The sequence below is a fragment of the Oncorhynchus clarkii genome, chromosome 9 (genome assembly GCF_045791955.1).
Source record: "Oncorhynchus clarkii lewisi isolate Uvic-CL-2024 chromosome 9, UVic_Ocla_1.0, whole genome shotgun sequence".
NCBI classification, from domain to species: Eukaryota; Metazoa; Chordata; class Actinopteri; order Salmoniformes; family Salmonidae; genus Oncorhynchus; species Oncorhynchus clarkii.
In genome coordinates, this window is record NC_092155.1 from 40,828,177 (window position 1) to 40,896,817 (window position 68,641).

General features: G+C 42.6%; 1 protein-coding gene across 8 annotated transcripts; it reads right to left on the reverse strand.

Moving 5' to 3' along the window:
* Window positions 1–27,732: 27,732 nt before the first annotated feature.
* LOC139416291 (MYND-type zinc finger-containing chromatin reader ZMYND8-like) lies at window positions 27,733–50,403 on the reverse strand. 8 transcript variants are annotated; one of them, XM_071164772.1, is made up of 21 exons: window positions 50,254–50,403; window positions 47,400–47,627; window positions 41,532–41,602; window positions 40,165–40,325; window positions 37,549–37,770; window positions 36,697–36,810; window positions 36,255–36,347; window positions 36,037–36,124; window positions 35,864–35,919; window positions 35,674–35,751; window positions 35,299–35,414; window positions 34,675–35,153; window positions 34,423–34,551; window positions 34,145–34,309; window positions 32,017–32,541; window positions 31,359–31,859; window positions 31,085–31,245; window positions 30,843–30,923; window positions 30,659–30,737; window positions 29,491–29,730; window positions 27,733–29,315 (listed from the first exon to the last, which is right to left on the reverse strand). In XM_071164772.1, exons 2-21 carry the CDS (start codon window positions 47,411–47,413, stop codon window positions 29,134–29,136), a joined length of 3,555 nt encoding a protein of 1,184 aa, XP_071020873.1. In that variant the 5' UTR covers window positions 47,414–47,627; window positions 50,254–50,403; the 3' UTR covers window positions 27,733–29,133. The 8 variants fall into 8 exon arrangements, with proteins under 8 accessions (XP_071020873.1, XP_071020878.1, XP_071020879.1 ...); XM_071164777.1 differs by having other exon boundaries at window positions 37,549–37,692; window positions 50,254–50,354; XM_071164778.1 differs by lacking the exon at window positions 50,254–50,403 and adding an exon at window positions 47,749–47,882 and having other exon boundaries at window positions 37,549–37,692.
* Window positions 50,404–68,641: the final 18,238 nt, after the last annotated feature.

Here is a 68,641-nt window from a genome sequence, read left to right on the forward strand (position 1 = left end):
CTACCCTCCTACCCCTCCCACGCCCCTTACCTCTCCCTCGTCCACTCCCTCTACCCCTTCCCCTCGCCCTGCCTCTCCCTCTGACCCCTCTGCCTCTGGCCTCACCTCTCCCCCTACTGCTCAGCCACTCCTGAAGCTGCTTCAGGGTCAGCTCATCACTGTCCTCCTCTATACTGGAGGCAGCTTCCATGTCCCCACTACCCCCATAGCTAGGAAGAGCAGCCATAATTTGGGCAGGGGCAGCCGTGGTCCTGTCCTCCTCTTTCTTCTCCCAAAGTAGGGAAAAGCCGTGCGGAATACAAATCCAAAGTCCCGCCAAGAGGAGGGGTCTAATCTGCCACCTGAGCAGGGCTCTAGGGCCTCTGAGGCAGGCTCTGTGTCCATTGGAGTAGGGGAGCCTGTCTCGGTGTGCTCCAGGTCAGCCGGGGAGCTCCTTCTCCCCCATCGCCCGCGTCTTGAATAGGTCTGGGCTGGGCGGCCTCTACCCTGACGTGTGGGTAGGGCCGGAGATTCTGGATCTGCAATCTCATCCAATCGCACAAGCTCTCTTCTGGCAACCGCGGTCCGCCTGAAGCTCCAGGTCTTTTTGAACTCGCTGATGGTCGGCCTAGCACCCCTCTCGGCCCCCTCCACCTGCTGCTCTGCATTACCATGGCCTCCGTGCTCCTCTACACCAAGAAGAGAAGAGCATGGATGGAAAAACATTAGATTAAAAAAGGTAGCAGTATTACATAGAAAGTAAACAGTATAAACATCAAGCAGCAGCCACTACTCTTAAACCTTTGGATGCCCGTCTACCACGGCGCCATTTATTTTATCACTGGTGACAGTTTTAATACTCACCACAGCATCCTGTTTTAAAGTCCTGTAGATCATTCCATTACTCCCTTTTTGTTTACAAAGCCCTACTGCACAAGCTTCCAAATTACCTAACTTCGTCATTACAGGATAAAAAAAAAAACATGAGATACCAAACCCGCTCACAGGGTTGGTTAACCCTCGAGGTTCCTTGGGTCTCCACCGAATTAGGCAAATCCGCTTTTAGCTTTAATGTACCTCATTGCTGGAACCAACTGCAAAATACACTGCAATAAGCTATGGATGACGCTTGGGCAATTTAAAATATTGATTAGGGATTTTTTTTGCTGAGGAAGGTGGCTGTTTTTCTTGATTGTTTGTTGTGTTGTATTTTAGTTTGCTTTGTACTGTCTGATTTAGATTTTGTCTATGAATTGTACGTGCAGGGCTCCCTTGCGAAAGAGGTCCTGGTCTCAATGGTGACTCCCTGTTTAAATAAAAAAGGTAAAATAGCTGGTCAATTTCCGCAAGAGCTAAGAGCTTTGGTTAAACTTTTCTGCAGCTTTGGTGCCTGGCTACCACGCTGTAACAGCGTTAAGCGAACCAATGCACATGCACAGATACTGGGTGTTTCTCAATATGCATACTACCGTGCTCCACACTCTCACACTCAGAGTGCATTCTCCGAGGACGTACTCAAGTAAGTTCTTGTTAGGACGAGAGTCTGAAGAACGCATAAAACGTTCCATTTGAGAAGTACTCGCACTCTGTATTACCTCACGCTAAACCTCCCCATTCACTGAACCTTTTTCCAGCCAGGACAATGGAAATAGAGCCAATCAGAATGAGTTTTTCTCCACAAAGGGACTTTATTACAGACAGAAATACTCCTCAGCAACCCACCCGTCCTCAGACGATCCTGCAGGTGAAGAAGCCGGAATTGGCTGGCCTGGGATGGCATGGTTACATCTGGTAAAAGCTCTGGTGAACATTCCTACAGTCAGCATGCCAATTGCACGCTCCCTCAAAACTTGAGACATCTGTGGCAAGGTGCACCTCTGTAATGATCGTGCTGTTTTAATCAGGATTGTCTTGGCAAAGGAGAAATGCTCACTAACAGGAATGTAAACAAATTTGTGCACAAAATTTGGAACATGCATATGGAACAATCCCATATCTGGGACTTTTTATTTCAGCTTGTGAAACATGGGTCCAATACTTCAAATGTTGCTTTTATATTTTTGTTCAAAGTATATGTGGATCGTAATAATGTAGCTAATCAGAATGTTTAACAGGCAAAAATGACCTAAAACTAATGTTATGCAAGGTAGATGTAAATTATTCATGGGTAGTTAGCTAGCTAACAATTATTTATGGCTATCTGGCCAGTTAACCCTATTGACCTATTATGGGCTTGCGATCGACGCACACTAGTGGCTTTGTAGGCAGGTAAACATGCCAAAATTAACATAGGTTAATAAATACATGCTATCAAGATTACAATATTGTAGTCAGGCAACATATGAAATGTGAATAGGTAACATTTCATTCTGAAATCTGAGTGTATTTTAATGGCCGCCAGTTATTTCAAGAAATTTTGCGTAATTATTTATGTTGTTGCGTCATATTCTTTACATACTTTCCGTTGAAGTTTGCGTCAATGCATGCTTCAAAATATGTACAAATGGAGTACGCATTCGAGAAGTGCCCTCCGTGCGTTGTTTCGCATTCTTTGATTTGGACTCATACTCCGACCCTCCAATGCTCCAATTTGTAGTCCAGAGAGGACATATGAATAAAAAACGATTCCCTCGTTATGTCAAGATCACAACTTATTTATCTCATGATCACGACATAGCGAAAATGGTTTTGTTTGAGATCACAAGATAAATCTATACGTCCACTCTATAAATAGGAGTGGACGTATTGATGATAGATTGACAGTATGGCTGAGGCGGCAGAGCCCACGGTGGATCAGTGCATATGTATTTATTTATTCCACCTTTATTTAACCAGGTCGTCCAGTTGAGAACAAGTTCTCATTTACAACTGCGACCTGGCCAAGATAAAGCAAAGCAGTGTGACACAAACAACACAGAGTTACACATGGGATAAACACACGTACAGTCAATAACACAATATAAAAATCTATATACAGTGTGTGCAAATGTAGATTAGGGAGGTAAGGCAATAAATAGGCCATAGTGGCGAAATAATTACAATTTAGCAATTAAACCCTGGAGTGATAGATGTGTAGAAGATGAATATGCAAGTAGAGATACTGGGGTGCAAAGGAGCAACAACAAAAAAATAACAATATGGGGATGAGGTAGTTGGGTGGGCTATTTACAGATGGGCTGTGTACAGGTGCAATGATCTGTGAGCTGCTCTGACAGCTGATGCTTAAAGTTAGTGAGGGAGATGTGAGTCTCCAGCTTCAGTGATTTTTCCAATTCAATCCAGTCATTGGCAGCAGAGAACTGGAAGGAAAGGCAGCCAAAGGAGGAGTTGGCTTTGGGGATGACCAGTGAAATATACCTGCTGGAGCGCATGCTACGGGTAGGTGCTGCTATGGTGACTAGTGAGCTGAGATAAGGCAGGGCTTTACCTAACAAAGACTTACAGATGACCTGGAGCCAGTGGGTTTGGCGACGAATATGAAGCGAGGGCCAGCCAATGAGAACATACAGGTCGCAGTGGTGGGTAGTATGTGGGGCTTTGATGACAAAACGGATGGCACTGTGATAGACTACATCCAATTTTCTGAGTAGAGTGTTGGAGGCTATTTTGTAAATGACATCGCCAAAGTCAAGGATCAGCAGGATAGTCAGTTTTACGAGGGTATGTTTGGCAGCATAAGTGAAGGATGCTTTGTTGCGAAATAGGAAGCCGATTCTAGATTTAATTTTGGATTGGAGATGCTTAATGTGAGTCTGGAAGGAGAGTTTGCGGTCAAACCAGACACCTAGGTATTTGCAGTTGTCCACATATTCTAAGACAGAACCGTCCAGAGTAGTGATGCTAGACGGGCGGCGGGTGTGGGCAGCGATCGGGTGAAGAGCATGCATTTAGTTTAACTTGCATTTAAAACCTGTCTGGGATAGGCGTTCCGCTAGCGACCCACCTTGACAACATCCGGTGAAATTGCAGAGCGCCAAATTCAAAATACAGAAATAGTCATAATAAACATTCATACAAGTGTTATACATCGACTTAAAGATTAACTACTTGGTAATCCAGCCGTGGTGTCAGATTTAAAAAAGGCTTCACGGGGAAAGCATACCATGCGATTATCTGAGGACAGCGCCCCGCTTACAAAAGCATACAAACATTTTCAAGCCAAGTAGAGGAGTCACGAAAGTCAGAAATAGCGATACAATTAATCACTTACCTTTGATGATCTTCATCTGCAGTCACAAGAGTCCCTGTTACACAATAAATGTTTGTTTGATAAAGCCCCTCTTTATATCCCCAAAACTCTGTTTTTCTGGCGTTTTGTTTCAGTAATCCACTGGATCAAAGGCGGTCACAACATGCATCCTAATACATCCTATTAGTACCGGTAAAGTTCGTCAAACATGTCAAAAGATGTTTATAATTAATCCTCAGGTTGTCTATTGTCTAAATAATCAATAATATTTCAACAGGACAATAGCGTATTCAATAGAAAGGAAAAACAACGAAGGGCGCGCAATCGGTCACGCGCGCAAACCAGCTCTGCTCATTCTACAGTCCACTGACAAAAGGGTCTCATTCTTCCTCCTTTTTTAGAAAATAAGCCTGAAACAATGTCTAAAGACTTTTGACATCTAGTGGAAGACATAGGAACTGCAATCTGGGTCCTAACCCATTACATACTGTATAGGCATTCAATTGAAAAGTACCCACATCAAAAATATCCCACTTCCTGGATGGATTTTCCTCAGGTTTTCGCCTGTCATATCATTTCTGTTATACTCACAGAGATTATTTTAACCGTTTTGGATACTTTAGAGTGTTTTCTATCCACATCTGAAAATTATATACATATCCTAGCTTCTGGGCCTGAGTAACAGGCAGTTTACTTTGGGCACCTCAGTCATCCAAACTTCTGAATACTGCCCCCTATCCCTAAAAAGTTATTAAGAGCAGTTGGAGGCCACGGAAGGAGTGTTGTATGGCATTGAAGCTCGTCTGGAGGTTTGTTAACACAGTGTCCAAAGAAGGGCCAAACGTATACAGAATGGTGTCGTCTGCGTAGAGGTGGATCAGAGAATCACCAGCAGCAAGTGCGACATCATTGATGTAGACAGAGAAAAGAGTCAGCCCCAGAATTTAACCCTGTGGCACCCCCATAGAGACTGCCAGAGGTCCAGACAACAGGCCCTCCGATTTGACACACTGAAATCTATCTGAGAAGTAGTTGGTGAACCAGGCGAGGCAGTCATTTGAGAAACCAAGGCAGTTGAGTCTGCCGATAAGAATGCGGTGATTGACAGAGTCGAAGGCCTTGGCCAGGTCGATGAAGACGGCTGCACAGTATTGTCTTTTATACATGGCAGTTATGATACCGTTTAGGACCTTGAGCGTGGCTGACGTACACCCATGACCAGCTCGGAAACCAGATTGCATAGCGGAAAAGGTATGGTGGGATTCAAAATGGTTGGTGATCTGTTTGTTAACTTGGCTTTTGAAGACTAAGGCAGGGTAGGATAGATAATGGTCAGTAGCAGTTTGGGTCTAGAGTGCCTCCCCCTTTGAAGAGGGGGATGACTGTGGCAGCTTTCCAATCTTTAGGGATCTCAGATCTCAAATAGGGGTTGCAACAATTGCGGCAGATCATTTTAGGAAAAGAGGGTCCAGATTGTCTAGCCCAGCTGATTTGTAGGGGTCCAGATTATGCAGCTCTTTCAGAACATCAGCTATCTGGATTTGGGTGAAGGAGAAATGGGGGAGGCCTGGGCAAGTTGCTGTGGGGGGTGAGGAGCTGTTAACCGGGGTAGGGGAGGCCAGGTGGAAAGCATGGCCAGCCGTAGAAAAATGCTTATTGAAATGTTTGATTATCGTAGATTTATCAGCGTTTCCTAGCCTCAGTGCAGTGGATAGCTGGGAGAAGGTGCTCTTATTCTTCGTTGACAGTGTCCGAGAACTTTTTGGAGTTTGTGCTAAAGGATGCAAATTTTTGTTTGAAAAAGCTAGCCTTTGCTTTCCTAACTGCCTGTGTATATTGGTTCCTAACTTCCCTGAAAAGTTACAGATCGCGGGGGCTATTCAATGCTAATGCAGTATGCCACAGGATGTTTTTGTGCTGGTCAAGGGCAGTCAAGTCTGGAGTGAACCAAGTAGATATCTGTTCTTAGTTCTACATTTTTTTGAATGGGGCATGCTTATTTAAGATGGTGAGGAAAGCACTTTTAGAGAATAACCAGGCATCCTACTGACGGAATGAGGTCAATATCCTTCCAGGATACCCAGGCCAGGTCGATTAGAAAGGCCTGATTGCTGAAGTGTTTTAGGGAGCTTTTGACAGTGATGAGGGGTGGTCGTTTGACCGCAGACCCATTACGGACACAGGAAATGAGGCAGTGATCGCTGAGATCCTGGTTGAAGACAGCGGAGGTGTATTTAAGAGTGCATTTTGGTCAGGATGATCTATGAGGGTGCCCATGTTTACAGATTGTGTGAGATTGAGGGCATCTAGCTTAGATTGTAGAAAGACCGGGGTGTTAAGCAAATCCCAGTTTAGGTCACCTAACAGTACAAACTCTGAAGATAAAAATGGGGGGCAATTAATTCACATATGGTGTCCAGGGCACAGCCGGGGGCTGAGGGGGGTCTATAACAAATGGCAACATTGAGAGACTTATTTTGGAAAGGCTCAAACTGTTTGGGAACAGACCTGGATAGCATGACAGAACTCTGCACCCCCTTTGGCAGTTCTATCTTGGCGGAAAATGTTGTAGTTGGGGATGGAAATTTCAGAATTTTTGGTGGCCTTCCAAAGCCAGGATTCAGACACGGCTAGGACATCAGGGTTGGCGGAGTGTGCTAAAGCAGTGAATAAAACAAACTTGGGGAGGAGGCTTCTGATGTTAACATGCATGAAACTAAGGCTTTTACGGTTACAGAATAGCGCCTGGGGAATAGGAATGAGTTAAGCCAGGTGATATGTGGGACAAAAGAGCTATCTAAGGCATGTTGAGTGGGACTGAGGGCTCTACAGCAAAATAAAACAATAAGAACTAGCCAAGAAAGCAGTAGACAAGGCATATTGACATTAGAGAAAGGCATAAAGCAATCACAGGTTTTGATCAGGAGAGCTAAGATAACAACGGGTAAATGGCGATGAATGGGCAGAGCGGGTCAGTTAGGTACATACAGGAGTTCGAGGCTGGGGCTGGCAGGTAAACAAAATGAGGTACCTTGTTATTGAAACAGTCCAGGGTGCATCAGCTGTGTAGCCGAGTGATCATAGGGTCAAAAGAGCAGTAATAGGTGAGTCAGGGTGCCGTTCGGTAGTCACTGCTACACTAGGCGAGCAGGGGGCACAGCGTTCAAAAAAGGTAGCGGGCCGGGGCTAGTAGATGGTTCTTCGGCGACATTGTAACAGAATAGCCTGTTGAGCCCACATCGGGCGATCATGTCGGCAGTCCAGTCGTGATGGATCGGCAGGGCTCCGTGTCGACAATAAAGGGTCCAGGCCAATTGGAAAAGGAGGTATTGTAGCCCTAGAATTAGCTGGTATATGGGCCTAGCTCGAGGCTAGCTCAAGGTTAGCCTGTGCTTGCTTCGGGACAGAGGTGTTAGCTAACAGTAGCCACTCGTTTTCAGCTAGCTAGCTGCGATTACCCGGTGTAATGATCCAGAGCGGCAGAAATCCGGTGATGTGGTAGAGAAGCAGTCCGATTTGCTCTGGGTTGATATCGCTCTGTGCAGACTAGCAGGTGTTGTCCGAGTTAAGGCTGGCTGGTGACGGAGAAAAAGGTGAAGACCACTAGCCGTGGCTAACAAAGACTAGTAGTTAGTTAGCTGGCTACCTCCTGATTGCAGTTCCAGTTATAAGGAATAAAAATAGATTATTATTTATTGTTACACTAAGGGATGGTACATTTCATGTGAACATCATGCTTTCATTTGTGTTTGGAGCTCATTATCAGTTCATAAATTAGAATGTTAGCAAGCTAAAAATGTCCCTTACCTTGAGCTAAGAGCTCTTGGGGCTTGTTATCTATGATGGTTGTTAGCGTGCATTTTTTTATTTAACTAGGCAAGTCAGTTAAGAACAAATTCTTATTTTCAATGACGGCCTAGGAACAGTGTGTTAACTGCCTTGTTCAGGGGTCTGAACGACAGATTTGTACCTTGTCAGTTCGGGGATTCAAACTTGCAACCTTTCGGTTACTAGTCCAACGCTCTAACCACTAGGCTACCATGCCGCCTCGTGCATAATTAATATGTGCATAATTGTAAGGGACACTTCATGTTTTATAGATAATATTTACATAGTGGGTGAGCTCCATTCCTGACAGGCTGATCAGATTACATTTCAGCCTCAGATCTTGATCAGATTCAATAGCAGCCTCAGAGGCTTATAAATCAGGATTCTGTTTTGTAGGCTGTTTCATAGTTAAAGGTCATTGCAGGCAGGTTAGAAGTCAGTGCATTATGTATGTGATCTAGACAGGGTGCACTCTATTCCTGGCAGGCTGATCAGATTCAATAGCAGCCTCAGAGACTAATAAGCCATGATGCTGCCTTGTAGGCTGTCTGCAAAGAGCCTTACATATGAAATAGCCTGCAAGGCAGCATCCTGATTTATCAGCCTCTGAGGCTGAAATGTAATCTGATCAGCCTGTCAGGAATGGAGCCTACCAACTGTAAATGTAAATATTATTCACAAAACATGAAGTGTTCCTTATAATTATACACATATCAGTTATGCGAGCTAACAACCAGGATAGATAACAAGACTAACTAACTATCTCACAAGACTAGCCAAGTTAAGTGTTGTTCCTTACATATGATTGGCTGTGGTCTTGGGGGGGCGGCACGCAGACTGGGAGACAGGGCTGCCTCTCAGGCATTGTTCAAGGATAAAATGCCCCGCAATGCGATCAACGCTGTCACGGGGCTTCTTCATGAAGTGGTTATCGTGCATCTGAACAAATCAATGGATGATGAGTGGTACTTTTATCTTGTGATCTCAACAAAAACAACTTGTTATGTTGTGATCATGAAATAAGTTATGATAGACATAACGCGGCATATTTTTTTATTTATTCATATGTCCTCTCTGGACTTCTTTAAATGTGGGTGCTCGAAGCACGGTAGTATGCATTTTGAGAAACATCCACTGTGTGAAACATCCACAAAGTTGACCGGGGCAGCTCTAGCAGGACAGAAATTTGACGAACTGACTTGTTGGAAAGGTGGCATCCTATGATGGTGCTACGTTGAAAGTCACTGAGCTCTTCAGTAAGGCCATTCTACTGCCATGTTTGTTTATGGAGGTTGCATGGCAGTGTGCTCAACTTTAATGAACTGTCAGCAACGGGTGTGGCTGAAATAGCTGAATCCACTAATTTTAAGGGGTGTCCACAAATATTTTTCTCCTCAATTTCGGGATACCCAATTGGTAGTTACAGTCTTGTCCAATCGCTGCAACTCCCGTATGGACTTGGGAGAGGTGAAGGTGGAGAGCCATGCGTCCTCCGAAATACGACCCGCCAAGCCCCACTGCTTCTTGACATACTGCTCGCTTGACCCGGCCCGCCACAGGAGTTGCTAGATTGCGACGGGACAAGGACATCCCGGCCGGCCAAACTCTCCCCTAACCAATTGTGCGACACACGGGATCAAATCCGGGTCTATAGTGACGCCTCAAGCACTGCAGAGCAGTGCCTTAGACCACCGCACCACTCGGGAGGCTCAAAAGTATGCTGTTTTAAACAAAAATACAGACAGCCTCCAGACCTAGCGAGGTAGCGGACAAGCTAGCAAGTTCATGGAATGTTTGCACTAACTTTAGCTAATAGCTAATTTATGTTTACATTTTAGTCATTTAGCAGACACTCTTATCCAGAGCAACTTATGAGTGCATATACACTACCGTTCAAAAGTTTGGGGTCACCTAGAAATGTCATTGTTTTCCATGAAAACATACATGAAATTAGTTGCAAAATGAATAGGAAATATAGTCAAGACGTTGACAAGGTTATAAATAATGATTTTTAATTGAAATAATAATTGTGTCTTTCAAACTTTGCTTTTGTCAAAGAATCTTCAATTTGGATAAATTATAGCCTTGCAGACCTTTGGCATTCTAGTTGTCAATTTGTTGAGGAACTAAAGAGATTTCACCCCATGCTTCCTGAAACAAGTTGGACTGGCTTGATGAGCACACTACCATATGGTCAAGCTGCTCCCACAACAGCTCAATAGGGTTGAGATCAGTTGACTGTGCTGGCCACTCCACTATAGACAGAAATACCTGCTGACTGCTTCTTCCCTAAATAGTTCATGCATAGTTTGAAGCTGTGCTTTGGGTCATTGTCCTGATGTAGGAGGAAATTGGCTCCAATTAAGCATTGTCCACAGGGTATGGCATGGTGTTGCAAAATGGAGTGAAAGCCTTCCTTCTTCAAGATCCCTTTAACCTTGAACAAATCTCCCACTTTACCACCACCAGAGCACCCCCCAAGACCATCACATTGCTTCCACCATGCTTGGCAGATGGCGTCAAGCACTCATCCAGCATCTTTTCATTTTTTCTGCGTCTCACAATTGTTCTTCTTTGTGATCCGAACACCTCAAATTTAGATTCATCTGTCCATAACACTTTTTTCCAATCTTCCTATTTCCAGTGTCTGTGTTCTTTTGCCCATCTTAATCTTTTCTTTTTATTGGCCAGTCTGATATGGCTTTTTCTTTGTTACTCTGACTAGACGGCCATCCCAGTGTTGCCTCTTCACTGTTGACGTTGAGATTGGTGTTTTGCAGGTACTATTTAATGAAGCTGCCAGTTGAAGACTTGTGAGGTGTCTGTTTCTCAAACTAGACACTAATGTACTTGTCCTCTTGCTCAATTGTGCACCAGGAGCCCCCACTCCTCTTTCTATTCTGGTTAGAGCCAGTTTGCGCTGTTCTGTGAAGGGAGTAGTACACGGCGTTGTACGAGATCTTCAGGTTCTTGGCAATTTCTCGCATGGAATAGCCTTCATTTACTCAGAACAAGAACAAACTGATGCATTTCAGAAGAAAGTATTTGTTTCTGGCCATTTGAGCCTGTAAACGAGCCCACAAATGCTGATGCTCCAGATAATCAACTAGTCTACTGAAGGCCAGTTTTATTGCTTCTTTAATCAGCACAACAGTTTTCAGCTGTGCTAACATGATTGCAAAAAGGTTTTCTAATGATCAATTAGCCTTTTACAATGATAAACTTGGATTAGCTAACACAACGTGCCACTGGAACACAGGACTGATTGTTGCTGATAATGGGCCTCTGTACGCCTATGAAGATATTCCATTAAAAATCAGCTGTTTCCAGCTACAACAGTCATTTACAACATTAACAATGTCTACACTGTATTTCTGATCAATTTATGTTATTTTAAAGGCCAAAATATGTGCTTTTCTTTAAAAAACAAGGACATTTCTAAGTAATCCCAAACTATTGAACGGTAGTGTATATAAACACAGCACACTGTCAACTGCGTTTATTTTCAGCAAACATGTAAATATTTGTATGAACATAACAAGATTCAACAACTGAGACAAACTGAACAAGTTCCACAGACATGTGACTAACAGAAATGGAATAATGTGTCCCTGAACTAGCTAGCTAACTTAGATGGTGAAGCTAGGGCTGGGTGTTCTTGATCATGTTTGTTTGTGTCTGTGGGTGAGGGGTAGGTAGCCTACTTCAAGTACAGTACTACCCTAGCTAGCTGTATTATTTTATTGTGGCTTTTTGAGGGGTTTCAGAGATCGACTGATTAGCCTCTAAATCTCTCGGGGCAACAGTGTTCTTACTTTACTGCCGGAAAACATGGATGTTTGCTGTTACCCTCTGGACAGCAGATCATTAGTATAGCTAGTTGGTAAGGTATATGTAATGTTATTTAGTCCTACATGCTATGGTGGGTATTAATTTAATTGATATTCACACGTTTGTTTTTGATGTACAATTAATGTCATGTTATTGATGCCAAATTGCTATCCTTATTGCACCTTCTCTATTCCAGAACCAATGGGTGTGCCTGAGTTATCACCTATCAACTAAGTAAGCGGTTTCAACGTGTCACACTATTCTCCAGCTTTGGTCTGATTCAGTAATTGCAGGAAGTCCTGAAGAGCAGGAGTCTGTGAAGGGTTTTGTCCTAGCCCAGCTCTAACACAAACTTAAATTATCAACATACCGAATCACAGTGATAGGCTGATTTGTAATCAGGTATGGGCTGGAACAAAAGCTTATATACACTCCTTCCATTCAAATCTGGAGCTGTCCATCTGTTTAAATCATGATTCTGTACTCTGGGTACAATTGGGCAGTGGGTTATTGATATACTGTGCCTTGAGAAAGTATTCATACCACTTGACTTCTTTAACATTTTGTTGTGTTACAGCCTGAATTCAAAATGTATTAAAAATAAATTCATTCTCACCCATCTACACACAATACCCCATAATGACATAAATCTCTCATTTACATAAGTATTCACACCCAAGTCAATAGATGAGAATCACATTTGGCAGCGATTACAGCTGTGAGTCTTTCTTGGTAAGTCTAAAGTTGTCCACACCTGGATTGTGCAACATTTGCCCATTATTCTCCTCAAAATTATTCAAGCACTGTCAAATTGTTTGTTGATCATTGCTAGACAGCCATTTTCAGGTCTTGCCATAGATTTTCAAGAAGATTTAAGTTTAAAAAAATGACTAGGCCACTCATTCAATGTCATCTTTATAAGCAACTACAGTGTATGTTTGGCCTTGTGTTTTAGGTTATTGTCCTGCTGAAAGGTGAATTTGTCACTCAGTGTCTGTTGGAAAACAGACTGAAACAGGTTTTCCTCTAGGTTTTTGCCTGTGCTTAGCTCTATTTCGTTTATTTTTATTCCCCCCAAAAACTCCTTTCCGATGACAAGCATACCCATAACATGATGCAGCCACCACCATGCTTGAAAAGATGAAGAGCGGTACTCAGTGTTTTTTTGTGTTGGATTTGTCCCAAACATAACACTTTGTATTCCGGACTTATAGTACATTTCTTTGCCACATTTTTGGCAGTTTTAATTTAGTGCCTGACTGCAAACAGGATGCATGTTTTGGAATATTGTTATTATGTAAAGGCTTCCTTCTTTTCACTGTGTCAATTAGATTAGTATTGCGGAGTAACTATACTGAACAAAAATGCCACAATAAAGATTAGTTACAGTTCATTAGGCCCTAATCTATGGATTTCACGACTTGGCAGGGGCCCCAATCAGAATTCGTTTTTTCCCGCTTTATTACAGACACTCCCCCTCAGACGACCCCGCAGGTGAAGAATCCAGATGTGGAGGTCCTGGACTGGCATGGTAACACGTGGTCTGCAGTTGTGAGGCTATTTGGACATACTACCAAAATCTTTAAAAGGCGGCTTATGGTAAAAAAAAAAATGAATTAAATTCTCTGGCAACAGCTCTGGTGGACATTCCTGCAGTCAGCATGACAATTGCATGCTCCATAAAAACTTGAGACTGTAGCATTGTGTTGTGTGACAAAACTGCACATTTTAGAGTGGCTTTTTGTTGTTCCCAGCACAAGGTGCACCTGGGTAATGATCATGCTGTTTAATCAGCTTCTTGATATGCCACACCTGTCAGTTGGATGAATTATCTTGGCAAAGAATAAAATGCTCACTAACAGGGATGTAAACACATTTGTTCACAACATTTGTGCATATGGAAAATGTCTGGGAACTTTTATTTCAGCTCATGAAGCATGGGACCAACACTTTACATGTTGCGTTTATATTTTTGTTCTGTGTACAATGTTGTTGATCCAACCTTCGTTTTCTATCTCAGCCATTAAACTTTGTAACTGTTTTAACGTCACCATTGGCCTCATGGTGAAATCCCAGAGCGGTTTCCTTCCTCTCCAGCAACTGTTAAGAAGAACGCCTGTATCCTTGTAGTGACTGGGTGTATTGACACCCTATCCAAAGTGTAATTAATAACTTCACCATGCTCAAAGGGATATTTAATGTCTGCTCGACTGAGGGACCTTACAGATAATTGTATGTGTGGGGTACAGCGATGAAGTCATCATTCAAAATCATGTTAACCACCATTATTGAACACAGAGTGAGTCCTTGCAACTTATGTGACTTGTTAAACATTTTTACTCCTGAACTTATTTAGGCTTGTAAATACTTTCTGAAGGCACTGTATATTGCATGCTCCACTCTCAAATGGAACTTTAACTTGTTGACTGATGCCATGGCGGCGGCTACTAAAAAGGGAGCAGCTCCGAACCAGAAGCCAAGGCAGCACAGGTCCACAGTACACCTGCCCTGTCTGTCGGGTGAGTAGTATTGGTTGATACTGTATGTGCCTTTAGGTTCCTCTCCATGTGTAGGCTATTGTACTGGCCTGTGTGGTACAGTCTTTCACATGTGGAGCAGTTTGTTGCATCGTATTGCTTAGTTTATCATTTGTGTCAACTTTGATTTCAATCTATTATATTATATAGATTATATTCCTCCATTTTGTACTTGACCTTTACAAGTGCAGACCCAAAGACATCCGAGCAGCACTTTGAGAGCAAGTATCCCAAGTCTGCAATGGTCCCAGTACTGGTTGGTGTGCAGGCCTAAGTGACCACACACAGTCAAATGGACACACAGCTGGGGTAAGATTCTTCTATCATTCACACACAGTAGACATAGTGTAAACCACCATGTTGTCAACAAAATGCTCTCCTCAATGCTTAAGTTGTATTGTCTATAGCTCAATTTGTAGAAATATTGTGATTCACAGACACACAAAGACCACGATTTAAAATGCTGCAACAGATGGAATAGCGCAGAGGAACAGGGGCCAGATATTTATGCAGAAGCACACCAGCACCCCATTTTATGTTTATTCCATAACCAACCATCCCTCTACCTACCCCTTATTCCACACTATGCCCCATGGTCCCTCAACTTCATGCACTTTGGAACTCTATCTTATCTTTATAAACCCACCCTACCTTCACCCATTTTCCCTATGCTGCTTCCTTCACTTCTTCTTCTCCTGATTTGATAACAGTAACACGTTTAAAAGTGTTGTTAAATTGACAAGAATGGTGTTATTATAGCTGCGTATTAGGCATGGCTTCTTTGTTTAGTCTGTCAAGTGTGTTTGTCGTTCTGTTGAGAAACACTTTTTATATAAAACCTACCTTACGCATCCAGGTTTTCCATTTCCATTTTTAATCAAAGCCTCTTGGATGATAACTTGTTTTTAAATGTATAACTGACTTTTTCTGACATAATCTAGGTAGAGCAGATCCCCTTATTGTATGGGGCACTTTTAAATGTGCCTTTAGACGCCATTCAATTCAATACTCCTTTAAAACAAAAGCAATTTAGGTCAAAAGAGTCCATTATAACAAACGAAATAGAAGGACTAACAGTACAGATAGATAGCAATAAAAACTGTACCATTGTTTTTCCTCTAACTTATTCTGTGCCTCAAAGAGAAATGAAGGAACATCAAGAAAGATCAAGTGTAATATATTATTTAAAAAATTAAGTAAACTGGATGAAAGATGGGGGGAAATGCACCAAATTATTTTTCAAATCTTCAACATAGAAATGGTACCAAAAATAATTTTCTGAAATGTATTACAAATGACAGAATCACCCATTATTCACCAAACAATATTTTGAAAAGAGGAAGCAAAGTACTTTAAATATATGTTTTTGTTTCAATCTCCTCTATTTTACTAACAAAAGTTAAGTGTATGGATTTTTTTTCCAATTAATAATGTAAAATTAACAGCTGTACAGAAAGACTCAAGTGAAGGCCAAATTACAGAGGAACTTCTTGATAAGCCTTTAAGTCTGGGAAAACTCCAGTGTTGGATGGCATAACAGTTGAGGTATACCAAACCTTTTTTTGATGTACTCAGAGGACCATTATTAGCATGTTTTATTCTACCATTTTTGTAGGAGTGGTTATCAGATACTGATTTCATTATTACTGAAACAGGACGGAAGTGGTAAACATAAAATTGGAGGCCCCTTACACTTCAGTGTTGTCATGCCAAAAATTTGAGCAAAGTGCATAGCGCATAGAATTAAAAAAGGTTTGTCGGATATTATTCATCCTAATCAGACACGTTTTTTTACATGGACAATACATTGAAGATAATACAAGTACTGGAAACAATAGAGCAATATTAAAAATCTAGGAAACCAGGCCTGGTATTCATAGCTGACTTTGAAAAGGCTTTGGATAAAGTACTACTGGAATTTATATATACAAACGCATTCGGAAAGTATTCAGACCCCTCTACTTTTTCCACATTGTTAGGTTACAGCCTTATTCTAAAATTGATTAAATAGTTTTTCCCCCCTCATCAATCTACAGACAATACCCCATAATAACAAAGCAAAAGCAGTTTCAGATTTGTTTTGCAAATGCATTAAAAATAAAAACCTGAAATATCACATTTACACATGTATTCAGACCCTTTACTCAGCATTTTGTTGAAGCACCTTTGGCAGCAATTGCAGCCTTGAGTCTTCTTGGGTATGCTTCTACACCTGCATTGCTTGCTGTTTAGGGTTTTAGGCTGGGTTTATGTACAGCACTTTGAGATATCAGCTGATGTAAGAAGGGCTATATAAATAAATTTGATTTGATGACGCTACAAGCTTGGGACACCTGTATTTGGGAAATTTCGCCCAGTCTTCTCTGCAGATCCTCTCAAGCGTTGTCAGGTCGGATGGGGAGCATCGCTGCACAGCTATTTTCAGGTCTATCCAGAGATGTTCGATCGGGTTCAAGTCCGGGCTCTGGCTGGGTCACTCAAGGACATTGAGAGACTTGTCCCGAAGCCACTCCTGCGTTGTCTTGGCTGTGTGATTAAGGTCATTGTCATTTTGGAAGGGGAACCTTCGCCCCAGTCTGAGGTACTGAGAGCTCTGGAGCAGGTTTTCATCAAGAATCTCTGTACTTTGCTCAGTTAATCTTTTCCTCGATCCTGACTAGTCTTTCAGTCCCTGCCGCTGAAAAACATACCCACAGCACGATGCTGCCACCACCATGCATCACAGTAGGGATGGTATTAGCCTGGTGATGAGTGGTGCCTGGTGTCCTCGACATGACGCTTGGCATTCAGGCCAAAGTGTTCAATCTTGGTTTAATCAGACCAGAGAGTCCTTTGGGTGCCTTTTGGCAAACTCCAAATGGGCTGTCGTGCCTTTTACTGAGAAGTGGCTTCAGTCTGGCCACTCAACCATAAAGGCCTGATTGATGGAGTGCTGCAGCAAAGGTTGTCCCATCTCCGCAGAGGAACTCTAGAGCTCTGTCAGTGACCATTGGGCTCTTGGTCACCTCCCCGAATTGCTCAGTTTGGCTGGGCGGTCAGCTCTAGGAAGAGTCTCTTGGTGGTTCCAAACTTCTTCCATTTAAGAATGATGGAGGCCACTGTGTTCTTGGGGATCTTCAATGCTGCAGAAATGGTTTTGTACCCTTCCCCAGATCTGTGCCTCAACACAATCCTGTCTCTGGGCTCTATGGACAATTCCTATGACCTCATGGCTTGGTTTTTACATGCACTGTCAACTGTGGGACTATAGATAGGTGTGTGCTTTTCCAAATAATGTCCAATCAAGTGAATTTACCACAGGTGGACTCCAATCAAGTTTCAGAAACATCTCAAGGATGATCAATGGAAACCGGATGCACCTAAGCTCAACTTCGAGTCTCATAGCAAAGGGTCTAAATACTTATATAAATAAGGTACCAGTTGTTTTATTTATTTGTAAAAACTTCCAAAAAACTGTTTTCGCTTTGTCTTTATGGGGTATTGTGTGTAGATTGATGACAATTATACATTTTTAGCATCAATTTTGGAATAACGCTGTAACGTAACAAAGTGAGGAAAAAGTGAAGGGGTCTGAATACTTTCCAAAGGCACTGTAAATGCCTTGAATATTTCACATTTTGGAGAATCTCTTATACAATGGGTTAAAGTTATGTATAGTAACCCTAGGTGTAAAATAGTAAATAATGGCTACTTCTCAGAAAGTATTAAACTGTCAAGAGGAGAAAAACAAGTTTGTCCATTATAAGCATATCTATTTATTATGTCCATCAAAATGTTAGCTATTAAATCAAATCCAATTTTATTGGTCACATACACATGGTTAGCAGATGTTAATGCGAGTGTAGCGAAATGCTTGTGCTTCTAGTTCCGACCGTGCAGTAATCTAATAATTTCACAACAACTACCATATTTACACAAGTGTAAAGGATTGAATAAGAATATGTACATATAAATATATGGATGAGCGATGGCCGAACGGCATAGGCAAGATGCAGTAAATGGTATAGAGTACAGTATATACATATAAGATGAGTAATGTAGGGTATGTAAACATTATGTAAAGTGGCATTGTTTAAAGTGACTAGTGATACATTTATTACATCCAATTTTTTATTATGAAAGTGGCTAGAGATTTGAGTCAGTATGTTGGAAGCAGCCACTCAATGTTAGTGATGGCTGTTTAACAGTCTGATGGCCTTGAGATAGAAGCTGTTTTTCAGTCTCTCGGTCCTAGCTTTGATGCACCTGTACTAGAGGTCGACCGATTATGATTTTTCAACACCGATACCGATTATTGGAGGACCAAAAAAGCCGATACCGATTAATCGGCCGGTTTTTAAAATAGATTTGTGATAATGACAATTACAACAATACTGAATGAACACTTATTTTAACTTAATATAATACATCAATCAAATCAATTTAGCCTCAAATAAATAATGGAACATGTTCAATTTGGTTTAAACAAAGTGTTGGAGAAGAAAGTAAAAGTGTGCTATGTAAGAAAGCTAACATTTAAGTTCCTTGCTCAGAACATGAGAACATATGAAAGCTGGTGGTTCTTTTTAACATGAGTCTTCAATATTCCCAGGTAAGAAGTTTTAGGTAGTAGTTATTACAGGAATTATATGACTATTTCTCTCTATACCATTTGTATTTCATTACCCTTTGACTATTGGATGTTCTTATAGGCACTTTAGTATTGCCAGTGTAAAAGTATAGCTTCCGTCCCTCTCCTCGCTCCTACCTGGGCTCGAACCAGGAACACATCGACAACAGCCACCCTCGAAGCAGCGTTACCCATGCAGAGCAAGGGGAACAACCACTCCAAGTCTCAGAGCGAGTGACGTTTGAAACGCTATTAGCGCGAACCCTGCTAACTAGCTAGCCATTTCACATCTGTTACACCAGCCTAATCTCGGAAGTTGATAGGCTTGAAGTCATAAACAGCGCAATGCTTGAAGCACAAGGAAGAGATGCTGGCAAAACGCACTAAAGTGCTGTTTGAATGAATGCTTACGAGCCTGCTGGTGCCTAACACCGCTCAGTCAGACTGCTCGATCAAATCATAGACTTAATTATAACATAATAACACAGAAATACGAGCCTTAGGGCATTAATATGGTCAAATACGGAAACTATCATCCCGAAAACAAGACGTTTATTCTTTCAGTGAAATATGGAACCGTTCCGTATTTTATCTAACGGGTGGCATCCATAAATCTAAATATTCCTGTTACATTGCACAACCTTCAATGTTATGTCATAATTACGTAAAAGTCTGGCAAATTAGGCGGCCAAAACTGTTGCATATACACTGACTCTGTGTGCAATGAACGCAAGAGAAGTGACACAATTTCACCTGGTTAATATTGCCTGCTAACCTGGATTTCGTTTAGCTAAATATGCAGGTTTAAAAATATATACTTCTGTGTACTGATTTTAAGTAAGGCATTGATGTTTATGGTTAGGTATACATTGGAGCAACGATAGTCCTTTTTCGCGAATATGCACCGCATCGATTATATGCAACGCAGGACACGCTAGATAAACTAGTAATATCATCAACCATGCGTAGGTAACTAGTGATTATGATTGATTGATTGTTTTTTATAAGATAAGTTTAATGCTAGCTAGCAACTTACCTTGGCTTACTGCATTCGCGTAACAGGCAGGCTCCTCGTGGAATGCAATGTAATCAGGTGGTTAGAGCGTTGGACGAGTTAACTGTAAGGTTGCAAGATTGAATCCCCGAGCTGACAAGGGAAGAATCTGTCGTTCTGCCCCTGAACGAGGCAGTTAACCCACCGTTCCTAGGCCGTCATTGAAAATAAGAATTTCTTCTTAACTGACTTGCCTAGTTAAATAAAGATTAAATAAAGGTGTAAAAACGTTTTTTTTTTTTAAATAACTAAAAATCGGCCAAATTGGTGTCCAAAAATACCGATTTCCGATTGTTGAAAATCGGTCCTAATTAAATCGGCCAATCCGATTAAGAGGCTCCTCTGTCCTCCACTCGTTACCTGTATTAATGGCACCTGATTTAACTTGTTATCAGTATAAAAGACACCTGTCCACAACCTCAAACAGTCACACTCCAAACTCCACTATGGCCAAGACCAAAGAGCTGTCAAAGGACACCAGAAACAAAATTGTAGACCTGCACCAGGCTGGGAAGACTGAATCTGCAATAGGTAAGCAGCTTGGTTTGAAGAAATCAACTGTGGGAGCAATTATTAGGAAATGGAAGACATACAAGACCACTGATAATCTCCCTCGTTCTTGGGCTCCACTCTAGATCTCACCCCGTGTCAGCGCCGTGTGTATAGGTGGCAGGGAAGTCAGGCACAGGAGAGTCAAAATGGAGTGTAAATGGAGTATTTTAATAAATGTCCACGGAACATGCTCCATAACACTTAAAGTACAGACATGAACATACATGGGTACGAGGACCCGTCGCGAACAACACAACAAATAAACAACACTGACAATAAAACAATCTCTGACAAAGACATGAGGGGAAACAGAGGGTTAAATACACAACAGGTAATGAATGAGATTGAAAACAGGTGTGTGGGAAGACAAGACAAAACCAATGGAAAATGAAAAATGGATCAATGATGGCTAGAAGACCGGTGAAGTCGAACGCCGAGCACCGCCCGAACAAGGAGAGGCAACGACTTCGGAAGAAGTCGTGACACCCGGAGGGGTTCAAATGATCAAAAGAACGGTGAGCAAAAATCCCAGAACCACACGGGGGACCTAGTGAATGACCTGCAGAGAGCTGGGACCAAAGTAACAAAGCCTACCATCAGTAACACACTACGCCGCCAGGGACTCAAATCCTGCAGTGCCAGACGTGTCCCCCTGCTTAAGCCAGTACATGTCCAGGCCCGTCTGAAGTTTGCTAGAGAGCATTTGGATGATCCAGAAGAAGATGGGGAGAATGTCATATGGTCAGATGAAACCAAAATATAACTTTTTGGTAAAAACTCAACTCGTGGGCCTCCCGGGTGGCGCAGTGGTTAAGGGCGCTGTACTGCAGCGCCAGCTGTGCCATTAGAGTCCTGGGTTCGCGCCCAGGCTCTGTCGTAACCGGCCACGAACGGGAGGTCCGTGGGGCGACGCACAATTGGCCTAGCGTCGCCCGGGTTAGGGAGGGCTTGGTCGGTAGGGGTGTCCTTGTCTCATCGCGCACCAGCGACTCCTGTGGCGGTCTGGGCGCAGTGTACGCTAGCCAAGGTGGCCAGGTGCACAGTGTTTCCTCCGGCGCATTGGTGCGGCTGGCTTCCGGGTTGGATGTGCGCTGTGTTAAAGAAGCAGCGGCTTGGTTGGTTGTGTATCGGAGGACGCATGACTTTCAACCTTCGTCTCTCCCAAGCCCGTACGGGAGTTGTAGCGATGAGACAAGATAGTAGCTACTACAACAATTGGATACTACGAAATTGGGGAGAAAAAAAAGGGGTAAAATTTTTAAAAAAAAAAAAAAAAAAAATTTAAAACTCAACTCGTCATGTTTGGAGGACAAAGAATGCTGAGTTGCATCCAAAGAACACCATATCTACTGTGAAGCATGGGGGTGGAAACATCATGCTTTGGGGCTGTTTTTCTGCAAAGGGACCAGGACGACTAAAGGACAGAATGAATGGGGCCATGTATCGTGAGATTTTGAGTGAAAACCTCCTTCCACCAGCAATGGCATTGAAGATGAAACATGGCTGGGTCTTTCAGCATGACAATGATCCCAAACACACCGCCCGGGCAACAAAGGAGTGGCTTCGTAAGAAGCATTTCAAGGTCCTGGAGTGGCCTAGCCAGTCTCCAGATCTCAACCCCATAGAAAATCTTTGGAGGGAGTTGAAAGTCTGTGATGCCCAGCAACAGCCCCAAAACATCACTGCTCTATAGGAGATCTGCATGGAGGAATGGGCCAATAGCAAAAAAATAAATAAATAAATAAATATATATATATATATATATATATATATATATATATATATATGGTATATAACAAAGTATTGAGATAACTCCATCCATCCAACTCCATCCAGTTAAAGAGATAGATTGGCGGGGTTGAGTGGAGCTGAAGGGTGGGACTAACAATGTAAAATAATGTAAAATATACTGTGTCAGTAAAATGTATATAGGTTCAGAACTTATGTGAAACACCAGTCACTGACACTGGACAGAGGAACTCTGACTAGAAGACCAGCCTCCCGGAGTTGCCTCTTCACTGTTAACGTTGAGACTGGTGTTTTGTAGATACTATTTAATGAAGCTGCCAGTTGAGGACTTGAGGCTTCTGTTTCTCAAACTAACACTAACGTACTTGTCCTCTTGCTCAGTTGTGCACCGGGGCCTCCCACTCCTCTTTCTATTCTGGTTAGAGCCAGTTTGCCCTGTTCTGTGAAGGGAGTAGTAAGTACACAGCGTTGTACGAGATCTTCAGGTTCTTGGCAATTTCTCGCAAGGAATAGCCTTCATTTCTCAGAACAAGAATAGACTGACGAGTTTCAGAAGAAAGTTATTTGTTTCTGGCCATTTTGAGCCTGTAATTTAACACACAAATGCTGATGCTACAGACTCAACTAGTCTAAAGGAGGCCCCGTTTTATTGCTTCTGTAAATCAGCACAGTTTTCAGCTGTGCTAACATAATTATAAAAGGGTTTTCTAATGATCAATTAGCCCTTTAAAATGATACACTTGGATTAGCTAACCCAATGTGCCATTGGAACACAGGAGTGATGGTTGCTGATAATGGGCCTCTGTACACCAATGTCAATTTTCCATAAAAAAAAATCCAGCTTCAAGTCATTTACAACAATGTCTACACTGTATTTCTGATAAAATTTTATTTTAAATGGACAAAAAAAATTGCTTTTCTTTAAAAAAACAAGGACATTTCTAAGTGACCCCAAACTTTTGAACAGTAGTGTATATATTTTTTCAATCGACACACAATACCCCATAATGGCAAAGCGAAACCAGGTTTTTAGAAAATATTCAATGTTTATTAAAAATAAAAAAACGTATTTACATAAGTATTCATACCCTTTGCTATGAGACTGGAAATTGAGCTCAGGTGCATCCTGTTTCCGTTGAGCATCCTTGAGATGTTTCTAGAACTTGATTGAAGTCCACCTGGGGTAAATTCAATTGACTGGACATGATTTGAAAAAGCACACCTGTCTACATAAGGTCCCACAGTTGACAGTGCATGTCAGAGCAAAAACCAAGTAGGAATTGTCCGTAGAGCTCCGAGACAGGATTGTGTTGAGGCACATATCTGAGGCACAAAAAAGAAAGCAAAGTTAACTGAACTAAATGTCTATCGCCCTGTAGCACTCACTTCTGTCATCATGAAGTGCTTTGAGAGACTAGTCAAGGAACATATAACCTCTCACTTACCCGACACCCTAGACCCACTTCAATTTGCTTACCACCACCAATAGATCCACAGACGATGCAATCGCCATCACACTGCACAATCCCATCTGGACAAGAGGAATACCTATGTAAGAATGCTGTTCATTGACTATAGCTTAGCATTCAACACCAAAGTACCCTTTATGCTCATCATTAAGCTCGAGACCTGGGTCTGAACACCGCCCTGTGCAACTCGGTCCTGGACTTCCTGACGGGCCGCCCCAGGTGGTGAAGGTAGGAAACAACACCTCCACTTTGCTGATCCTATACACAGGGGCCCCACAAGGGTGCATGCTCATCCCCTTCCTGTACTCCCTGTTCACCCATGACTGCGTGGCCACGCAAGCCACCAACACAATCATCAAGTTTGCAGATGACAACAGTAGCACGCCTGATTACCAACAATGACGAGACATCCTACAGGGAGGAGGTGAGGGCCCTAGGAGTGTGGTGCCAGAACAATAACCTCAACAAAACAAATTAGCTGATCGTGGACTTCAGGAAACAGCAGAGGGAGCACCCCCCTACCCACATCAAAGGGACCGCAGAGGAGAATCACTGACACATCACTGACAAACTGAAATAGTTCACCCACACAGACAATGTGGTGAAGATTGTGCTCTTCAACCTCAGGAGGCGTGGCACCTAAATTTGGCTTGGCACCTAAAACCCTCAAGCTTTTAGAGATGCACAATTGAGTGCATCCTGTCGGGCTGTATCACCGCCTGGGCTCTCCAGAAGGTGGTGAGGTCTGCCCAACGCATCACCGGGGGCAAACGACCTGCCCTCTAGAACACCTACACCACAGAAAGGCAAAAAAGATCATCAAGGACAACAACCACCCAAGCCACTGCCTGTTCATCCCGCTATCATTTAGAAGGCGAGGTCAGTGCAAGTGCATCAAAGTTGGGACCTTGAGATGGATTCTGTTTTTCAGTCTCAAGGCCATCAGACTGTTAAATAACCATCACTAGCACATTAGAGACTGCTGCCCTATATACATAGACTTGAAATCAAAGGCCACTTTCATAATGTTTACATATTTTGCATTACTCATCTCATATGTACACACTGGATTCTATTCTACTGTATTTTAGTCTATGCCGCTCTGATATTGCTTGTCCAAATATTGATATATTCTTAATTCCATTCCTTTAGATGTGTATTGTGAAATTGTTAAGATATTACGTCACTGTTGGAGCTAGAAACACAAGCATTTCCCTACACTCGCAACAACATCTGATAAACGTGTATGTGACCAATAACATTTCATTTGATTAGAAGGGCCTTGGTAAGGGAGGTGACCAAGAACCCAATGGTCACTCTGACAGAGCTCTAGAGTTCCTCTGTGGAGACGGGAGAACCTTCCAGAAGGAAAACCATCTCTACAGCACTCCACCAATCAGGCCTTTATGGTAGCGGCCAGATGGAAGCAACTTCTCATTAAAAAAGGCACATGACAGCCAGCTTGGAGTCTGCCAAAAGGCACCTAAAAGACAAACAAGATTCTCTGGTCTGATGAAACCAAGATTGATCTCCTTTGCTGAATGCCAAGGGTCACATCTGGAGGAAATCTGGCACCATCCCTACAGTGAAGGATGTTGGCAGCATCATGTTTTACAGGATGTTTTTCAGTAGCAGGGCCTGGGAAACTAATCAGGATCGAGGAAAACATGAACCGAGCAAAGTACAGAGTGATCCTTGATGAAAATCTGCTCCAGAGCTCTCAGGACCTCAGACTGGGGCGAAGGTTCACCTTCCAGCAGGACAATGACCCTAACTATACAGCCAAGACAACGCAGAATAGCTTCAGGAGAAGTCTCTCAATGTCCTCGACTGGCCCAGCCAGAGCCCGGACATGAACCCAATCGAACATCTCTGGAGAGACCTGAAAATAGCTGTGCAGCTACGCTCCCCCGCCAACCTGACAGAGCTTGAGAGGATCTGCACAGAATAATGTGAGAAACTCCCCAAATACAGGTGTCCCAAGCTTGTAGCATCATACCCAAGAAGACGAGGCTGTAATCGCTGCCAACGGGGCTTCAACAAAGTACTGAGTAAAGGGTCTGAATACTTAAGTAAATGTGATTTCATTATTTATTTTAAGCAAAAATCTCTAAAAACCTGTTTCCTTTTCATTAAGGGGGATTGTGTGTAGTTTGGTGGGGGGGGGGGGGGGGGGGCTATTTTATCCATTTTAGAATAAGGCTGTAACATAACAAAATGTGGAAAAAGTCAAGGGGTCTGAATACTTTCCAAATGCACTGTATATGTTGCTAATATCTAGGTAGGTAGCTAGCTATATAGCTTCTTTGCAAAAAAACTAGCCTTGTACTCATGGCACAAATACCTGACTGCTACTAGGATAGTTCTGTACAAGACAAGTCCAAATTCATAATACAAATATTAGTTCAATAAAATATGGAACAGTAGATTAATGGGATCAAGGTAGCTAATAGATGTCAGCAATGCTGTCAGCTGGAGGTGACTTGCAGCATGCTAATTAGAATTTTCTACAAATAGTAAAATAGAGCCTAATATATTGATAAGTCACTTTGTCTGAAAGATTTATCAAAACATCACGCCAGGCTAAGCCTAAAATTGAAGATGCACTATGCAGAAATCGCTCCGCCATTTCCTGGTTGATATGTTATTAGTTTGCCTAATTTCAGTTTGTGACAAAACAAGCGAGTTTAGTGTAGATAATAATTGTACCATCTAAACCATTGTGAAATACATTTTCCATAAGCAAAATATTGTATTTTCAGCTGTTTGACACTGGTGTTCAAAACCAAAAGTAAATTAAAATACTAGAACAAAACATAAGCACTGGAAGCATAGAAGTAGCACACATGGAACAGATCTAGCGTTTCTTAAGACTTGCTTTGAATGAGAATGACAGATATTTAATTCACATTTCTATGCGAATTACATAATTGCAGCTTTAAATGGTGAAAAAACGATTGGAAGCGTTTCAGTGTTTGACCGCTAGGTTTTATGGGTATTATGACACGACCACTGTGGGGTTCAATTTACATATTTTTTTAGATTTGGTTCTAAAAAAGAAAACAATTTAAACTAGCTTGCTGGCCAAGCGGAGTATATAGTTGGTGTTATTATGGATAGCAGTATAACAAAAAAAAAGTGAAGGTGGCATAAAAGTGAAGGGGACATCTTTATCTACCATACCAACCATCCAGTATTAATACAAAACCAAAAAGAACACATTTGGATACTCATTTACTATCCATAACGTATACTAGCTATAGTAGCGGTATGAGTCCAGGGTCAAGCAGCAATACCACGTGACTTTTTTTAAGTGTAAATTAATTTGGCTAATTTGCATCTATAAACTGTTGTTGTAAGATACCATTGCATACGTTCATCTAACGAGAATTGTTTTAAACAATACCTTTCTGGTTATCCAGCTGTGTCCTATCATAAGACGAAGCCTACACAACCTCCCATTTTGTCTTCTCCACTGTGTTTTGTTCTCGCTCTCGCGGTTGAAATATAACTGTCGCGAGAAGTTTGACTTACACTGGATATATGACGCACGGTGCTCGCGAGGTCAATTGATGGCGCAAGTGTGAGAGGTTAAATGTTTTTATTCTCACATATTTCAGTGATACTTCTATATAAACCCTACCTGGAGAGCAGATGCAACTTGTGACAAACACTTTTTGCAAGAGGCTCAAGAGTATACAAAGTTAGTACAAAATCTGTCTTCTCTGCTCAAACAGTACCAAGAAGTCCTAATTCTCCTTCCATTTGCCCTTAAATGCCACAATCCCTTACTTGGAATTTGAGCACACCAACAAATTACTACATTTACTACATTAAACCAAAGCTTGTCATGTCTACTTAGCCAAACCAGTTCCCAGTAGTCCACCAGGTGGCAACAAAGCCCACATATGCCAATAAAATACTTTTAACAAACATTGGTCAGACCTGTTTAATTTTTTTCTTAAAGACATGAACAATCCATTTACTATATGTACAATATGTAAACAAGAGAATATATGACAAACAAAGGGGTAAATAAACATGCTCAGAATAATATACAGTCAGTCACTTTTGCTGTTTCCTTTACCCTCCAAAAACACTATCATGGTCGAAAGTAATTCTGGAGTAGGCTTACATTGTTAACGAATAACCAAACCATCAAAGGTTGATGTGACAAATAGTTCTGACAGAATCTGAACAGAGGGTCCAGGTGACATTCATATAAAGTCTTACAATGCATTTAAATAAAAACGATTTCCAGAGCTGAGCCATTTCAAAACATTTGGAAAGTGATTTTCATTCTCAAACAGTACTTTAAAAAAAAATCTCATATGCTTGTCAGAGCACTATAAATATTGTCCATGTGTCTTATTACAAAAACTTTGTACAGTTTTAACCTTTATAGTTTTTATACATCACAGTTTATTAAAATCTATGTATACACTGAGGAACTACGATATATAATGAGTATGAAACAATAAGGTAACACGTGGCGTGATTACCAACTTAATGCTATCCCTTTGAATGAAATGTCTGTATATACTGTTCATGGATTTTCAAATACACCCTTGTCAACTCCTTACAAAATGATGAAACTTTTAAACCGCATTGACAATACCTTTTAAACCACATTAACAATGTAGAATAATTTACATTTTAGATTGTTTGGGTGTCCCAAAAAGGGCTGGCACAGTAACGTGCTCTGTTTCACTTCTGGTGGCAAATAACTATAAAGACTTGTGGTATATTTTAAAGAGCAGCATCACAGGTTTCAAGTTTAAGATTGTTGTAAGAACACACAAAACATTGATGTCTGATCTTTTGATGTACTTTCCTGTAGATAACTAGCGTTAGGATAGATGGTAAGAGGGATATACAAATAGGATGAAAAGAGGAAAGAAAGAGTTAAAATGTATACAGACTGAAGTTTGATATCCAGATGAACTAGTCACAAGGACAAGGTAAGTGAATCCTCCAGTCTAGCACATAGACTTTGAGGAGGATGAAGGATGGCTTAAAACATCAGATCACGAGGCAGACGTTGAACAAAACAAGGGACAGGGGATGAGTCAGCTGAATCACAGAGGAGCAGGCCTTTATGCAAGGAGTGTTCTTGGCGTTTTAAAGCCCTAAGTCTGGCTAGGAGAAGGTGAGGGTGTCTGTTGGTTTTGATACCTCTGTGGTCTTTCATACGGAGATTCGCTGGACATTCCCAGATTAGTTGGTCGCAAAAAGGCTTGGTTTATTGGATCTGTCTCTCTGCAACCGATACATACATTTTACAGACTGCAGGATTGTAGAGTATAAAATGTGTGTGTGTGTGTGCAGTGTAGTGGTTAGGGCACAGTAGCACTGGCACTGTCCTTGCTCTTGTCTACACAGCAGGTAGGAGAGGGGCCTTTGTCTGTGGCAGAAGATCCTGTACCAGAAGGGACCTGGGCACTGGAGGAGTGACCTGGTGGTTTGGCTGAAGGGTCAGAAGTAGACTCCGCCTCTGGTTCCTGAAGAGAAGCTGTTGCTGTCGGAACAGAGGGAGGCAGACATGAAACATACGTTCAGATGGTAAAATAAAATACAGAGAGAGAGCTAAAGAGAGTGTGTAATGTGTATGGCATGTTGGTGCCTGAAGTTTTAGTGCACAGGTACTTCCTTCTATGCATTCGTGCAAATTACGTTGATTGTGTATGTAATACCTGACTGTGTGCAGGACTTCATGTGTTCTGGCCAGTGAGCTTGCTGGCAGGGGTAGTCACAGTAGCTGGTGTTCCAGCAGCAGTAGAATATGGCCTCCTTCCTGCAGTTGGCACACCACTGCTTTTTCTTGGTGTCATCCACCGCCTGCTGTTTCTCCACCTCCATCTGCTTCTTCACCTCTGCCACCAGACGCTCCCTCTCCTGCTCCAGACTCTGCCTCATCTCTGCCATAGTCAGTTCTACACGACACACAAAGACGTTTAGAAGACGTACTAATATAATTCACATTATATTGAAAATAATGAATTATTCATATGAATGTAACATGCATTGAAATGTATACGATGCATGTTTTACGACTACAGCACAGGAATTGAATGAGTATATTATGCATACAGCTATAATCAAATCAAATCAAATTTATTTATATAGCCCTTCGTACATCAGCTGATATCTCAAAGTGCTGTACAGAAACCCAGCCTAAAACCCCAAACAGCAAGCAATGCAGGTGTAGAAGCACGGCACACACTTGCATTATTAAGATGTCAGAAAACACAGATATGAAGTCCATCTCATACACACACGAATTGACTGACACAGACTGGTTGACTGGCTGAAGTCGAGCGTTTTGATTCTGTACGGTCAGATTAAGAGCAACAATGACAAGAACCTGCCATGTGGGGAATCGTAGGTGGCTTTCAGCTAGTTTTATCTTGTTGTTGATACCATGTCTTGTTTTGAGGTGCTTTGACTGACTTCATGTCAATGCTAATATGGCTCAAATTTACTAGCCAACTAACCAATCAACAACTCTAACAATGTACAGTACCGGCCCGCCACGAGGAATCGCTAGAGCAAGGAAATCCCATCCGGCCAAACCCTCCCCTAACCCGGACGACGCTGGGCCAATTGTGCGCCACCTAATGGGTCTCCCGGTCATGGCCAGCTGTGACACAGCCTGGGATCAAACCCAGGTCTGTAGTGACGCCTCAAGCACTGCGATTCTGCGCCTTAGACCGCTGCGCCACTCGGGATGCCCCAACCTTGTCTGTTTTATATATATATATATATATATATATATATATATATATATAAATATATATATATTTATTATAATGATACCAACCTAAAAGAGGTGCATATTTTTAAGGAACAAGTGGAACAAACCAAGATTGTGCTTCATCTCTGAAAGCTCTTGCTGATGTAGCCACTGAAGTTTCTCAATCTCTATCCTCAGCCGCCGGATCTGTGCAAAAATATTCAACAGTTGTCACAAAGCAGTGAGACAGGGGAGAGAGAGGTTTACCTATTTTATGGACTCAACCAAAAGTCTGTTCACCGTAGCCCTCACCTCTGCGATTGTGTTTCCTGAAGTGCTTTTGGAAAGGTCGTTGTAGATTTCTGTCATTGTTCCTTTAATCGTTTCCATCATCTGAAAAGTTCCGGTGAGATTATTACAACTCACAGACTGATGTCAGACAGGTACATTTCCAGATCAATAAAACACACATATCATCTGTGAATCTATAAACTGTCCCCTGTAAAGTATATTCATTCTGTTTGAGGCAGGCATATAGCATCTTGCTGACTCACTTTGTTGGTGTACTTTGCTATGTCAGCTGCCACATCTGCTGAGGCTGTGGGGATCTGAAAGTCTCCTGCCAGGTAAGAGGAGGAGGAGGAGGAGGAGGCACCAGAGGTGACCAAGGTGACTGATGAGGTGGAAGTCTGGGGACCATCTTTCTGTTGCACGGCTGCAAAACACAGAAGAGGGAAAAGGAATGAAAAGAAACATTCAATAGCTCATATTAACTAAGATGAGATGAATGTGTGTATAGAATTTGGGGAGTTGTGAGTCTCGATGTACCTTTTGCTGCTTGTCTGGTCTGGTAGCGCATACTGGAAGATCCCGGCAACTGCTGCTGTGACTGGAGCTGCTGTGGGCTGCGTGTCTGTGCCTGGGTCTGCGTCGGCGCCTGGACCGGAACAGGAGCCTGTGTTTGTGTTGGCGTAGACGGCTGCTCCTCTTGCTGCTGCTGCCGCTGCACCTTCTGCATGTGCCACTTCTGGGACGACGTCTGGAACTTGTTGGCCGGGTTCCACACCACCGTACGCTGCACTGCCTGAGCCGTCTCTTTGGGCAGCAGAGGGCGCTGTTTCTTCACTGCCAAGGCGACGGCGGCAGAGGAGAGGGTGGGGGCGGAGGTGGGGGCTGGAGAGGGGGTGGTGCTGAGGGCCGTGTTGGGCTGACCAGAGCCTGTGCTGGAGGACAGGTTGAGTGGAGGGTTGATGAGTGGCTGACTGGGGTCTTTGAGGTTGGACAAAGTGGCAGAGGCTGGAGAGGGTGCCACCGCGGCAGGGAATTTGCCTGGTCAGAGAAGAAATGACACTGATTAAATAACAGAACAATCACGTGTTTTCCTCCTTTCTGCTGAGCCTTTAGGCCTCAGTCTCTTACAAATGTCTGATACAAAGCAACTAGGGTGCACAAATCAAATGAAACAAGACAATAACTGAACCCTCACCTTCCAGCTTGGTGCCAAGGGGCTCCTTCGTGGCCTTGGCGACTACAGCCCCTAGCTCCCTCCTGGCCTTACGGTCGCGACCCCCCTGCTCATCCCCCAGGTCAATAACCAGCTCCCTCTCCGAGTCGGAGTCCTGGTCTGGGCCAGCAAGGGTTCGGGGTGCGCCTGCCCTCCCCTCCTCTGGGGCCTTGGGCATGTCTGTGGGGGGCTGAGTTTGGGGCGTCCTGGGCTTCTCCTGGGAGTCTCTCTCTGGGCCATTGATGCCCTGTCTGTCTTTGAGCAGGGCTTCAGAGTTTTTTTTATCCCTGGTCTCTGTGACTGCCTCCTTGTCCTCTCCCTGTGTGCTCGCCTTGGGCCTCTTCCTTGACTCCCTCTCTGCTTTGTCCTTGTCGTCATGGGCGGCGCTCTTCTGTCTGTGCTCCTCATCGCTAAGGTACTCGCTGTCGCTGGAGTCAGACTTTTCGGAATCCTCTGAGTCACTGTGTTCCACGCCCTTATACACGTCCTCAGAGATCCCATCAATGCCTGCACAAGGACAAAGAAACAATTCATACAGTGTTTTTCTTTATTTTTACATTGTAGAATAATAGTGAAGACATCAAAACTATGAAATAACACATATCGAATCAAATGAGTATTGAATAAATTATATTTATAAATATATTTCATATTTTAGATTCTTCAAAGTAGCCACCCTTTCCCTTGATGACAGCTTTGCACACTCTTGGCATTCTCTCAACTAGCTTAATGAGGTAGTCACCTGGAATACATTTCAATTAACAGTTGTGCCTTGTTAAAAGTTAATTTGTGGAATTTCTCTCCTTCTTATTGCGTTTGAGCCAATCAGTTGTGTTGTGACAAGGTTGGAGTGGTATACAGAAGATAGCCCTATTTGGTAAAAGACCAAGTACATATTATGGCAAGAACAAATCTAATAGCAAAGAGAAACGACAGTCCATCATTACTTTAAGACATGAAGGTCAGTCAATCCTTAAAACATTTCAAGAACTTTGAAAGTGCAGTCACAAAAACCATCAAAAACCAAACTGGCTCTCATGAGGACAGCCACAGGAAAGGAAAACCCAGAGTTACCTATGCTGCAGAGGATACGTTCATTAGAGTTACCAGCCTCAGAAATTGTAGCCCAAATAAATGCTTCACAGAATTCACCTAACAGACATCTCAAAAACTGTTCAGAGGAGACTGCATGAATCAGGCCTTCGTGGTCGAATTTCTGCAAAGAAACCCCTATTAAAAGGACACCAATAAGAAGAAAAAAGACTTGATTGGGCCAAGAAACACGAGCAATGGACATTAGACTTGTGGACATCTGTCCTTTGGTCTGATGAGCCCAAATCTGTGATTTTTGGTTCCAACCGCCATGTCTTTGTGAGAAGCAGAGTAGTTGAATGGATGATCTATGCATGTGTGGTTCTCACCATGAAGCATGGAGGAGGTGGTGTGATGTGCTTTGCTGGTGACACTGCCTGTGATTGATTTAGTTTTCAAGGCACACTTAACCAGCATGGCTGCCATAGCATTCTGAAGCGATACGCCATCTCATCTGGTTTAGTGGGACTATCATTTGTTTTTCAACAGGACAATGACCCAACACACCTCCAGGTTGTGTAAGGGCAAGTTGACCAAGAAGGAGAGTAATGGAGTGCAGAGGACCTGGCCTCCACAATCACCCAACCTCAACCCAATTGAGATAGTTTGGGATGAGTTGGACTGCAAAGTTAAGGAAAAGAAGCCAACAATTGCTCAGCATATGTGGGAACTCCTTAAAGACTGTTGGCAAGGCATTCCAGTTGAAGCTGGTTGAGAAAATGCCAAGAGTGTGCAAAGCTGTCATCAAGGCAAAGGGTGGCTATTTTGAAGAATCTCAAATATACAATATATGTTGATTAACACTTTTTTTGGTTGCTACATGATTTCATATGTGTTATTTTATAGTTTTGATGTCTTCACTATTATTCTACAATGTAATAAATAGTCAAAATAAAGAAAAAGCCTTGAATGAGTAGGTGTGTCCAAACTTTTAACTGGTACTGTATATGTATCATATGTCATGAGCGTATCATTTATAGGCCTTGAGACACAATTCATGAATGGTTTGTGAGTGTACCTAGTTGGGCCTTGCAGCTCTCGATGGTCTTGTCCAGGCTCCTGATTGGTCTCTTGGGGGTGGTGGTGAGGAGTGATGACCCCTGTTGTTGTTGTTGTTGTTGTTGCTGCTGCTGCTGTACTGCCTCACTGAGCTCCTTCAGGTCCATCTCAGCCTTCACCCGATCTGTGGCAAATGACACTCAAACTCAACACACAACCGAAACATAACCCCTAACCAAACACACAGCACAAGACAAGGTGCTACAGGAGGAGGAGGAGAGGTTAGATGGGACCCACCCAGGTTGAGGTTGAGGATGCTTCCTGTGCCCGGGGCCCTCTCCTGCTTGGGCACCAGACCAGGGGAGAATGGCTTGGGGCTGCCCGTCAAGCTGCCTGCATGGCCCATCTTCACTGACGCAGGGGACGCTGTGGCCAGAACACATAACACTTTAACCGCCACACATGTTTTGACTGTGACTATTCTGTAGATAATACCCCTGTGTTAGTTAGTAGTATGACATGTTAGAGAGTCAGGAGCATGTTGATTACCGGTGTAGTCCATAGACTCCTCCCCAGCACTGTAGTGGAATGGGGGGTTCCTGGGCCCTCTCTCCATCCCATCCTGCTCCACGTCAGACCCCGTGTGTACAGAGGAGTTGGTGCTCATGGGAGAGCGAGGCATGTCTGTCAGAGAGATCCTCCGCCCCATCCCGCTCGACAGAGAGCTCTTGCCCAGAAGCATCTTGGGAGACGCGGTCATGTCGAAGTTGAAGCGCATCTTGTCGGGTTTCTCCATCTTCACGGCCCCTGCCCCGGGGTTGGCTGGATCCAGCAGCATCTGGAGCTGGTTGTTGGGCGTGAAGGGGGTGCGGAAGGGGGCATAGTTAAACACACCAAACTTCTTGCGGATGTTCTCCACGTAGACCTCCATCTCCTGCATGGCGCTGTTGAAGATGCTCTTGGTCTTCTTCACAGAGAAGGGAATCTCCTTGGACATGAGGTAGCAGTTGTTGATGGGAACCCACGCCCTACGGGAAAAGAAGAAAAAAAAACAGAAAGACTTGTTAAGGAGTAGGATAAGGATAGAACCATGACTCACTTCAGAGGAGTCCAAGTAAAAAACTATGAAAAGTCCCTTCCCATCATCTACTTTCATCCAACGGCAAGGCTCACCTGTCATGCTGTCCGAAGAAGCGTGCGTCCACCTGTCCGTCTTTCTCCCGCAGTGCTTTGGCTGGCCAGAAGGGGAAGCCCTTCAGCTTGGCCCACACCAGGGGGTGGGTATGACCCTAAGAGGGGAGGCACACCAGGGGAAAGGTCCGATAAGACAGCAGAAAAACAGACAGTGGAATAAGATTCGCAAAGACATTCCTATGCTCTAAAGAGTGTTTTTTGAGATTTGAAATATGACATTTAGGCTAGTCTACATTTGTCTTCGGGACAAACCTAATTGTGACCCCAAGTCACATAGTATGTGGAAGGACAAAAAGTTACATTTACATCTATTAAAAATGTTCATTGCAAAAGGTGAGGAAACGTTTGTCTTACACATGGCTCGCAAAACCAGTTGTCCCTCTTTTGGCACGAGGACAGGTAGCACTCTGGACAGACCTCGATTTCGTTCATCTGAAACAGACAGCAGTTTCCACATCACTGAAATGGCCATTTTACACATGGAAGGGAGAAAACAACACACAACCCAGGCTGGCATTTCAGTCATCGTGTAAAAATGACTCACTTCATGTTCACAGATCTTCACAACAACCTTTGCTGTTGCTGTTAGTTTGTGATTACCTGCAACAATACCAAAAGACAGAAAACCATGTTGGTAAAAGCCAAGTTGTTTATCTCCAAAACAAGTAGCAGTACAGAAAGGAAACGGTGTTAATTAAGCAGGTGTTTGTGACCTACCACCATTGTAGATGATGCAGTTGTGCAATATCCATTTCATGTCAGCCAAGAAGGCTTCCGTGCAGCCATACATTTTCTTTTTCATATTCTACAAATATAGCAGAGAAAAATGTACATTATTAGAAAACACCATTTCGACTTCAGTCGAATTCACTTATGGCATGTAGTCGCTCTAGATAAAAGCGCCTGCGAAATGACAAATGGGAATGTAAGGGTACCTTCTCCAGTGTTGCGAGGTCCATAGCATGGAATATGTACTCGGCATAGTCAGGGTGCTGCTCCAGAGATACAGGCTTCCAGAAGGGCTCAGTCTGCCCAGAGAGGAAACAGTCACAGGCATCAGTTCTCATAAACACACCATTCAACCTAAAGCCCTCTCTGGCTCACAGTGGGCACCTGGAGAATGTCAAAAGAACTATCAATGTCAATGAACGACTCGGTACTGGTACTCCCTGTACATAGCCATGTTATTTTTTACTAGCTATTGTTATTCGTTATTCACTGTGTGCTTATTCCTTGTGTCACTATTTCAACAACAACAAAAATGTATCTTTAACTCTGCATTGATGGAAAAGTAAGCATTTCACTGTTAGTCTACGCCAGTTGTTCACAAAGAATGTGACAAATAAAATGTGATTTAAAAACGTGTTTTGAACTTACCCCTGGCTGTTTCATCTTCTGGAGGGCAAACTTCAGTAGGTATGAGAGCTGATCTATCGTTAGCATGGTCATGGCTTTGCTCTGTGTCTCGATGCACTCTGCTACTGTGATTTTCTAGAAACATTTTAAAAAGTCAGGGCAAAGTGACAAACAGTAGCTAGTAAAAAAAACAAAAGGAATACTATACCAAGCAGGGGGACTGGGCTAACCCACAACCACTCAAAGCAGTCTGCTGGGCTGCCTATTAACTATGCATCTGTGTTATGATTTATAGGAGACAGAAGTACTAGTCCTCATAGCAGCGAAATCCATCTAGAGAGGGAAGATATAGATCCTGCCCACTTTATGTTTGCCCTCCAAACAGGCTTGGGCTCGATTCCATTTAAATTCGAGACTTAAAATATGCCATGTGTATTATCCTTATTATAGAATAATATACTATGAAAGTAACGTGTCATTTTCCAGGAAGAAGCCTTGTAGTTTTTGAACTTTTGTAGGCTTTTTGAATGGTTTTCAATGGGGAAACACGTAGCGCAACACGTAGCGCAAATATTATTTTATACACATCTTAAAATGACCGCGTTTTCACGAATTTGATGATATCATCGTCAAGCCCACTCAAAAGATTATAGGGAACTGACCCCGGAAGTATGGGTATAAGGATTTTTACATTATTTACTTGAAATTAAGAATTGAAATTGAACCAAGCCTGCCTCCAACCCCATCACATGACACCAAAAGAGCAAGCGGATATTAAGCTAGTGGTAAAGGGAAAATGTACCCGGAACACTCCCACACAACATGCGCACGTATGTACACCTACACACCCACGGCACACACACAAGCGAGTACCTCACACTCTGGACAGAACCAGTCGCCCTCGGGCTCTGCTGGCAGTTTGAGGCACTTGGCATGGTACACCCTCGGGCAGAGCTCACAGCAGAGCACCTGGCCCTCGCGGTGGCACAGCCAGCAGTAGAAGTCATTCCTGCCGTCCTGCGGTACAACATCAACAGGGTCTGTGGTGAGTGATGGCTGCTTCACATAGTAAAAGGGACCATGTCTTAGCTCTGACTGAAATGCAGGCAAGAGAAACAGGGGGCGGGTTTCAAAACACACGCAGAAAACAAAACACAAAAGGTGCAGTGCAACAGAACACAGAGAGAAACACACAGTGGCAAGTAAGGCAGGATAATAAGCAAGCAGGCAACAAAACACAAGACTGTTTTGGTTGGTCTCGTCCATATCAATGTAGGTCTATCTATAAGATAGTCATGTCATTGTTCTTTATCTATAACAGAAGTTTGTGTTTCTGTCATCTGTTTATGTCATCACAGACTAAGTGCAATTTGATTGGTGACTTTACCAGGTGGACCAATAATCAGTCTTGTGTTGGATATCATGATTGACACTTCATTAACCCACATCAGCCAATCAGTGAACAAGACAATACTAGTCAGCACATATCTATGTCACTGTTCAGAACATGCAACTTTTTCCATCTGTCAGCGGAACTGAATTCAAAGGTTTTGGCTTGGGGTTTAATTGTGTCATGCATGTAAAACAAAGCATTCACAACAAATGGGAATAAATGTGCAAAAATATAAAATATTTGGCAAGCATACAATAATATGCATTAATATCTATTCTTTCCAAAAAGGCTGTTTAGGTTTAGAAAAGTAATTAAGTTATTACACTCTATAAACTGTTATGATTCCCAATCATCACAGCAATTATTTTAACATTTAATCATCAATACATGATACACAATCATGCATGTTTTTGATATGAACTAATGCATTGTTAGAACATACAGCTGTGGCTTTCATTTAAACCTGGGGGCATAATAGACACTAGGGCTGTGCGATAACACCTAAAACTCATATCTAAATGTTTTCTAACTTATGGGCGATTCACAAAATATATCTAGATTTTATTTGAATGTTTTCTCAAAATAAGCTTTGTTGTACAATTTAAAAAAGGTCAAATACACTGCATTTAAAAACAGCCATCAATAATCTATTGAATTCAGAGCTTGTGAAATTATACCAAGGCTGAAAATATTCCTTCCACAACCATAAGACCCAGTAATAATTGTATTAAAATAGTTAATAAATCACTGATCTGGCTTTCAGGTCTGTCTAGAAAAACGCAATTTTTGTTTCAAATTTAAAACCAGAACCATGCATAATGCACATTCACTAATAATGTAGCAGGCATTGTAGAAAATGAACACCGGTCTCATGAACAAACTCTCAAGTACAAGCCCACGTGCTAGTGAGTAGGCAGCAAATAGTTTGTTTCAAGTTTAGCCAACTTGGATCTAGGTATAATTTCACAAGCTCTGAATTCAGCTAAAAAGGCAAAACAGTTGAATTGTTATGAACCCAAGCTTCTGTCCGTCTCGAACTGTTTGAACAGCATGAGTGGCCCTACCTTATTTCTCAGAATGACAACAAGCTGACAATTCCTTATTGCACATTTATCAAAACACAGACTAAATGGCTAGTATAACAATCTTTATTTGACTAAAATGTTGCTAGCGATATGTGGTACCGTAATGCGTGCGCGACAAACTGAGCATTCATTTTCCAGAATGAATGTTCAGTGGTACATCCGTTTTAGTAGTGTCTGACTGCTCGAAATTTGAGGGGTTGAAACAAACAGTGTATGGTTCGAAAGGTTAACTTCTCCTCCATTAGAGTAAAATAATGTCTTGATGTGTTTCGGTGTCCATATAACCGATTCTGTTGGACCAAAGGGCTCCCGAGTGGCGCAGCGGTCTAAGGCACTGCATCTCAGTGCTAGAAGCGTCACTACAGACCCTGGTTCGATTCCAGGCTGTATCACAACCGGCTGTGATTGGGAGTCCCATAGGGCGGGGCACAATTGGCCCAGCGTCGACCGGGTTAGGGTTTGGCCGGGGTAGTAACTAAGATTTTGTTGTTAACTGACTTGCCAAGTTAAATAAAGGTTCAATAAAAAATACAAATAGCGAGTTGAAACCGTTTGTCAGAGTGGAAGAAGTGATCTCTCATCTTTGTTGTTGTGGGTGGTAGGGGAGGGGCTTGGGAGAAAGAGGCAAAGCGAGAGGCTTGTCTAAATCTGTCCAAAATAAGCCCAATGCGTTTCTATGCGCTTATTTTGAACCTAACTTGTCGCCTGCCTTCCCACCTTTGGGACAACGACTCCCATTGTTAGGGCAGAGACATCAGCATCTCGTTATTATATACAGATTTCTGGTGTAAATGGGAAGGTGTACAGCACAGAAGGAGCAAATGAGACGAGACCAAAAAGACAACAAGCAGACATAAAACGCTCATAAAATATATCGCCCAGCCCTAACAGGCGCGCACACACACACACACACACACACACACACACACACACACACACACACACACACACACACACACACACACACACACACACACACACACACACACACACACACACACACACACACACCTGGTCTTTGTTGTTGCTATGGATGGCTCCAGGTTTCTTCTTCTTCTTCAGGGGGCTGGGGGAGGTGTCTGAGGGGGAGTGGCCATTGGAGGAGTGGGTGGGGCTGGACACCTTCCTCTTCTGAGCCACCAGCGCCCGCTCTGCTGACCCAGGGTCAGACACTAGTGGCCGAAGTAGAGGGAAAACCAGGTCACCATACATACAACACGGAACAAGAGTAGCAGCTTATTAATGGGTTCCACGTTGCGTCACGATATTGTTTTGATTGTTCGTTTTAGGACTGCTGCCTAACCGAGCATTCTATTCAATGCGTCCTCATTGGGCACAGATGAAGATTTGGTCTAAAGTGCATTACTGTGTCTAAAGGCGGCAAATAATTAGTTGGAAAACCTTTTGTCGTTATTTTGAGGTAGCCAGATTGACTTTAGATGCAGTATAACTTTAGCTAGCTAGCTAGCTAGCTAAGATTGAAGGGAGACACAGATTTTAGCTAGCTAACGTTAGCATTGCTCGTTCATTTGACAAACTTTGCTTGCTAATGACAACATTGCCATCTGTCTAAAGTAAATTGACAACATGATGATGGCAAAGTTGATTCCTACTAAATATGTGCCTACTTTAGCAATGTAATCGTATTGTCAAGCCCCTATGTGTAATTTAGACAAAACAGTCAAACTTTTGCGCATTAATATGGCTGCAGCATCTGTAGAATGTTGATAGCAATGGCAACGACGCGAACGAGTGACGGAGGGGCAACTCATGAATATGAGGCTTAGAAGGAGAGACTAGACGCCTGGCATGAAAGACTAGAGAGGCGGAGACACTCCCAGTCACAGGCCAGTCTACACAACAATGACCGGCTCCATCGTCTTCAGTACTACTAAACTAATCTTTCCTCAGACGGGGATAAGAGTCATTGTGAAGGTCAAAGGCAGTGTAAAGCCTAGACCTTTCTTTTGTTAGCAGAACCCCATCACTGAGAGACAAAATACAGTAGTGCTTGCCCAGGGATACCGACCAGATAAGAGATTTTGGCCACCAAACCTTACTGCTTGGTTTCCCAATCTGGCAACGAATTTCATATGATGAGTTAACATCTGATCATCCTTGCTACGCCAACCACATTTCAAGGGAAGTGTGGTCGAGGGCCTGTGACAAGTGTTCACACTCAATCCCTGAGGCAGTGTTGCTCCATTACAGTGATCTTATATTAACTCTATGGCAGAATGGTTGCTCAGTGTAGCTCAATGAGATCCACAACAAACATGTTTAAATGTAAGATCAATACTAAAAGAAGAATACGAGAACAAGCGGTCCTCTCAAAACACAGTAACATTTGTCTTAGTACGCAAAGGCCTTGTTCTTACCTTTGGATCGCACGGACACATCCATCCCCTCTACCCCCTCGGACTCGGTCTTTACCTCCTCCTCAGCCAGACTGCACAGAGCGAGGGCACAGAGACAAAAAAAAAGGGAGAGTCAGTCACAAACGGTGTTCACGAAAGAAATCCTGCCACACAGTAAACAAGTGGAACACCACCTAAGGCAGGACCCCCAGAGGACAAAGTCACCAGAGTTTCAGCAGGTTTCCACTGTGGTTTCCTCATGGCTGCTTTAATGAGAAACAGCAATAGGTTAACAGTGTTAGGCCACCAAATTAAGGTGCAACTGACGGGTCACAAAATTTACTTGGACCTCAGAACCACGGCCTTCATGATCATCACAGAAGACATCCTATGAGTGTCTATAATCATTGGTCAACACACTCAGATAAACTTAGGTGTTTGTGTTCCATAGGGTGCCACTGGAGATGATCTCCATGGCAACAAGTCCTCTTGATTCAGCTGGGCCACAACTTGTGGTTCAGCGCAACAAACAAGGCCACACAAACAGAGAGTAGGCTGTGTACTCCTGTCCTCCAGGAGACAACGGAGAGACAAGGGCTTCAGTCCTGATGAGGGCCATGCATTGACGAGTTTGTTTGGATCTCACTTTGCCCACCTACCTACATTCCAAGACGCTCTTTCTGTACAGCGCAAGTTCATTCAAAAGCGGAATGCCTTGAAAACAATGATTCCCGAAAACACAAACAATTTGCATAGGCTATGCCACGCAAGGATTTGTACCTTCAAAATGGACGGTGAATCACAGAAAATTGCCTCAGACAGTCATGGATGAGAGAGTGTAAAGTGAAGGTGCTTCTTGGTAGCCACTCAAACCCCAGCTCTAACAACAGGTGTCCCTAAAGGCTGTTTAGCCTATTCCTAGAAACCCACTGCACCAGATCACTTTAGTAAGCTTTACGGAGTCAACCTTGGTCTTATTAGCTAACTACAGGTTTTTACCTGTTACATAGGTCTGTTAACTAGCCCAAACATCGTGTTCTGAACAGCCCAAACAATAAATCAGATTTCCACAGCAAATCATATCAATATATAAAAACATATTTAAAAAAAAAATAGAGCTTCTTTCATTCAAAGAAATGCCCAAATCAAAGCCTGTAGCTTTCTGTGTCTGGTTCCGCTCTCATATCATTTCCGCTCAGGAAGAAAGAGGAGGAGAAGAAGGGGGGGGGGGGGGTCCACAGTGATGAATGGGGTTCTTTGAGAGTTCAGCCCCTCCTTTGTCAGTGCCACTGAGGGCCTCGTTCCAAGGATGTCGTCCCATTCATCGCCCTCTTAAAGAAAATCCTCCTCGGGAATGGACCCACCACAGGACACACGCTGAACCAGTTCAGGCTCTTAGCCCTGGTGGCTCCTGGTGGAGGTGGATGTGGCAGTGGGCAAAGAACGTCTAGGTACAGGTAGCCTAACAGGCAAATATCCAGCACTGGCTAGATAGAAAAACAGCCTTTGGACAAGGTTCAAGAAGTGGCCACGTAGGAAAGTTTTGAATGAGATTAGAGTTGATCTATTCTTAGGAATCCACATCCATCACAGTCATTGATCTAAAAGGAAAAAAAGGACTGAGTAGAAAAAGGAGGCAGCACAATGCTCCAGAGCTGAGGGCAGCCATTGATGAGCCCAAACATGACTACCACTGTAAAAGGGGCCATTAACTAAATCTACTAAACCAATAGTGCCACCCTCCATTAACACACAATGTAAACCTTGATGTCCTGCTCGTCAAACCAAGTCCATGACATTGATCATTCATAAACCCAACGGAGGAAAAGTCTCAATCAATGATCACCAGGTTAAATCACCACCATCAAAACGACTGTAGCATAAAATAATCCCTAATGTCATTTGGATAATGAAAGAAGATGAAGTAGACACAAAAAGGAAGAAAATTACAAATAATCCAGCATATGAACCTTTTCTTGTTTAGACACGCTGCTGACAGATAACCCCCTCCGGGGCCTTGCTGTTCTGGACACAGAGAGCGAACAAACAAAACGAGGCCCACATGAAAGAGAGCTAATGTTAGCCAACTCTCTGTGCTACGTGTGCTAGCAGCGAGAGCACTGTGAGATGACAGAGTACTGTTAGCATGCAGCCCAGCAGTGAGCCAAGGTTTACACTCTTTTATTCACTTAAAAATAGGCTCACCGAGCAGCCAACGTGACATAATAACCACCTGATCCTGTAGCTTCTGACTAGGCAGATAGTTTCTCTCTCTCAACTGGTCATCCTATGTTCTTCCAGAGGGCATTTCAGACCAGGAGCAGTATTCCAGAAACATGCCAGAACAGATAGCAGAAAAATCTTCAGGATCTGGGAATATTCCAGATGAGCAAAATTCAGGATAACATTGATAAACACCCACCCTCCGCAAGGAGGAATACCTGATAGAAAAAAACACACACACACACAACACACACACACACACTGACTCTGTGCCTTGAGATTCCACTGGCTCCTCAGAGAGACAGTCGAGCAGAGGCAGAGCAGGGTTCTCTCGTCACAGAAAATGGAGGCCACAGCCGGCTCCCCTCCCCCCTCTCACACATCCCCCACACAGACCGAGGCACCAGTCACAGGCACTGCCCCCCCCCCCCCCCCACACACACACACACACACACACACACACACACACACACACACACACACACACACACACACACACACACACACACACACACACACACACACACACACACACACACACACACGAGGACCAGGGGATCCGTGGAGATTACAGTTCAACATCCAAACATCAAAACACAGTTAAGCCGAACCACGTTTGATTCAGGGTACAGAGGGAGGGAGACATAGATGAGGGACAGATGAGAGAGAGAGAGAGAGAGAGAGAGAGAGAGAGAGAGAGAGAGAGAGAGATAGAAGATAAATCCAGCTAATTGGAGATCATTCTTATCCATTTTACCCCCCGCCCGTCTTCAGTCTTGCTTTCACTGAACGCACTGCCGTCGAAGAATAATTAGGCTTAATAATAAGAGGGGGGTAAGACACTATGAGAGTAAAGACAGATCTGACAAACCTATGCTGTATCCCCGAGGAGAATACACTGTTTTGGTCTCATGCAACACAGTGGTGTCTCATGTGAGCGAGGGTCTGGGTTCCTGATCAAAAACCTGCTATCCTGCTCTGTAAGTGGTGCCATAAAAGCAGGGTGGTTTTGTTGTATGCATTGAGTTGGTAATGTGTCCTTGAATCCACTGAGAACCAGTATTGTTGATAGAGAAATAACCTGGCACCCTCTTCAACCTGCAGCCCCTGTCCTCCAGAGAGAAGACTGACTCTGAGAGACATAACAAGATACAAACAATACCATCAAGGTTAAATGTACTATTCGCTCAAGACAATATGAAACAACTAGTTTTAGGTACAGTCGTGCAGAAATAGGTGCCAGGCTTTTGCCTGCTTTTTCATACTATAAGATTCCTTATACACATGATTCAATTTAGTCTGAATTTCTTAACCGAATAACATGTTCTTCAACAGAGATAATTGAAGTGTGGTAGCATACCTTGTGATAGATATAGCACAGAATATGCAAGAAAATCATTCAGCCTGGTTTTTACATTGGGCTGGAGGGGATGAAACAAAGATGGCTGTGGAATTTTCCAGAAGGCCCCTGCTCTCCCTGTGCTGCTGCTCTCACAGCGATTTTCAAGCTTTAACCTCGGCTGCTGCTGTAATTGGCTGGAGGGTCTGCAGGGCGGGACAGGATTGGTCGGCTGTTCTATGCCACATGGCTCCCTGTGTGCAGGCTTCCCTCTTCCTTAAAAACATTTTCTGCTGCAATGCAGAGATTCCCCCTGCATTAAAACAGTGTAATTTCCCCTCGGTTTAAAAGGTTGTCTGTTTTGAGTGTGACTGAGCGAACTGGGTATAGGCTTTAGAAGAGGGATGAGTTATTCTTTGTGGTTGAGAGGCAGTAAATCACAATTTACGAGCAATGTTGCCTCAGCAACCCCAGCAACCCCAGACGATCGTCTAAAGATAACCTGTCACCAGATTACTAACATACCCACTAACATAACACTAACGGAGCACGGCATGAATTTATACACGTCTCCAAACTCACCTAAATGTCAATGACTGTAATATGAAGCACGCTTTGTGTAGAGCTATACCAAGATGGTTGAGAGTAAGGAATGTAGAACCCCCCCACGTAGAACCCCCCCTAATCTAGGTTTGACACTGAAGGTTAGGCTTTTGCTCATAATTTTTTCAAAGTGAACCGTGCATTTTAAAATCTGCCGTGCCATGGTAACTTATTACACATTTAGAACCTATGAATTACTTTCTGATTCATGCAATGAATCACTGTTAGGCACTATTTGGAAACAAGTAGGGGGCTAGTTATTAATTGTGATGAATTATTTGAACTAAGAACCATAAAGTAATTTCCAATTTAAACACCAGTGGAAACAGTACTGTAAAATAAAGTACTACCAAAAAAGATTATTGTGAATTGAGAGCCAGCTATGCAGTTTCACTTACCTATTTACAAAGGAGATACGATTCTCTTGAACCAAGTATTACAGAAACGTCAAACCAGGCATTAAAATGAAGCAGCAGATCAATGGTGTTTTTGTCTCTACAGCTATAAATAGGTGAGCGAGGCCCGAGCGGTGCCAAGGAGGGGAAGAGAAAACAAGCACGCAAATACGGACAAATATGAGTCGAGCTGAAGACAAACACAACAACACGCTTACGAAATACACACAATCAACAATCGCAAAAAAAATGAGGTGCTTCTCTGGTAGTTTATATCTGTGATGACAAGAGCAGAGCTTCACACAAAATGGCCACTGTTTGAGGGGCACAGAGCAGAGGAAGCAGCTTTACAAGGATGAGTGCTACAGAGTCAACGTAGCACAGGCCTGTAAACTTGAGGCTTTGGGCCTCCCTATATCCCAATGAGCTTCAAAACAACTAGCCTATTAATAATGTGTACAGGAAGAATCAAATAGCTGTTCAATTGACAGGCTGAAATTCAAGAATTCCCCTCAGACAACCCATTTTTGGTTGGGACAATGAATGAACTCTGAGGACCTTGTGTGAGTTCTGATGCGGGTGAGACTGGAGAGGCATTTAGCCTCATGCGGCAGGCATTCACTGCCCTGTTTGTACCTGCATCAATTGGTGAAGAATTATGATCATATCTGCAGAGAAAATCATTACACACCTCTAACACTGGTTGTAAGCAACCAGTGTTCAGTTATCCATCAGCCCCTTCCTAAAGACCCCCCCCCCATGGTCCCTCTAACAGGCACATCTGTTGCCCTCACGTCCATGCTCTCTGGCCTGGCATGACACACTAGATCACAAAAACAGAGACAATCTGCTTAAAAAAAGATACTTAACACCCCCCCCCATCCCTCTACCACACTAACCCTTTTTCTGCCACCCATCCCCCGTCATCTCTGACTCTGCCATGACACACAACTAGGCTGGCGCAGCAGAGAGGAGAAAAGAGAGTGCACACTTGGATCTCACTCTCTTTAGCATTGTAAAAAAAAAAAAAGCCAAGGAAAACAAGGATTTGCCATGGCCCATTGCATGGTAGTCTAGATGTCTTGGGCACACGTGACCCTGCTACACAGAGAGAGAGCAGGGGTGAGTCCTTATCCAACCCCCCCACCTCAGCTCTCTATGGAGCAGGGGCCTTGCGAGGCCTAACCCACCCACAAAGCTCCCCTGCTTCTTTGGGAAAGCAATCTGTGATTTTCAGGTATTCACATTTAGATTTGCACAACAGTCACACAACAGAGAAGAAGGAGAAAGGAATGTTGTAATTAGAGTTGAAATAAAGACAGGGCTTACCTCTGTGGATGCATGGCTGCCTGACACACTGTTATGTCAACACTTATAAAACATGGAGGACACTCTCAGCCCGGGAAGGCTCCTCTCTTCAGGCAAGGCGATCAGGCCCGTCTGATGGTAGCCAGGCCCTGACTGGCCCCTTTCTCACAAGCGAGATGTAAGGCCGCATCCAATTGGCCGAAGCATTTCCTGAGTAATTATCTTTGTTCAGCGCAGGCAGGAGCAGCTCTGAGTGCGGGAGAGACAGGGAGAGAAAAAAAGAGAGAACGCTAGGCCCTAATTACAAAATAACACATTTAACTGCATTTCAGTGACCTAAAGAACACATATAACAATGTAATACCGTTACCTAAGGTTGCATCTGATGCACGTTGTGTTATTTTCATGGATAATATATAAAAAATGTCAGCATGTAGAAAATGAAAAAAGGACAACAGGGCTGCTCTGCTGTAGCCTCCATTTTTGTAGAGAAGGCCTTTGTCTAAACCCCTCCCTCCTCCTCAACTGTCTTCAGGCGAGCGAGAGAGGGCACACAGTTCTTCACCAAAACAACTACAACCAAGGCTAGAAGAAATTGCACACCATTTAGAATGTAGACCAGGGAATCTTTCCCTATAACATTAGTGGAATTAAAAATAACTAAATGGTAAATCCATATTATATAAAAATTAGGATTAACATAAAAGGAAACAGGTTACAAATATTCTGTAATAAATATAAATTAATTCAATACAAAAGGCTATATATGGGCTTGTTCCAAAATAAAAGTATAGCTGTTATGTACACTATTTCATGACGGGAGACAATGATCTGCTAATAGCTTTTAAAAAATGTTGGTGGAAAAATAATACTTTCATAATTATTAATAAATCATCAGGCCAAAAAGCATTATTTTAAAGTACAGGCCAAATAGACTAAAAAAACATGCAAGTGGGCCTCCTCAAAATGAAAGGCCCATATTGTTTTTGCTAAAATTAAGTTTTGAAAATAAATATATAAAATACCTATAAAAATGGCTAATTTTGGGGCTGTGTGTACGTTTGTTGTAGGGATGTCCAGCTGTGGAATATTCTAGTTTGTGGATGGTTATTGTTTTGGAGTATTCTATAAGGCCTAATCCATAACATATAGGCAGGCTTAGGCTAGTTAATTTCTGGTCCTACAATTGAGGTTGGAAAGGGTGCGTAATACATGACAAAAGTTGGGGAAAGGGATGGCATTTTGTAATGCCAGACCCAAGAAGGTTAGTGTGTGCATGTAGGTGTGTTCCAAGAAACCTCCCGCTTGCATCATGTGCTTTGTGATATCATCAATAATTCACTATACCTAGGTAACAGCCCGTCTGTTATCGTTCGTGATCTCAGACAGGAGTTTGTCAATTAGAGTAGGTTTTAAATAGCCAACCAGGCCACACTCACAACACAGAGGTTACAAGCAATGGTAACACTCTGTGCTTGTTACTTCGATTACCATTCACTGTGCCCTCGCCATTTGCCCCCATTCCTTGCCACAGGGACGGCTTGTGAATAGAAAAGTGATTATATCTATACAAGGGAAATGTTGTTGTGAGCACAGGATGTGTGCTTGGTGGAGAAGTGGGGCTTGAAGAACACAGAGGTCATTGGTTTTATAACAAACACATGTGCAATGCTGTCCTCTAGTGAATACATGGAGAAAAGCGACAGTCAGACTATTTTAAATGCAGGTTCAGGCACCCCTATCCCTTTTTTATTTTTATTTAACATCTCAAGTCAGTTAAGAACACATCCTTATTTACAATAAACAGTGGGTTAACTGCCTTGTTCAGGGGCAGAACAACAGATGTTTACCTTGTCAGCTCGGGGATTCGATCTGGCAAACTTCCGGTTACTAGTCCAATGCTCTAACCACTAGGCTACCTGCCGCCCCAAAACCCTCACTCTTCACGCCTGCCTGATGTCTCTATATGAATACGTGTCACTGGTCAAGTGCTAAATGTTACTTTAGTCGCCTTGCCTAATTTGACAGCTTTCTAGCCTAAATAGATAAGACGTATGCTCCTCTGAACAATTTATGCTCTATGTTGCCTAAAAGGACAACTGTTTGGCCAGATGGTTATAGCTCTGAGCCATTTGCTACATGCTCTTTTTGAGAATCTAGGCCAGGTTATAGTGAACACTTGTTTGACAAATTTGTATGGCAAATGTTGTTGAAAGGGTTAGGCCTACTTTGATTGGTTTTCAATCAGCTCATACTCCTGGTCCCTTGACCATTGTGTAATGTTCATGGAACAGTTAGGAGTTAGCTAGGTTTAAAAAGTGAAGTGTACAGAAAAAGTAATCCATCACTGTACTCCCACTACAGGGTCATGCAGACATTGAGATATCTGATTTCTGGCATATGTACAATTGATATGGCGAAGCCAAATCATGCCATAACAACTCATTTCGATATGGTTTGACAACCTATTCTAAAATAAATATGTTGCACAACGTTGTTATTCTTGAATGTGAGGGCTGGGGTCAGGAGGTCAGGCATGGCTGAATAAATGACAGGCCAGGGTGAAAGGCATTAACAGTAGGGTGAGACTATATTATTGCTAGCTAGGTTGTTTCCTTTTGTCTATCTACAGTACTTAAATATACTTTACACTTGCAAAGTGTCGCTAACTATATCAAACTGGATTTACCCCAACTTTCTTTGCGTTCAGTGTGCTCTGCCGGATAGCAAAGTTAGCCTAACGCGTTACTGTACCTAGCTAGCTAATAACAACCGTTTCCCGGTTCACATTGAGAAATGTGCCGATTTTAAAACGCTTTATGTTACTTAAACTAAAGGAATAAATGGTCTTTCACGTAAAACAATCAATACGTACCCGGAAATGAAGGCAGCTATAGAACAATATTTATGACTGGACAGAATGAAAAATGGCTTGGAGGTAACGTTTTCCCCACATAGTCTCTAAACATTCTGTACAGTCTTTGGTATCCCCTTCGTTGCTTCAACATTGGAAAATCTCCTTCTCAAAAGCCATTGGATGAAAAGCCAAAGGCTCCTCCCCTCTGACCTTCTCATGCAAAGAGATTTTGATAAGGAGCAGAGGAGCGAGGAGTATGCAATCATAGAATTAGGAATTAGATGACTTACTATTTACACATAATAATTACATGATTAAAAACGCAGAGTAATAGGATATATATGAATGCAATATAGATCTTCCTCCTCATGACTTGGGATAGGAGGCTTCCCGACACCTCCTCCATCAATTCCCTTGCACGCCATTTGTTCAGCCTAGTGTCAATCATGAGTTCAACGAGGCGGGATTTTCTAGCTACGTCCTATGGGCAGTTCATGTGTAGGAACTGGGTCAGTGCTATCCGAATCCTTTGGACGTTCCTACCCTAAACCCTTTTACATTTCAAATTCAATGGAGTAAGAACAGCCGGGAGGAAGCATTTGAATAACTTTCTCGTCCTAGCACAAGTGTCAAACTCATTCCACGGAGTGTCTGGCTGCGTGTTTTCACTTGACCCTTGTATTTGATTGATGAATTAAATTCATAAATTAGTAAATTACTCCCCTCACCTGGTTGTCAAGGTCTTCATTGAAAAGAAAAATCAAAAACCCGCAGACACCCCGCCCTCCGCGGAATGAGTTTAACACACCCCTATCCTAGCAACAGAATATTATGTCGTTATGTCAAACTAGTGCGGTTGATTTGAAGGCTTGATCATGAGCTGTTCCACGCGAAACAACCGTTCAGGGTTGCCAGGTTCTGCTCAAAATGTATTGCCAATGACCTCTCAAAACCCGCACAAAGGCCTGAAACTAGCCCAATTATTATGTTTTTTCACAGCAAGAGGAGTTGCCATATGTATACAATAAACCCTTTTTCCATAACGTTATCGAGCCATTTAAGAAGGAATATCATAGTAACTTGTCACAACTTTAGAAGCAAAATTTGGGTTTCCTCAAAATAATACTTATTGCAAGCTATGACATGATGTAATAAAGGAATTTGAATATGTGACAAGTGAAAAGATCACTCTCCCATATTAAAACCTCTACAGGATCGCTGTCCCTATACCCGGACGGCTGATGCGCTAACTAACGGGTGGTAATGTGACTAGAATGATGTTGTAAGTAACAGCAACTTTCCAGGACATAGACATGTCTTATATGGGCAGAAATCTTAAATGATTGTTAATCAAACTGCCCTGTCCAATTTACAGTGGCTATTACAGTGAAAAAATGCCATGCTATTGTTTGAGGCGAGTGCACAACAACAAAAAACTTTTATCACGGAACTGGTTTGATACATTCACCTCCGAAACAAAATAATGTACTTACACTTAATATGAGCTAAGCCCAAGATGGCATAGCAGTCAGACGTCCTTTGTCCTCGTCTTGTCGTGTCCCGTATATATATATATATTTACACCTTTCTTCTTTTCCAAAAACTCAACTTCAAAACATTCTCCTGCAACCCGCCTCACCAATTAAAAAAAAATATATTATTTACCTCAAATCTGAAATCTACAATAGAAGCTAGCCAGAAGCTAACCAGAAGCTAACCAGAAGCTAGCCAGAAGCTAACCAGTTTACTGGCTAACGTTAGTATTCAGCTAACCACAGTTTGTGGTCATCAGCTATCCTTTAGCTCGAAAATCTATCTGCAGTTTTGTACAACGTGACTCAGACCAGAACATACCGGACCTATTTTTCTCTCCATATCCCCGGATTTCAACCGCAAGCTCTGGACATTTACACCTGGATCTCACAGCTAGCTAGCTGCTATCCGTTTGACTATTGGCTTACGTTGATCCCGGAGCAAACATCAATTATTCCGGAGCTAGCCAGCTGAAGAGTTCCATCAGCCACTCCTAGGCTACAATCACCTATCCGGACCCGTTTTACTGCCAATGCGGACCCCCACCTGGCCTTCACGACTGGACTACCGACGTTATCTGCCCGAGGGAGTTATCCAACTGGCCCCTCTGTCACGACGTTACCTGAACGCCCATCTGAGGCCCGCTAATTGTTAGCTGTCTTATCAGCTGCTATCTGAATAGGTCTACCGGACAATTTTTCTTGGGTCACTATAACTATATCTATTTTGACAATTGGATTGATCCCCTCTACCACACGGAACCCCACTAATCTACCGACGGAAACGCACGAGGTGGCTAAAAACAGACCTCCATCATATGCTAGCTTGCTACCGATGGCCCGGCTAGCTGTCTGAATCGCCGTGACCCCAACTAACCTCACTACTCACTGGACCCTTATGATCACTCGACTAAGCATGCCTCTCCTTAATGTCAATATGCCTTTTCCTTTGCTGTTCTGGTTAGTCTTTATTGGCTTCTTTCACTGTAGAGCCTCTAGCCCTGCTCACTATACCCTATCCAACCTTTCAGTTCCACCTCCCACACATGCGATGACATCGCCTGGTTTCAATTATGTTTCTAGAGACAATATCTCTCTCATCAACACTCAATACCTAGGTTTACCTCCACTATATTCACATCCTACCATACCTTTGTCTGTACATTATACCTTGAAGCTATTTTATCGCCCCCAGAAACCTCCTTTTACTCTCTGTTCCAGACGTTCTAGACGACCAATTCTCATAGTTTTTAGCCGTACCCTTATCCTATTCCTCCTCTGTTCCTCTGGTGATGTAGAGGTGAATCCAGGCCCTGCAGTGCCTAGCTCCAGTCCTATTCCCCAGGCGCTCTCTTTTGATGACTTCTGTAACCTTAATAGTCTTGGTTTCATACATGTTAACATTAGAAGCCTCCTCCCTAAGTTTGTTATATTCACTACTTTAGCACACTCTGTCAACCCGGATGTTCTAGCCGTGTCTGAATCCTGGCTTAGGAAGACCACCAAAAATTCTGAAATTTTCATCCCTAACTACAACATTGTCAGACAAGATAGAACGGCCAAAGGGGGCGGTGTTGCAATCTACTGCAAAGATAGCCTGCAGAGTTCTGTCCTACTATCCAGGTTTGTACCCAAACAATTTGAACTTCTACTTTTAAAAATCCACCTCTCTAAAAACAAGTCTCTCACCGTTGCCGCCTGCTATAGACCACCCTCTGCCCCCAGCTATGCTCTGGACACCATATGTGAACTGATTGCCCCCCAACTATCTTCAGAGCTCGTGCTGCTAGGCGACCTAAACTGGAACATGCTTAACACCCCAGCCATCCTACAATCTAAGCTTGATGCCCTCAATCTCGCACAAATTATCAATGAACCTACCAGGTACCACCCCAAAGCCGTAAACACGGGCACCCTCATAGATATCATCCTAACCAACTTGCCCTCTAAATACACCTCTGCTGTTTTCAACGAAGATCTCAGCGATCACTGCCTCATTGCCTGCATCCATAATGGGTCAGCGGTCAAACGGCTTCCACTCATCAATGTCAAACGCTCCCTGAAACACTTCAGCGAGCAGGCCTTTCTAATCCACCTGGCTGGGGTATCCTGGAAGGATATTGATCTCATCCTGTCAGTAGAGGATGCCTGTTTTTTTTTTAAATGCCTTCCTCGCCATCTTAAATAAGCATGCCCCATTCAAGAAATTCAGAACCAGGAACATATATAGCCCTTGGTTCTCTCCAGACCTGACTGCCCTTAACCAACACAAAAACATCCTATGGCGTTCTGCATTAGCATCGAACAGCCCCCGTGATATGCAACTTTTCAGGGAAGATATAAACCAATATACACAGGCAGTTAGAAAAGCCAAGGCTAGCTTTTTCAAGCAGAAATTTGCTTCCTGCAACACAAACTCTAAAAAGTTCTGAGACACTGTAAAATCCATGGAGAATAAGAACACCTCCTCCCAGCTGCCCACTGCACTAAAGATAGGAAACACTGTCACCACCGATAAATCCACTATAATTGAACATTTCAAAGAGCATTTTTCTACGGCTGGCCATGCTTTCCACCTGGCTACCCCTACCCCGGTCAACAGCACTGCACCCCCCACAGCAACTCGCCCAAGCCTTCCCCATTTCTCCTTCTCCCAAATCCAGTCAGCTGATGTTCTGAAAGAGCTGCAAAATCTGGACTCTACAAATCAGCCGGGCTAGACAATCTGGACCCTTACTTTCTAAAATTATCTGCCAAAATTGTTGCCACCCCAATTACTAGCCTGTTCAACCTCTCTTTCGTGTCGTCTGAGATTCCCAAAGATTGGAAAGCAGCTGCGGTCATCCCCCTCTTCAAAGGGGGGGACACTCTTGACCCAAACTGCTACAGACCTATATCTATCCTATCCTGCCTTTCTAAGGTCTTCGAAAGCCAAGTCAACAAACAGATTACCGACCATTTCAAATCCCACCATACCTTCTCCGCTATGCAATCTGGTTTCAGGGCTGGTCATGGGTGCACCTCAGCCACGCTCAAGGTCCTAAACGATATCTTAACCGCCATCGATAAGAAACAGTACTGTGTAGCCGTATTCATTAACCTGGCCAAGGCTTTCGTCTCTGTCAATCACCACATCCTTATCGGCAGACTCGACAGCCTTGGTTTCTCAAATTATTGCCTCGCCTGGTTCACCAACTACTTCTCTGATAGAGTTCAGTGTGTCAAATCGGAGGGCCTGTTGTCCGGGCCACAGTCTCTATGGGAGTGCCACAGGGTTCAATTCTTGGACCGACTCTCTTCTCTGTATACATCAATGATATCGCTTTTGCTGCTGGTGAGTCTCTAATCCACCTCTATGCAGACGACACCATTCTGTATACTTCTGGCCCTTCTTTGGACACTGTGTTAACAACCCTCCAGGCGAGCTTCGATGCCATACAACTCTCCTTCCATGACCTCCAATTGCTCTTAAATACAAGTAAAACTAAATGCATGCTCTTCAACCGATCGCTGCCTGCACCTGCCCGCCTGTCCAACATCACCTCTCTGGACGGCTCTGACTTAGAATATGTGGACAACTACAAATACCTAGGTGTCTGGTTAGACTGTAAACTCTCCTTCCAGACTCACATCAAACATCTCCAATCCAAAGTTAAATCTAGAATTGGCTTCCTATTTCACAACAAAGCATCCTTCACTCATGCTGCCAAACATACCCTTGTAAAACTGACCATCCTACCAATCCTCGACTTCGGCGATGTCATTTACAAAATAGCCTCCAACACCCTACTCAATAAATTGGATGCAGTCTATCACAGTGCCATCCGTTTTGTCACCAAAGCCCCATATACTACCCACCACTGCGACCTGTACACTCTCGTACACTACAAAAATCTCTGAAACTGGAAACACTTATCTCCCTCACTAGCTTTAAGCACCAGCTGTCAGAGCAGCTCACAGATTACTGCACCTGTACATAGCCAATCTATATTTTAGCCCAAACAACTACCCCTTTCCCTAGTGTATTTATTTATTTTGCACCACATTATTTCTATCTCCACTTTGCACATTCTTCCACTGCAAATCAACCATTGCAGTGTTTTACTTGCTATACTGTATTTACTTCGCCACCATGCTACTATATTTTCAGATGATACTACAATTTATGCAGCAAGACAATCGGTTCAACAGGTACAGCAAGCTTTGCAACGAGATTTGGAGATTATCAGGAAATGGGTTTGCCAAAACAAACTTGCTTTTAAACACCAAGGAAACCAAAGTTATGTTGGTCTGTTCAACTAGGAAAAGGCCAAAACAGCTTGGGATACAATTAAGTATGGGAGGAGTACAAATTGAAGAAGTGGCAGAAACCAAACTACTGGGAGTGCAGCTAGACAACTGCTTATCATGGTCGTCTCAAATAACTAATCTATGTAAAAAAAATATTAAAACAGCATGCATAATTAGAAGGATAGCTAAATATTTACCAGGGAAAATCCTTCAGCAAATAACACAGGCATTGGTTGAGAGTCAAGTTAACTATTGTTCGGTGGTCTGGGGAAATGCATCATCTAGTGAAGTTAGGAGGCTGCAGAATGCACAGAATAAAGCAGCAAGGATTGTTTTAAGGCGGAGATATGGTTCTTCTGTTGCAGTCATGCGCAGTGTTCTTGGTTGGTCATCAATCGACAAGATAATTGAAAAAAACATGCTTATCTTATTTTATAATATACATCACTTAAAACGGCCAAGTTCTATTCACAATGGTATTCAGTTGGTAAGAGACAGACATTCAGTAAATACTAGGAATAGATTGTCCACCATCTATGCGTTATCCAGACAGAAAAAAGAAATGGGCAAAAGAACATTTCGATTTAGAGCAATAAAGAAATGGAATAAATTAACTGAGCAAACTAGAAACCTTTTAATATATAAGTTTAAACATTATTTTAAAACAATTTAAATATAGTATATAGAAATGTTGTGGGACTATAGTAGATGAAGAATCAATATTTTTTTAGATTGAGTATTTATTGGGTCATTATGCTAGTATTATGTATGTTTGTAATAGTGTGTTATATGTGATAGTGTGTTTGTATTATAAATTGTATTTTAATGTTAAGGACTCTTGGAAGATTAGTCCAAATGGGGACTAAAAGAGATCCTAATAAAATCAAATCAAAATCAAACCATGTCCTTTTTTTGCCTTTACCTCCCTTATCTAACCTTACTTGCTCACATTGTATATAGACTTATTTTTCTACTGTATTATTGACTGTATGTTTGTTTTACTCCATGTGTAACTCTGTGTTGTTGTATGTGTCAAACTGCTTTGCTTTATCTTGGCCAGGTCGCAATTGTAATGAGAACTTGTTCTCAACTTGCCTACCTGGTTAAATAAAAGTGAAATTATTATTATTATTTTTTAAATTCAGTAATCTTGGTCAGATTTGTCATCTTGAGGTTCCGAGAGATAAAATGTAGCATAGTTTTGTTTTATAAAATACATTTTTATATTAAAATGTAGGAACTGGGTTCTACAGTTTGAACCCCTGTTGTCTCTGGTAACACACCCACCCAACCCGGCCATCTAGATGTGTGAATGTTAGTGTATAAGCTAATGATCCATCATGTGTGACATTTCTGGGAGTGTAAACTTAAATTTTGTATTACCATATAATTGTTGTATGTTCTCTATAGTTATGTACCTAAAATGTATCAATTTACCAATTCGGCAAGTTTGGGCAGACTTGAAACAAGATACAAAATACTGTGCAGTATTGCAATGTCACCATAGTTTGCTTTGTATGTTTCTATGTTTTGTTTGGTCAGGGTGTGATCTGAGTGGGCATTCAATGTTGTGTGTCTAGTTTGTCTGTTTCTGTGTTTGGCCTGATATGGTTCTCATTCAGAGGCAGGTGTTAGTCATTGTCTCTGATTGGGAACCATATTTAGGTAGCCTGTTTGGTGTTGGGTTTTGTGGGTGATTGTTCCTGTCTCTGTGTTTGCACCAGATAGGACTGTTTTGGTTTTGCATGTTTCTTGGTTTTGTTAGTCTATTCAAGTATAGTTCTTTATTAAAGAACCATGAATCATAACCACGCTGCGTTTTTGTCCGCCTCTCCTTCGACACAAGAAAACCGTTACATGCAATGCTTCACTGGATCAATCTGAAACTTTGCACACACACTGCTACCATCTAGCGGCCAAAATCTAAATTGTGCCTAAACTGCAATATTATATTATGTCCTTTCTCTTGCATTTCAAAGATGATGGGGGGGAAAAAATAGAAAATGCTTTTTTTGTTTGTATTATCTTTTACTCTCTTTTACCAGATCGAATGTGTTATATTATCCTACATTACTTTCACATTTCCACAAACTTCAAAGTGTCTCCTTTCAAATGGTATCAAGAATATGCATATCCTTGCTTCAGGTCCTGAGCTACAGGCAGTTAGATTTGGGTATGTCATTTTAGGCAAAAATTGAAAAAAAGAGTCTGATCCTTAAGAGGTTTTTAAACTCACCAGATTATTTTCCATGAATGGATGTCGATTTAACTCGCTTCACTGCTATGATTGAGTGATAAGGCATAAGGTGGTATGTTCTTATGCATGATGGGGCTGTCCTTAGCATGACGCAACACGGAGTGCCTCGATACAGCCGTTAGTCGTGGTATATTGGCCATATACCACAACCCACTGGGGTGCCTTATTGCTATTATCAACTGGTTGCTAACGTAATTAGAACAGTAAAAAGTCATATTTTGTCATACCTGTGGTATATGGTCTGATATACTATGGCTTTCAGCCAATCAGCATCCAGGGCTCGAACAAGGTTTATTATTGTAATTATAAACTGGGAGGTTCGAGCCCTGAATGCTGATTGGCTGACAGCTGTATACCACGGGTATATCAAAACATGTATTTTTACTGCTCTAATTAAGTTGGTAACCAGTTTAAAATAGCAATAAAGCACTGATATATGGCCAATATACCATGGCTAAGGCCTATGATTTATGATTGAAATCTGGGTTTATGATTCTAATAAAATTGTACCAGAGTTTGCTTAGATAAATGATAGCCTGATAGGCCTATATCTCATTTCAGATGGTCTACAGAAGCCTAGACAAGATGTCAGCAAAATGACCCCAAAACTGTTGACACATGACATTTAGCCTAATGTCAGTTTCATTGAGGACTTTCCCCATAAAAATTACCACGCGAGGGAATTTCATAACTTCCATTTCAAATTTTCACAACGGCAGCCCTTGAGATCCAAGAAATGAGCATGCATAAAGCACTTCCCTTTATACCGTTTTCTTCTTAAGCGGCTAGGCGCAGATGCGGCAGGTAGCCACTAGGTGGCAGGTAGCCGCTAGGCGCAGTAGCGGCAGGTAGCCAATAGGTGGCAGGTAGCCGCTAGGTGCAGTAATGGCAGGTAGCCACTAGGCGTAGTAGCGGTAGGTAGCCGCTAGGCGCAGTAGCGGCAGGTAGCCACTAGGTGGCAGGTAGCCGCTAGGTGCAGTAATGGCAGGTAGCCACTAGGCGTAGTAGCGGTAGGTAGCCGCTAGGCGCAGTAGCGGCAGGTAGCCACTAGGTGGCAGGTAGCCGCTAGGCGCAGTAGCGGCAGGTAGCCACTAGGTGGCAGATAGCCGCTAGGCGCAGTAGTGGCAGGTAGCCACTAGGCGTAGTAGTGGTAGGTAGCCACTAGGCGCAGTAGCGGCAGGTAGCCACTAGGCGCAGTAGTGGCAGGAAGCCACTAAGTGGTAGGCAGCCACTAGGCGGCAGATAGCCACTAGGTAGCAACGACTAGGCGGCAAGTAGCCGCCACTCGGCGGCATAGCCTAGTGGTTAGAGCGTTGGGCCAGTAACCAAAAGGTTGACAAGGCAAAAATCTGTCATTCTGCACCTGAACAAGGCAGTTAACCAACTGTTCCCTGGTAGGCCATCATTGTAAATCAGAATTTGTTCTTAACTGACTTGCCTAGTTAAATGTTTAAATGTTTAATACAATTATTAAGCAGTCAACATTAGAATACAGTTTAAACCACCTCAGAGTGGATTTATGTAATGTGCTCTAGTGTGCCCAAAGTCATTTTTCAGTGCTTTGTCTCCATTATTTATTGATGTGCATCAGTTCTAGAGTATTTTATATATTTTCTGGAAAAAGGTTTGTAAATAAGTGTCTATATAAGGACAATCTAAATAGCCTACCTACAACTGGTAAAAAAAATGGTCACAACTCCCACTGCTGCTCTCTCTCCTCTCGCTCACATGACTCAAGCCAATAACTGTAGAGCTCTCTCAACACACACACACACACACACACACACACACACACACACACACACACACACACACACACACACACACACACACACACACACACACACCCCTCTCCACCACTCGCTCACTCATTTCAATTTAAATCAAGTGGCTTTATTGGCATGGGAAACATGTGTTAACATTGCCAAAGCAAGTGAAGTAGATAATATACAAAAGTGAAATAAACAATAAAAATGAACAGTAAACATTATACTCACAGAAGTTCCAAAAGAATAAAGACATAATAAATAAATAAATTATAAATTATAAATTAATAATTTATTTATAATAAATAAATAAATGTCATATTAGGTATATATACAGTATTGTAACAATGTACAAATGGTTAAAGTACAAAAGGGAAAATAAATAAGCATAAATATGGGTTGCATTTACAATGGTGTTTGTTCTTCACTGGTTGACCTTTTCTTGTGGCAACAGGTCACACATCTTGCTGCTGTGACGGCACACTATGGTATTTCACCCAGTAGATATGGGAGTTTATCAAAATCGGGTTTGTTTTCGAATTCTTTGTGGATCTGTGTAATCTGAGGGAAATATGTGTCTCTAATATGGTCATACATTGGGCAGGAGGTTAGGAAGTGCAGCTCAGTTTCCACCTCATTTTGTGGGCAGTGTGCACATAGCCTGTCTACTCTTGAGAGCCAGGTCTGCCTACGGCGGCCTTTCTCAATAGCAAGGCTATGCTCACAGAGTCTGTACATAGTCAAAGCTTTCCTTAGGGTTGGTTCAGTCACAGTGGTCAGGTATTCTGCCACTGTGTACTCTCTTAACCTTGTGACCCAGCCAAATAGCATTCTAGTTTGCTCTGTTTTTTTGTTAATACTTTTCAATGTATCAAGTAATTATCTTTTTGTTTTCTCATGATTTGATTGGGTCTAGTTGTGTTGCTGTCCTGGGGCTCTGTGGGGTGTGTTTGTGAACAGAGCCCCAGGACCAGCTTGCTTAGGGAACTCTTCTCCAGGTTCATCTCTCTGTAGGTGATGGCTTTGTTCTGGAAGGTTTGGGAATCGCTTCCTTTTAGGTGGTTGTAGAATTAACGTCTCTTTTCTGGATTTTGATCATTAGCGGGTATCGGCCTAATTCTGCTCTGCGTGCATTATTTGGTGTTCTACTTTGTACCGGAGGAAATTTTTGCAGATTTCTACATGCAGAGTCTCAATTTGGTGTTTGTCCCATTTTGGGAATTCTTGGTTGGTGAGCGGACCCCAGACCTCACAACCGTAAAGGGCAATGTGTCCTTTAACTGAGTCAAGTATTTTTAGCCGGATCCTAATTGGTATGTTGAATTTTATGTTCCTTTTGATGGCATAGAATGCCCTTCTTGCCTTGTCTCTCAGATCGTTCACAGCTGTGTGGAAGTTACCTGTGGCGCTGATGTTTAGGCCAAGGTATGTATAGTTTTTTGTGCGCTCTAGGGCAACGGTGTCTAGATGGAATTTGTATTTGTGGTCGTGGCAACTGCACCTTTTTTGGAACACCATTATTTTGGTCTTACTGAGATTTACTGTCAGGGCCCAGGTCTGGAAGAAACTGTGCAGAATATCTAGGTGCTGCTGTAGGCCCTCCTTGGTTGGTGACAGAAGCATCAGATCACTCACTCACTCACTCACTCACTCACTCACTCACTCACTCAGCAACAACCTGTCTCACTGCCTGACAGTCAGGAGCAGGTCACAGTGAAATATGTATATATTAAGATTGGTGGCCGCAGTGCAACTTAGAAATAGCCCAAAAGCCTGCGACCAATACATTTACATCTGCGTCATCGTTTTCAAAGTATCCCAATGCAGGAATACTACGAACATGGCAACACTGCGACAGTTTGACCCGATTATGTGTTTCTCCTACACATGAGTTTAGCTAGGCAACATCGCCATGACATCGCCTACAAGTCTGAGGGGGATTTCTATTGAATAAGTAGTTTTAGCCCATCTTCATACTGTACTGTCGTTGATATTATGCTGGCAGCATGATTACGGATTTTTTTCTTCAAAATAAGAGTCCCCTGCAAAGACATGCTAAACTTCCGGAATATCGATTGTTTTTAGCACTCTAGAGCCACTGTTTTCTACAGCATTGCAACCCCCTTTGAAAAACTAAGTGGATAATTTGACGTACTTTTATTTTGAATATTGTATTATTTATACCAGCATTTCTTTAGAAAGTTTACACCAAAACTGGTATGTTGAAAAGCTATTGTGTCTGCTATATTTAAAGATATTAACTATAAAGTACTTAAGTAAAATATTTGAAAGTACTACTTAAGTTAGGTAATGGTGCCGGAGAAGGTGGCTGCCATTTTACGATCCCCTAACCTATTGTGCTATTGTGTGTGTTTTTTCACATTATTTGTAACTTATTTTGTACATAATGTTTCTGCCCCGTGTCTTATAGGGTTGCCAACTGTCCCGTGTTAGATGGGATATTAGGCTAAAATAGGTTTGTCCCATATGGGACCTCCCTTGTCCTGTATATTCATCCAATCACAGTATAGAGTAAATGCGCCAATTCCTGCAAAGTAGTTCCTGTTGTTGTTCGGTCGGTATGGCATATCAAGGAAATATGGATAAACCTGCAAAAAAGAAAATACTGTGCAGCTACAAACAACAATAGGAAGCAAAAAAATATGTGGGTTAAACCCATCAGTGGTGTATGGTGGAAATTACAAGCCTATGTTATAATACTTTTATTTCATCAAATGGTTGTTTTATGCAACAGAAAAGATGGTTCTTATAACTCCCTATTGTGTCTGTGTGAACTGAAAGTGGGCCTCCGTGAGATAACACTGACAGGAGATTTACGATGTCTTTGGGATTACCACATTCCAGAGCATGAGTTAATGTTTCTGTTCTATATGGCACCAGGGAGACATGGCTCCAGTATGGAGTTGGGGGGCCAGGCACTGGTCTCTACACAATGAAAACTGTTGACACATAACTATAAGTAACTTTCATACAAATCTTAACCTTGTGACCCATTCCATACATCTGTTGTGTGTTATGTAACTGAAGGAGGATGGACTTTGCTATAGAATGCTGTGGCTCAAACCAGCTCGTTGAGTTCTCAGTGATCACCTCCAGGGGTGATTACCGACCAGCTCCATTACTGCAGTAATTAAATAATAAAGTTGGATTGTTTTGAAGAAATCTTAAAAGTCTCTCCTTTTGATTCCAATAATTCCACCACAGGTGTGTCGACGAAAGCTTTCTGTACTTTATGCTGTCGGGAATTCTCAACTGGCCATGGGGGGGGGAGAATGACCTAACTCAGCATGCATCCACAGAAATAAACGAGAAGGCCGCGCTAGCTAAAAGTGCTAGCAATATTGGTGCATTCTTCGTGAAAATTACAAAATCGCGGCAAGTGAAGCCTCATATGTGTCCCACACGGTTACACGGGGACTCGGCTACAACGGCGCCGACTGCCTTGTTAAGCTCAACAAGCTCAACGGTGCTTTGTTTCGCGACTCAAATGTTGTGAAGACGATGAACTTGGGAAGAACGAAAGCTGAGATGATTACAATGAACGGTTCAGGACCAAAGACTGTGCGGGATGTTTTGGATGATCCGTCCCTGACCGAAGGTGAGCCCGTGTATTTCTCAGTTGCCAGTGATGCCTCAAACAAGTTAAATAGGAAAATGTTTCTGGTGTGCGTGAGCTATTTGTGTCTGTGTCTGATGGAGCGCAAGTTACTTGACTTTTATGAAGACAGTGATGAAACTGCAAATGGCATCCATCAAGCTCTGATGAACTGTCTGGAAAAGCGTGAACTGGATATTAGACACATCACAGCCGATGCAGCAGATAATACCAATGTCAACTTTGGAAAACACCTCTCCGTTTACCAGTTATTGAGCAGTGCCAACAATCGCATTCTGAAAGCTAATCGCCCAGCCCACATAGCTCATAATGCCTGCAAGCACGCCAGCTGTCAGTGGAAATTGAGACAATTGTTTTAAAGATCTACAGCCACTTCTCAGTATCTGCTTCCCGAAGAGAGAAACTGCGTGCATTCTTTGTTGACATTGAGTGGCGTGAAATTCTGTGATGTGTTTGCACACGATGTCTCTCTCTTCATCCAGCTGTCGATGGTCTCCTGCAAAAGCTGGCCAACTCTTACTTCATACTTCCGGTCCCTTGGGGAGACCTGTCCTGTGGCACTGAAGAGTATTTTTGAGTATGAAGAAAAAAACGGAAGCTGCTGAGGTTTATCTGTTCTCTTTCCACAACCTGGGTGTGTTTTCGACCAACTCGCAAAAAGCTGGAGGAAACAACGCTCTGCGTCACAGATGTTTATGAGGAAGTCCAAAAGTTCAAAATGAAGATGCTTCAGTGGAAACACGACAGCTTTTTTGGATACCAGATCAAGCAGCTGGTGGACAAACAATTGTCAGCACAAAGGTTCAAGCAGCAACAGGACTTTGTGAAGTTCTATGACACTGTCATTACATACATTGACAAGTGGTTTGATTTCTCACCAGAAAATGTAATGGTAAAACTGATCAGCCTCTATGAGGAGCTCTCCTTCACTGACCTGGAGCAGGTGGTGGTTGCCCTCAAAATGACAGAGACGGTCAGTATGGACCAACTCTATGGAGAGTGTTGTGTTAGCCGGGAGGAAATACAGAAAGCCAGACAGGATGCCACAAAATCCACCAGTGAGAAGTGGGTGGCAGTTTTCCAAAACCTAGGGAAAGCCAACTTGAATCAGCATGTTCAGGATTGTCTCATTTGTCCTCAGTGTGCCAGGCTCAAATGCCTTTGTCGAGAATATTTTCTCTCTGATGACCATTAAATGGTCAGACTCCAGAAACAGATGCAACACAGAGGCTCTGTGACAGAGCTGATCAAAAATAAACTTCAAATATCTGTGAACTGTGGCTATGCAAAAGGTCAAAGTACGGCTCGAATCAGTCAAGAGCAGCAAAAAATATCCATAGAAAAAGTAGTCTAGGTGAGTAACTCATTCCCCTCTTTTCCTCTATTTTTGTTTATCTTGCTGTAAAGGTCCATTTATTTTGAGGTTTATTAACATATTTTGTAACGTTCGTCGTCTTCCTCTGATGAGGAGTAAGAGAGGTCGGACCAATTTGCAGCGTGGTAAGTGTCCATTTTAATAAGATAAACTGAACATGACAAAAATACAAAATAACAAAGTGCCACAAACGAAACAGTCCCATGTGGTAACAAATACTGACACGGAAAATAATCACCCACAACTCAAAAGTGAAACCAGGCTACCTAAATATGGTTCTCAATCAGGGACAACGATAAACAGCTGCCTCTGATTGAGAACCATACCAGGCCAAACACAGAAATCCCAAAACATAGAAAAAGGAACATAGACAACCCACCCAACTCACGCTCTGACCATACTAAAACAAAGACATAATAAAATAACTACAATCATTGGATAATAGAATAGATGAGCTACGAGCACGTATATCCTACCAACGGGACATTAAAAACTGTAATATCTTATGTTTCACCGAGTCGTGGCTGAACGACGACATGAATAACACACAGCTGGCGGGTTTTAAGCTCTTTCGGCAGGATAGAACAGCGACCTCTGGTAAAGCAAGTGGTAGAGGTCTATGTATATTTGTAAACAACAGCTGGTGCACGAAATCTAAGTCTCAAGGTTTTTCTCGGCTGAGGTAGAGAATCTCATGATACACAGGTGTGACACTTTATGCTGTTGTCTGGGCCCAATAATGTTTGTTCCATGTTTTGTGCTGCTGCCATGTTGTGTTTCTACCATGTTGTTGTCATGTTGTATTGCTAATATGCCGTGTTGTCATGTGCTGCTGCCATGCTATTTTGTTGTCTTAGGTCTCTCTTTATGTTGTGGTGACTCTCTTGTCGTGATGAGTGTTTTGTCCTATATTTTTCTATTATTTTACATTTTTAATATCAGCCCCCGTCCCCACAGGAGGCCTTATGCCTTTTGGTAGGCCTTCATTGTAAATAAGAATGTGTTGTTAACTGACTTGCCTAGTTAAATTAACAAAAATAAAATCCACAGGAGTCCAAGTTTCACCATGGCAAAGACATTGACAATACGTTGGCACATGAGAATTATTAGAATAAGGCAAATTTTAGTAAATTACTGCATTCTATCAATACTGGCATTTGAGGGCTACCTGAGACATGAAACAGATACAGTTGAAGTCTGGAAGTTTACATACAATTAGGTTGGTGTCATTAAAACTCGTTTTTCAACCACTCCACAAATTTCTTGTTAACAAACTACAGTTTTGGCAAGTCGGTTAGGACATCTACTTTGTGCATAACACAAGTCATTTTTCCAAAAATTGTTAACACAGATTATTTCACTGTATCACAATTCCAGTGGGTCAGAAGTCTACATACACTATGTGCCTTTAAACAGCTTGGAAAATTCCAGAAAATGATGTTATGGCTTTAGAAGCTTCTGATAGGCTAATTGACATCATTTGAGTCTATTGGAGAAGTACCTGTGGATGTATTTCAAGGTCTACCTTCGAACTCAGTGCCTCTTTGCTCGACATCATGGGAAAATCAAAATAAATCAGCCAAGACCTCAGAAAAACAATTGTAGGCCTCCACAAGTCTGGTTCATCCTTGGGAGCAATTTCCAAACGCCTGAAGGTACCATGTACATCTGCACAAACAATAGCATGCAAGTATAAACACCATGGGACCACACAGCCGTCATACCGCTCAGGAAAGAGACGTGTTCCATCTCCTAGAGATTAACATACTTTGGTGCGAAAAGTGCAAATCAATTGATAATGGTTGTTTAGGACCGCACGAACACGACGGAGCATGCGGACAGGTTGTGTGAAGACAAAGCTTCTGAAAGGCTGGCGTATAGGACCAGCATGGGAGAAATAAAGAGGCAGCTGCTGTCGGTGTTGCCCTTTTTCTCCAAGTAAAAGCAAGCAGAGCAGAAACGGGTTACTCTTTGACTGATCTGGCAGGGTAACTGCTGTTTGACAGGTAAAAAAACATATTTATTCCCAGTGCTTAGCTTGTAGTGTAACTTATGTTACCTTAGCAAATGTTTCATCCTCTCTCGACTGAAGTGAATTAACTAGTAGAAGTTAGCTAGTAGCTACCACAGCCAGTTCAGCTCTAGCTATCTACCAGGTAGCACTATCTAACATCTGTTGTGTATATGGAAATGTTTTGTAGCCTGTTTTGTTCTGTTTCAATATAAGTAAATTTGATGATGTACCATGAGCTAGAGTTAATGGTAAATGGTAAACATTAGCTATCTAGCTAGCTCACTAACTTTTGCTATTATTTTTACCTCAATTACACCAGACCTGAATCAAATGAAACCAGCAGCCAAATGATGGAACACCGATATTATGACATTTTCTTCAGCGCAATTGTAACGGCTGTCGTCTGTGGAAGAAGGAGAGGACCAAAGCGCAGCGTGGTTAGTGTTCATCTTTTTAATAAGAAACTGACCACTTCAAAAAAAATACAAACCGACAACCGAAACAGTTCTATCTGGTGCAGACACACAAAGACTGAAAATAACCACCCACAAAACACAAAGGAAAACAGGCTACCTAAATATGGTTCTCAATCAGGGAGAACGATAGACAGCTGCCTCTGATTGAGAACCATATCAGGCCAAACATAGAAATAGAAAATATAGAAAAACTAACATAGACTGCCCTAACCATACTAAATAAAGACAAAACAAAGGAATAAAGGTCAGAACGTGACAGCAATGCAAGTTTTTATTAGTCAGGATAGCAATGTAACACTTTTGAGCTGTCAGTTTCCCTAGCTAATTCCCTACCTTTCACACTGACACGGTATAAACAGCTATACAGGCTTCACTGCCATGGTGCACAGTCAGTACACAAGACTGTGCTCATCATGTCTTAGCAGGATCAGATGGTGACAGGTGTCCCTGCAGGATCAGACAGCCAGGGAAGACCAGTCTACGGAGCTCAGGAGAATTTTGTAGTATATTAGCCATAACAATCAGTGAATGGATACGAAGTTGGATATTGAGTTGATGGTAGGCTACAGTCTGGGATCAGGGAATAATGGTAATTTCAATTATTGAACCACTTATTATATTCTTGGATAATATAATGTATAAATGTACACCAAGGTAATTATTTTTCATGCCTCATCTGAGCAGGATCAGATAGTGACCTGGGTCTCATTAGGGTCAGGCAGCCAGGGAAGACAAGTCTGTGATGGCGCAGAGGTGAGCTTTTGCAGATAAAACACTTTATTATCTCTGTGCAGCAAACACTGGACAAGCAAGAAGCTTCAAAGGTTGAAACTATTTTAAGGTGGTCTGTGTCACACCCTGACCTTAGTATTCTTTGTTTTCCTTGTTATTTTGGTTAGGTCAGGGTGTGACATGGGTGATGTATGTGTTTTTTGTCTTGTCTAGGGGTTTTGTATGTTCATGGGGCTGTTCTCCTTTCTAGGTAAATTGTATGTCTATGGTTGCCTACATTGGTTCTCAATTAGAGGCAGCTGTCTATCGTTGTCTCTGATTGGGAAC

What these genes read in the sequence shown, in the direction of transcription:
- LOC139416291 (XM_071164772.1), bottom strand. An exon ending in CTGCATCATCTACAATGGTG is followed by an intron (nt 35,920 to 36,036) that starts GTAGGTCACAAA and finishes GTATTGTTGCAG; the next exon opens with GTAATCACAAACTAACAGCA. An exon ending in CATCCTCAACCTCAACCTGG is followed by an intron (nt 34,310 to 34,422) that starts GTGGGTCCCATC and finishes CATTTGCCACAG; the next exon opens with ATCGGGTGAAGGCTGAGATG.